The following is a 64,619-nucleotide window of genomic DNA, read 5'->3' on the forward strand; positions in this document are numbered from 1 at the left end:
AACACTAAATATGCATTGTTGAATCTGAAATATTTGAATAAATACCATAAACAGTACATTATCAGGAAAATAAAATGGCATCGATAAACAGACGTAAAAATGAGATAGAAATATTGATTTTCCTTTCTAATTTGCTTATTCTGTTTTGCAATACACTGCAAACTAAAGTTGGGATATTTTGCAATACTCTGTACACTTAAAATCAATACTCGGTACACTTTCTGGTATCTTTTTTGGCCTGTATCTTTTTGTACTTTCACACTTTTTCCCTGAAATTTGAACTAAGCATACTTGGATTTTGAATAAAAAAAATGCTTTATTCAAATTTTTTTATCTTGGTAATATAATAATTTCTAACGATTCTACATTATTTTCAAGCCGATCGTTTATGGGTAGTTAAATCAATTTTACAAATTTCTGTAGTAGTTCGATGTCTTTTAGAGCTACAAAAAATACCTCTAGATTTATAAAACTCGTTGAGATAAATGAAATAGCCAATAGTTTGGAAAAAATCGTCACTAAACTTACCTTCATTCCCCTTTCATAGTCGCGAAATGGGATAAAAGTCCTAATAATATTGAGCAATATCCGGCGTACGGGATACCGCAGTGAAATCTATATACAAAAATAATGCTTTTGACAATATTGAATTATTTTGATATATTATAACTTTGTTAATTATTAACGGATTAGGTTCATTCTTGGACAAAAGAACACATATTACAAAACTGGCAATAATGATTACGGTAATTGAACGTCAAGGTCAAATATGAATTTTGAATAATAATTTGTGTAAGACAGTTGTGTTTTCTATGCATACGTTATTCTTTACTGCAATTTTCTTTCTTTAATGTGTTTGACCTTAGAAGAAGAGAAAATTTTAGTGTTACCCCAGCCTGGTGGTGACTCTTGTTTATAGGTAAAGTTTGTCCTGTTTGATTTAGATTTTACTGTTAAGTTAAACTTCTAATTTTTTTCTTGCAGGGTCCAGTTATTACAACCTTTACCTAAGTTTAGCAGAAATGGCAGTGAACCGTCCCTCTGGTTTGTATTTTATTATATTTCTTTGTATTTAGAATGGATGTTGGTCAATCAAGTGTGGATGGGAGACTTAAGAATAGATGAAGGTCAATCATTAGTGTGGATGGGGATCATTTAAGATTGGATGTTGGTCAATCAAGTGTCGATTAGGGACTATTAAGAATGGATGTTAATCAATCAAGTGTGGATGGAGGTCGACCACCTGTATCTAGGAGTCAGTCGAGTTTGGATGGGGGTCAAAGGTCCTTTAAAGATGCTTGTTTGTATGATGGTGGCTTACTGAATCTTCCACAGGATGTTATTGAGAATTTAAGAAGAGAAAATATACAACTAATTGGCACTGGTTCATTTGGACAAGTATATAAAAGTGAGTACAACAATTCATCAGCATTATATAAGAGCTTATTTATCTAATGCATAAAGAACTAAATACAATATTAATTTGTTGTGTTGTTAATGTAAATCTGATCATTTTATGTTTATAGAGATGTACATATAGTAGTACATATAGTATTAAATTATGCCCGTGTCAAAGGGACTTGCTTATGTTGATATTCTGGCAGAAAAATTGTTAACATATTGCAAAAGAGCATATAATAGCAAAACGTCAGTGATTCGGTGATTCTCCTCTGTCTTTCATACTTACACCGTGTTTGTGCAACGTAAAACCCACCAAAAACAGTTTTTAGCTCGAAAATTTGCAGAATAATCAAGCTAATGCAGCCGTCAGGGTCCCTATGGTTACTTTTTAACGTGTAAGCTTGTATCTCCATAACTACTGAAGGGAATGGATTGAAACTTCATACACTTGTTCTTTGTGATTATCTAACATGATTGGAAAAAGTCCCATAACTCTGATTGGCTTTTTCTCTTTTGTATATCAACTGAGGAAGCTAAATAAAGCAAAACATGTTTTGATATTTAAATTTGTGTTGATCCACTTTACATTTTACAACTAAGAAATTCTTGGTTAAGTTGTTGCGTGTAAGCTGGTATCAAGGGAATGGATTGAAACTTTACACACTTCTTCTCTATGATTATCTTTCATGATTGGCACAAGTCCCATTACTCTGATTTGCTATTTTGCATATTTATGCCCTTTTTTGACTTAGAAATTCTTGATTAAGTTTTTGCGTGTAAGCTTGTATCTCCATAACTACTGAAGGGAATGGACTGTAACTTCACACACTTGTTCTCTGTGATTATCTAGCATGAGTGACACAAGTCCCATAACTCTGATTTGCTTTTTTTCATATTTTTGCCCTATTTTTGACTTACAAATTATTGGTTAAGTTTTTGCGTTTAAGCTGGTATCTCCATAACTGCTGAAGTGTTTGTGCCTTTTTTGTGACAATTTTATGCATTCAAAATAATCAAGCAGTTATTAACTCGATAAAACATCTTAATAACAGGCCTTTGTACCTATTCGGACAATTTTATGTATTCATATAGGTAAGCATTATTATACTCAATGAAACACTCTTGTGACAACTTTTTATTCCCCGCCGAAAGGCGGCCGGGAAAATAGAAATAGTCTATGTCCGTCTGTCCTTCCGTCCGTCCGTACAAACCAGAGCTACATTATGGGGTTTGGTCTATTGTTCTCATAACAATAGATGTCTTTGATGTCATTTATTCCGTTTCTCTTGTGGGGTTATTTTCTGCACTATGGGGTTAAAAAGAACAAAATAAATAATAAAAGAAAACCCCATAATGTAGCTCTGGTAAGAATGTCCGTCCATCCTTCCGTTCATATGTCCTTCTGTCCGACATTTTTGACCAGAGCATATCACAAAAAGAATTTGAGATATCAACTTGAAACTTCATAGATGGATTGATCATAGTGAGGAGGAGTGCAGTGCACAAGAATGATAACTCTACCCTTCATAATTTTTGAGTTTTTGCCCTTTGATATTTTTTTTTATACTTTTTCACCTTAGTTGAGCATAACTCAAACAGTCTTTGAGATGTCAACATGAAACTTCATAGGTGGGTAGATTTTATTGAGGAGGAATGCTGTACGCAAGTATGATAACTCTACACATTACAATTTTTGAGTTCCTGCCCTTTGTTATTATTCATAATTTTTGTCCGGAACTTATCTCAAAAATGTTTAAGGTATCAACTTGAAACTTACTAGTTGGATAGATCATATTGAGAAGGATTGCAGTGCACAAGAATGATAACTCTACCCTGCATAATTTACAGTTATTGCCCTTTGTTATTTTTATCCCCCGCCGATATAGAAATATTCTTCGTCCGTCTATCCGTCCGTCCATCCTTCCGTCTACATTTTTGTCCGGAGCATATCTCAAAAAGTATTTGAGGTATCGACTTGAATATTCAGAGGTGGATAGATCATATTGAGGAGGGGTGCAGTGCACAAGAATGATAACTCCACCCTGTATAATTTTTGAGTTATTGCCCATTGTTATTTTTCAAACTTAATTTTTGTCCAGAGCATAACTCAAAAAGCCTTTGATATATCAACATGAAACTTCATAGGTTGATAGATCTCACTCAGGAGGTGTGCAGTGCACTAGAATGATAACTCTACTTTTCATAATTAATGATTTATTGCCCTTTGTTATTTTTCATACTAAATTTTTCATCTGAGTGGTGCATTACTCTAAAAGTTTTTGAGATGTCAACATGAAACTTCATAGGTTGATAGATCTTATTGAGGAGGAATGTTGTGTGCAAGAATAATAACTCTTCCCATTATAATTTTTGAGTTATTGCCCTTTGTTATTTTTCATACTTTTTGTCCGTGGCTCAAAAAGTGTTAGAGGTATCAACTTGAAACTTCATAGGTGGATAGATCTCATTGAGGAGGAGTGCAGCACACGAAAATGATAGCCTAGCCTGCATTATTTTTCAGTTTTCGCCTTTGTTATTTTCAGCCAGCAGTATTCACATAGGTTTCAATATTTTTTATCACTCAGCCATAAGTTTTCATTACCAAAAGACCCCTTAAAATTGAATTATTCTGCTCAACTACATATATATTCTTCCAATGAGCAAACACATTGGGTGGGGGATGGCCATGATAACATACCTCTTGTTTAAATAGTTGAGCGTCGATGTCCTCCGACAGCTCTTGTTATTTTGAAAGTTTGTTTAGTGTAAGTAGACTAAAGGTATCCCCATATATCAGTCTCAGGCATACACTTGATTAGAATCTGAAGAACTTGATGATATTCTCAACTGACCAAATTTATTTTAATGTTGTTTATCAAAATGTCTTTCTATCTTAACTTACTAAATATGTACATTAAAGTTGTTCATTATGTTATACAACATTGTAATAAGGTACACTGAAATAAGTTTATCTTAGTCCGTGCAGGGGCCTGACTATTAGGTTTATTTTGACAGGGGCATGTAGATACAAAATAGTGAGCTTACAAAGTCAGTCAGTGGTTCTACTCAGGTGACCGTTTGAAAATAATGCACAGGAGGGGCAGCTGAGGTCTTTTTCCACCAGTAAAGCTGGAAAGTCACCATATGACCTTTACAATGTTGGTGCGATGTCAAAAACGCCAAAACAAAAAATAAATGAAAAAACACTTGAAATTAACGACAATATTGGTTTTAGTATTAAGAAAATTTACTTTTTTTACCACAAATACATGTATCTATATTTTGTCAAGATTGATAACCAAAAACCCCTCTGCTCTATGAGTATAACCCCCTATTAGCTGCATAAAAAATGCCTTGATCCAGAAAACTTTGTGGACCTTAATACTGGCTAAGTGTTTTATAGCTCAAAAATTTTTCCTTTGTAATTTTTGGGATTATTGAAAAACCATGTTTAATAATTTTATGGAAATTTTTTTGCAAACCTCAAAAAAGCAGGGCAAAACCATAACGCCAAAAAACACATGTTTTTAAAATTTCTTTAATGTTATCCTCTTTATTTTTGAAATATGACTTTCAGGTTGCCAAATCCTAAATCAAAAAGAGGGAAACTTTTTGGGAATTACCATTTGTTTGTCAAGAAAAATAACATATACCCTTTAAAAGAATATAGTTTTTTAAATAGCACACCAAACAATAAAAAGGGTAGTATCCCCAACTTTTATAAAATTACATGCCAAGCTTTTTAAAGGATTTAAACAAAACCTGTTTTTGCTACCCTGGGTATTTTGTTTTGGCAAATAGGCAACTTTAACACTATTTCCTAATCATTGGAGTAAAATATATTAAATCACAGAAATTGGTATTTGGGAAAACTTATGAAAAATTTTTAAATGAAAGGTCCCCTTAAATTGAAAATAAAAGAATGCAATAAAACCCCTATATATGGGGAAGCTGTTGGGGGGTTCCAAAGTTTAAAGCCTGAGGAAAATATTTTAAAATTAAATAAACCCTGACAGTTTTTTTTTATTGACAACTTGTTATATACAAATTTTTAAACGTATTTGTGAATCAACCCCATAGTGTTTAAAGCATAAACAATATCTTCCTTTTGGGGTGGGGTGGTGTCCCCAAAAACCATGTTTTAATTTTTAATAATTTTTAAGCAAATTTAATCCCCAAAATATTTTTATAATATCCAAAATTTGAGCATCAATTTATTTATGCCCCCCCTTCAGAAAAAGAAGGAAAAAGGGTATATTTGTTTTTTGCTAAAAGTTTTTTCCCCGGTCCCCTGTCCAGTCCTATAAAGCCACCAATGGTTTTTTTTCCGCTTTGAATTAATCTTTTAAAAAAAACTATAAATATTCAACAGAAGTCTTCAAAATATTTCAAACATAATGGATTGGTCCATAACTTAGTAGAAAGATGACCCCCTTTTTGAATTTTTTTGGGAAACTAGGTCCAAAAAAGGTCAAGGGTCCGCAGCGGCCCCCTTAAATATCAAAATGAAGGTTTACTTTAATTGATAATATATATTTTTTTAAATTAGTCCCCTACCGGTTTACCAAAAGGGGACTTTAGGTTTACCCTCCGTCCGTCCCTACGTAAACGTCCCCGTCCCGTCTGTCAGTCCGTCCGTCCACAAAAATGGATCCCGGCGAATAACTGCGAAAAAAGGTACTGAAAATATTTTTATGAAACTTAATATATATATATATAATATATAATAATAGTAAAAATGGACATTATGCACGTCATTTTCTTTTTTTTTTCCTATGTTGAAAAAATTTTTGGTTGCCTATGGCAACAAATAGACTGAAAATAGGACAAATTTTACACATAAACTGGGATCCCGTGATAAACAGCAAAAAGTACTGAAATATTTTAAAATGAAACTTGAAAAATATGGGTAGGATGGCAAAAAAAGTCCCTGGAGATTATGCACGCCTTTTTTTTTCCTTCCCTTTGTTTAAAAAATCGGCTTGGTTGCCATGACAACAAATAAAACTGAAAATAAGGGCAAAATGTAACACATATAAACTGGGATCTAGTGATAAGGTAAAAAGTATTGAAAAATTTTTTATGAAACATGAAATATGGGTTGATGGCAGTCTGGAGATTTTGCATGTCTTTTCTCATTTCTTCTTATTTTGAAAAAAGTTGGTTGCCATAGCAACAAATTGGCTTAAAACATGGCAAATATAACAATATTTATGATGACTCAAAAAGAGCTGAATATTTTTATGAAACTTGAAATATGGATAGATGATAGTATGGAAATTATACACATCATTTTAATCTCGGTTCTTGACTATTGGGAGTATATTTAGAATTGTAATAATTTGCAAACGTCAGCAACCTCGTCAAGATTTCTGATTCTAGTTTTCAGGCTTTTTCACTATAAGTTCTTTATTTCTTAAGGCATTTATTTCAAACTTCAAATATAAGTTTCTGGTCATCAACCACATCATATGTGATAAGGTTTTCATTTCTAGCACAAAAATTATCAGTATTGCCTCCCTTGAACTTAGAATTTTCATGAATTATCCGTATTTCCAGAATTATCTCCTTCTTAAACTTTGAATTTTTCTTATTCATTATGTTAACTTTTTTACTTCAATTTCAAAATAAACATTCATTATGAACAGCTTCATAACTATTTGTTCTTGGTTAACGCTCACATCATGTATGACTTTTTGTATCTTTCTTTCAAGAGTTATCTCCTCTTTAAGAATTTTGCTTTTAAAAGTGTTATATTTTGGTAACAGGGATGTTTAAAAAATTAACTTTAGAGTGTCCGTCAGTCCGTCTGTCTGTTTATAAAAACTGTTTCCTGTGATCACCTTTAAAGAACTTTTCCAACAAGTTTACTTAAAATAAAGAAAAATTGAAACATTAGTGAATGGCCCTTCAGAATGTTGCTGGGCTTCTAACCAGTAGTGAACTTATGGATTGCTTGCAATACTATCATAATTGCTTGTTCCAGCTACCCTCCAATTGCATAACTTATTAATGATAGCTTTCATTCAGTTTCAGGTCATATATTGATTATTATTTTTTTTCCATAACTGAAAACTTCCATGTTCCCATTTATAGCATGTTCCTATAAGAATATTACCAATAGTATGAGTCAATGGCTAAAAAGGGGGGGGGGGCATAATGTTGTTCAACATTTCTTGTTATCTCTTAGATTCTACATGCAACCTCATATCTTTATAAACCAGTGAAGGGTTTCCCTGGAGCCTTTATGCTGTGAAGCGTAACTTTTCATAAAGGTTCATTGTTTCAGAATTTATGAAAGCTACTCACTTAATACCTTATTTTCATAAAAGATGCTATTTCATGAGGACAGATATTCATTTCAGCTTTATAATGTTTCAAAGGGTAGATGATCTTAAAATTCATTTTGGCAAAGTTATATTCCTTTGTAACTCACCAGCTGCTGGTGCTCAAAGGTGAATTTTTGTGATGGCCATTGTTCGTTGTCCGTTGTTTTCCACAATTTCTTTAAACAACATCTACTAAACCACAGAATGGATTTTGACCAAACTTTACAGGGATGACCCTTATGGTGGTCTTCTACAAAAGTTGCATAAGAGGTCCAGATTGATACATAAATAGTTCACAGGAGATTAAAAAGACTTTAAAAATTATATCTTTAAAAATATCAGAAACAAGAATTCCCTGAGCCTAGATTTTTGGCATGTAGCATCTTCTGGGTTCTCTACAAGTTATTAATCCCCTTCCACGTATTATAGTACTGGCCTTCGTCTGTCCGTCCATCCATCCATAAGAATTTTGTGTCCGCTCAATAACTTTTAAATCGCTGATTTTTTTTAAAAATAACTTGTTACAAGTAATCACCATAATGAGACGTTGTCCAGATTGCAACAATTGGGTTGCTACCCCTAAGGTTAAGGTCACACTTCACTGATTTTTTCCTGTATTTTACTGCCGAATAAAGGCTGTTTCCCCTTGTCCAAAATAGATATATTTTCCCCTAAAAATGCTTATATTTTCCCCTGAAATGCCATGTGCATATTCTTTACCAGAACTGTGACTTAACAGCAGCTGTCTTATATCAGCTAGATGTCCCTTTAGATAGCCTCTGCTTTGTACCATGCATGCTAAATTGAACTGAAATTGAACATTGTATAAAATGTGTGGTAAATTCCATTCTTAGCTATTGGAATTTGACTTAAGATTTCCATTTACCACGCTTTATTTTCCCCTCCAGAAAGCCACAGGTTGTTTTGAAAATTGAAAAAAAAACTCACTGCAATTTAAGGTCAAAAGTTAAAAAGTCTACATTTCATAATAAAAAGTCTACTTTTCGTGTTCGCTCCATAACTTTTTAACCGCTGAATTTTTTTAATAACTTGGCAGAGCTGATCACCGTTATGAGACGATGTGCAGAGCGCAATTATTGGATTGCTACAAAAAAGGTCAAGTTCTCACTTAACATGTCAAATGTTAAAAAGTCTACATTTAGTGTCCGCTCCATAGTTTTTTAACCGCTTAAATTTAAAAAAATAACTTAGCACAATTGATCACCATTATAAGACCATGTGCAGAGCCCAATAATTGGGTTGCTACCCCCAAGGTCAAGTTCTCACTTAAAGGCCTAATGTAAAAAGTCAACATTTCGTGTCTGCTCCATAACTTTTAAACTGCTTAAATTGAATAACTTAGCACAAGTGATCACCTGATTATTAGACGATTTGGAGAGGGCAATAATTGGGTTGTTACCCCAAGGTCAAGGTCACATTTAAAGGTAAAGTGTTAAAAGTCTGCATTTCGTGTCTGCTCCATTACATTAAAACCGCTGCAATGTTTTTAAGATAACATGGCACAAATGATCACCATTATGACACCATTGGCAGAGCACACTAATCAAGTCACAATCCTGAAGGTCAGGGTCGCACTCGAAGCTATGTGCTTATGATATGCATGGCACAACATTATGGTTATGGTTGGTAAAAGGTCAAGAAGTACACATTCATGTTCACTGCGGAAGGGGATATAGCTGTCCTTTAGGCTGCCTTGTATAAATCATGTCTTTGGGTCAAAAAATGGCCTGGTCCTTTTGGTCAGTTAGTTTTAATAGGCTTACATAGGAAAATATATTAGGTCTTCATTTATAGAACTGCTATGCCTACAGCTTAGATATTTGGCATGTAGCATTGTCAAGTGGACCTCTTCAAAAGTTATATAAAATCATGCCCCTGATATCAAAATTGTCTGCACCAAGAGGGTAACTTTATTCACTTGTAAAGTGATGTATCTTATTTAGAGACTTTTCAGAAACTACAATGCCTAGAACTAAGATATTTAGCTTGTACCATTACCTTGTGGTCTTTTTCTAAATTAATATATGCCCCTTGGGTCAAAATTTAGCCAAACACTTGGGATCACTTATTTTACATAGACTGGTATAGTTATAATCTTCTCTGAAATAGAAATGGCAGGAGCTTAGATAATGCTACATGTAACATCACCTAGTGGTCCTCTACAAGTTCAAAAATTAGATATTTATCATTCCCTGGGGTAAAAAATGGCCTGCTCTGGGGGTAAATTATTATATAAAGACTTGTATAGTAAAAATGTCAAAAATATTCTTTTTGAAATTATAAAGCCTAGAGCTTAGATATTTGGTTTGTAGCATTGCCAATACACACACACACACACACACACACACACACGCACACGCACACGCACACGCACACACACACACATATATATATATCTACAAAAGTCATTGTTATTGAAATTTTGCATTGATGTATAGTGGCACCTACAAAACATTAGATATCTGTAAAATATTCCTCATGCTCTTGTTATCCTTTTTACCCCCCGCCGAATGGCGGTTGGAGATATAGAAATAGTCTTCGTCCGTCCGACCTTCGTCCGTCCGTCCTTCCGTTCGACATTTTTGTCAGGAGCATATCTCAAAAAGTGTTTGAGGTATCAACTTGAAACTTCATAGGCTGATAGATCTCATTGAGGAGGAGTGCAGTGCACAAGAATGATAAATCTACCCTGCTTAATTTATGAGTTATTGCCCTTCGTTATTTTTCAAACTTCATATTTTGTCCAGAGCATAACTCAAAAAGCCTTGGAGATATCAATATGAAACTTCATAGGTGGATAGATCTCACTCAGGAGGTGTGCAATGCACAAGAATAAAAACTCTGCTTTTCATAATTTGTTATTTTTCATACTTAATATTTTCACATGAGTGGAGCATAAGTCAAAAAGTCTTTGAGATGTCAACATGAAACTTCATAAGGGGATAGATCTTATTGAGGAGAAATGCTGTGTGCAAAAACGATAACTCTTTCCTTTATAATTTTTGAGTTATTGCCCTTTGTTATTTTTCATACTTTTTGTCCGGAGCTTATATCAAAAAGTATTTGAGGTATCAACTTGAAACTTCATAGGTGGATAGATCATATTGAGGAGGAGTGCAGTGCACAACAATGATAACTCTACCCTGCATAATTTTCTCAGTTATTGCCCATTGTTATTTTTCAAACTTATTTTTTGTCCAAAGCATAACTCAAAAAGCCTCTGAGATATCAATATGAAACTTCATAGGTTGATAGATCTTACTCAGGAGGTGTGCAATGCACAAGAATGATAAGTCTACCCTTCATAATTTTTAAGTAATTGCCCTTTGTTATTTTTCATACTTAATTTTTCACCTGACTGGGCTGAGTGGAGCATAACTCAAAAAGTCTTTGAGATGTCAACATGAAACTTAATAGGTGGATAGATCTTATTGGGGAGGAAGCTGGTGAAAGAATGAAAATTTTCCTTGATATTTTTTGAGTTTTTGGGTTTTGTTATTTTTCAATTTTTGTCCGGAGCTATCTAAAAAAAGTGAAAGGAGGTATCAATTTGAAATTTCATGGCGGATGATTCATTGGGGAGGAGTGCAGCACGCAAGAATGATAATACCCTGCGTTTTTTTTCATTTTTTTCCCCTTCCCTTTATTGTCAGCCAATTATTCCTGTTTCAATATTTTATCACTCACCCATTAGTTTTCATTACCAAAAACCTAAAAAAATTTTAATTACTCTCTCTCTTTTTTTTCCAATGGCAAACCCCATTGGGGGGGTCCTCTGGCTCGTTTTTTAAAACTGGGATTTAAAAATATGAAAAATCTTCTTTCGGAAGCTTCTCCTTAAAATTTGGGAAAATGACATGAGTTGGTACCAATATGGAGTTGGAATATGGCATAAGTCGGTACCATATGGCGTAAGTCGGTACCAATGTGGAATCTCAAGCACTAATGCTTGGCAGATATATCAGATTTTTTTTTATCTCATTTAAGCATTGAATTAAAATCATAGTATTATATCATATATTTTCAGGAAATGAAAACATCAAGAATTTTGCACCCATTTATTCTTCCATTGCTAGCTATTGTTGACCTACCATCACAAGATTGGTAAGATTGGTAGATATACACGGTAAAAGAAAGAGTGTAACACCAAGTACAACAAGATTTATGTTAAGATCGTTTTTACAAAATGACCAACACATGGTCTTTATCTGGCCTTTAGATCTGCTCTTGACTGAATATGTTATTGTTCCTTTTTGTTGTAGAAAGTAGATGAAAGTTACAAGTGATACCAATTATTTTTATTGTATTAGTTTATCTTTTGTAATACTCCCACCAACAAAGTTTTGGGTGCTATATAGAAGTCAGTTTGGAGGTTGTTCCGTCTGTAAGTCTGTCAGTCTGTCAGTCCACTTCATGGTTTCTTGACAGTAACAAGAGTTAGGAATGAGATATTGTAATCAAAACTGAGTATATAGCAAACTTACATGAAGACCCAGCTTGTCCGTCCGGCTGTCGATTTTTCCTTGTCCGCCCAATAACTTAAGATTCCTTTGACCCACAGTCTTCAAATTTAGTATTTAGATTGGTCTTGATAAACAGATGATGCCTTTTGATTTTGAGGTCACCCGGTCAAAGGTCAAGGTCACAGTGGCCTTGGCTATAAAAAGCTTGTCCGCCCAAAAACTTCAGTATCCTTTGACCAACAGTCTCCATATTTGGCATGAAGGAAAGTCATGACTATGAGATGACCCCATTTAGATTTTAAAGTCACTGGGTCAAAGGTCAAGGTCACAGGGGCCTTGACACAAAAAATTGTCTGCCCAAGAACTTAAGATTCCTTTGACCCACAGTCTTCATATTTGATATTTTGCTTGGTCAGGATTAGTAGAAGACCCCATCAATTTTGAGGTGACCAGGTCAGAGGTCAGAGGTCAAGGTCACAGGGCCTTGACTTCAAAAAGCTTGTCCGCCCAGTAACTTAAGCATCCTTTGACCCACAGTCTTCATATTTGGGATGAAGGTTAGTCTTGACGCCTATTGTTTTTCATGGCCCTTGGTTAAAGGTCAAGGTCACAGGAACCTTGACTAAAAAAAAACTTGTCCGCACAATAACTTCCTTTCCTTTGACTCACAGTCTTTATATTTGGCATAGAGATAAGCCATGATTAGTAGATGACCCCTATCGATTTTGAGGTCACTGGGTCCAAGATCAAGGTGACAGGGACCTTGACTAAAAAAGCATGTCCGCCCAATATCTTAAGATTCCTTTCACCCAGTATTCATATTTGGCATGGAGGTTAGTCATGATTAGGAGATGACGCCTATTAATTTTGAGGTCATTGGGTCAAAGGACAAGGTTAGATGGGCCTTGACTGAAAATAAGATTTTCCGACCAGTTACTTAAGATTCCTTTGACCCACTGACTTCATATTTGGCATGAAGGTTAGTCATGATTATTAGATGACCCCTATTGATTTTTAGATCAAAGGTCAAGGTCAGAAGTGCCTTGACTAAAAAATTTGTCGCCCAAAAACTCAAGAATCCATTGACCCACAGTCTTTATATATTTGGACGGAGGTTGATCATGATAATAAGGTGACCCCAATTGATTTTTAGGTGACTGTATCAAAGGTCAAGGTCACAGAGATTGTAACTATAATAAGCTTGTCTGCTCAAATGCTTAAGAATGCCTGTCTGCAGTGTATTGATTTTGACATTTTCACATTTGAAGCATGTAGAATACATAACTTAGCAATGCACTGGCTTAGTAACCTCAGATTTGGCATGGAGGTTGTCCTTGAGCTCTAAATGGCCACTATTGATTCTGACAAAGTGGTATGCGGGGATTATCACGCCATGACAATGGCATTTCTATTTAAAGTAAAAAAATGGTTTCCAGACATTAACAAGAGACAGGAAAAATGAGATAATGTTATTTGGTAAATAGTAAGCTTATGAAAGGGTTCCCACGGTCAAGGAAAAATCAGGGAAAAATGATTTTTTTTCAAGGTCAGGGAAAAGTCAGGGAAATTGATGAAATTTTGAAATTGATCAGGGAAATATGAAAAATAAGCAATTGTCAGGGAAAAGTCAGGGAATTTTGTGAGAGAAGAATGTTGATCAAACTGTTGGAAGTAAAATCAGTCAAGGATAAGGCAGTTACTTCGATTTTTTTTTGGGTATCTTTATATTTATTTACCATTATTGGCATCTTTTTTATTCTTGTAAATATCTTACTCTAAAAATATGCTTATGTCTGTAAATTTTCGAAATCTTTTGTCATTTAAAGTTCTTTAACTTTATAGTGGAGTTACAAAATCTTCTAAATAACAGGTAGTCCAAAATTAGCCAAACTTGGCAGGATTGCTCTTTTGATAAAGGGTTTCCAAATTTGTTCAAAGAATTTGATTTGATTCTATTCAAGAATCTGGTTGTCATTGCAACGAAAAGAAATTATAAGAAAAAAAAAAGAATTAAAAACATCTACTTTTAAAGACCCACAAGGCTTAGAGCTTAGATATTTTGCAAAAGGCATCGTCTATTGGACCTCTAAAAAGATTGTTCAAATTATAGACCAGGGGTGAAAATTGGCTCCCCCCAGGGGATCATTGATTTTCATTATGTACATATAGTAAAAAATTTAAAAAATCTTCTTGTCTGAAGGGAAACAACTCGTATTGGAATGTCTTTTATAACATTTGTACAAGTTATGCAATTTAAAAAAAAAAACTGATTCACAAACTGGAAGGTTTAAAGGTCATAACCTTTAGCAGGAGAAATGTTTGCTTATAATAGATATTTATGAAATGATTAGAAGTCATGAACTCTAGCAAGAGAGATCTGAGCTTTGCAAGAATATTTATGAAACAATTTGAGCACATAATAAGGACATTATGATTTTCACTATGTATATGATGATGATTTAAATTTTAACTATTAAAGAAATAGGTAATGCTTAATTGAAAAGAACGCATTAAGAGATATAAATGTAACTGTTTTTCAAAGTTTATAAGAGCAATGTAACACAGTAAATACCTATCAATTATTCTATTTTATATTGCCTTTGTATTTTAACATTAGACACATCTGCATATTTTCTTACATATGTCATGCTCAGACCTGGGGTAATCATTAGTTGTAATAATTGATTTTTTAATCGATTACACGATTACACTGTAATCATCATGTAATTGATTACCTTGCCAAAATTGATTAATTTAATTGTAATTAATCAATTACAGCTAAAATTCAGTCAGTAATTATGATTACAATTTGATTGACATTGATTACTTTCAGATTTAACAGGAAACTATTTTAATTCAAAGGATGCCTTTATTTTACATGAAAGAGTTTAACTTTTGTTTTACATTTATATAGTAAAAGCCTTTAATAAAGACCATCATCTGGGCTGGACCAAAGTGGTCATAATTGTGAATGTTCTTATCATTGCTTACATACTTTACGACCATGGTCTGTTTTAGTCATTTTGTATGAAAAAAACAAACCAGCATGTATCTTAAGCTACAAATACAATATCAAAGACACTATGAAAGTATGCTTTGATATCGGATGAGAGGAAAACATACTTCTGAAAAATTTATCATAAAATTCTCTTTGGTCAGATTTCAATATCAATTATTATATGATGAACATAAATCACCTATCAAATAAAAGTTAATTCCGAATAAAGGAAAACTTTGTTAACATTCTAGAGGCTACTGTTTCAGTCCAAATATCCTGGAAATTTACCTGAAAGGTTGTTGAGATTATTCCTAGCACAAAGTTCAAATTCGTTCATCTGGGGTGAAAAATTAGGCCACACAGCCCAAATATGACAAAACCTTGTTAACATTTGCATTTTTCAGATGCAGTTATGAATATTATGATATCAGTTGAAGATTAAGACATTGTATCTGTTTTTCATCTTTAGTTAACAATGATAATAACTGTTTATGGGGACATTTTGTCCTTTTTACACATTTCAAGTTTTAATCTTTAAATCATTTGTTAATATTATGATAAATATACATGAACTTTAATATTTCAGGGAAAGAGAGTTTTGGTTTGTCTCTCCACTTTGTGAAAACGGTGATCTTTATGAAGTCCTCAGACATGACAGGATGCAACAGATCCCGAAACTGAATGGGCAGAAAAGAGTGAAAATTCTGCTCCAAGTTGCTTTAGCTATCAAGTACATCCACACTGAAGTGCCTGATGTCAGGTAACGAGTAATCCCTTTTTTTTGAGGCCCCAACTGGGTAACCCCATTTATTCATCCCGTAATAGGTATGAGAGGGTCGGGGTCATCCCCCACATACCTTACATTATCTATACATGTATATCACATTGTAATATTTACAAACAAAATATCATAATATACCTTAAATTTTATCATATTAACATTATAATTAAAGCATACAAATTGTCTATTTTACACATGTATGTAAGTTATTTAAAAACCGAAAACAAAAGAGAACCTAACATAAATATAGAATGTCAGTGTAATTTATTCGATTAACAATCTTACAATTTGCTATCTTTTAATTTCAGTGTCGGTCAAATAGTCCAGGCTAATTTAAGGCTATTTTTAAAGCCATAACATGTGGGTAACATTTTTTTCTCTAAGACAAATATATGTATTTTTTCAATTCTAAAAACAATATATCATATTCGAAGTCCTTATCTTCAGAACCTAAAATAAAAGATTTACAGTTGAAAATATTGTCAAAATTATGTATGTTACTTTGTAAATATTGAAATAGAGACTGAATTTTTTGACATTCCCAACATAAATGTATAAGTGTTTCTTCTTGACAGTTGCAGAAAGTACACATTTTATTATCGACAATTTTCATTTTAAACAGCATTGAGTTTGTTGCTAAAGTTTTGTGAATTATTCTAGTCTGAAACCACTGAATGTATGAATCTTTGGTACATTTAAATACATAACTATATATCAATGGCCAGTTTATTTCATTATCTATAAAGTATGTGTTCCATTTTTCCTTACTTGTTGGTACATCTGTATTTTTGACAAAAGTTTCATACAGGTATTTCTTATTGCTATTTGTAATAATAATAGGTTTGATAAAACAGCTTACAATAGGATATTGAACATTTAGCAAATCAGTATTAATGGTAATATTTAGCTTTAGCATGTAAGATGTTATAGCCCGTTTTAAACCATGATATTCTAAAAAATTTACTTGTTTGCCTATACACTGTTCTAAAAGATTTAACTCAATAAAATCACCTTGACCATTAAGAATATCTTTCACAAATCTTATTCCTTTATCATAAAAAGATTTAATTTAGATATATCTATGTCCTATTGAAAAGCAATGGTTATAAAACTGTGGCATATGTAATATTTGTTCGAAGTTATCTATACAAAGTTTATCAACAAAGGTCATGTAAGCTTTTAAAACATCAATCCAGAAAGCATTCTTAATCTTATAATTAATTAATATACAGTACATTTTTCCAAAATTAAAAACTTTATCAATATTAAACAATGAGTTAACAAACTTATAACATTTACTATCACATATCTTTTAAGCCATTTTATTTTCAAAGAATGAACATAACTACTAATATCTACCATGTTAAGACCACCTTCTTTGTATGTTTAAATGATTACAGATTGTTTAATTTTTGCCTTACCTTCCCAAATGAAATGATAAAATAAATCATTAAGTGTTTTCAAAAAAACATTATTAGGTGTATGTAGGCCTGTAAAACAATGAGTAAACAAAGGAAGCAATTTTGACTTAACAACAGTGATTTTTCCTAGTGGAGTTAATACCTTTTTTTCCAATGACTAATACTATTTTTTACTTTCTGAAGCTTTTCATCAAAATTTAGATCAATCATTTTTTCTAAATTAACATCAAAAGTTAATCCTAATAGTTTAAACTGCGTGTCACCCCATGTTAGTTTCCACCTTGTCTTAATTGATCTAGTACTATATTTAAGAGAGCCTATCCAAATAACCTTAGTTTTGTCAAAATTTATCTTTAAACCCGAAAGTTCTGTTAATTTATTTGACAAATTTAAAGCAGTATTAAGTGATTTTTCTGAACCATCCAAAAGTAGTGATATATCGTCCGCAAACTGAGATATTTTATATTCCTCGCCATCTATCTTTATACCTTTAACATCTTTACATTGTCTTTTTTTAACTGCTAAAATTTCTGCACACAGAATAAAGATATAAGGAGAAATTGGATCACCTTGTCTACAACCTCGTTTAATTAAAAAAAATGGATAAAAAAACATTCAATATTACACAAGTTTCAGTTTTATATAAAAACAGAGAAATCCATTTCCTAAACATTGGACCAAAATGAAATAATGAAAGACATTTCTCTATAAATGTAAAAGATAAAGTATCAAAAGCTTTTTCAAAATCAATCTGGTATATTATTATCTTCAGTGTATTTCATTATATCATACAATAATCTAGTATTTTCACCAATGTACCTATTTTTAATGAAACCAGTTTGATCTTTTGACACTAAAATATCTAAAACACTTTTAAGTCTGTTTGCTATACTACCTGAGGCTAATTTATATACTACATTTAGTAAAGTAATCGGTCTCCAGTTTTTTAAAATTTTTTAGGTTTATTTTGTTTTGGAATGCATGTAATTGTTCCTAATTTTTGATTTCTAGAAAATGAATTAACCTTATATGCATAATTAATAGCTTTCACTACAAAATGTCCAATTCTATTCCAAAAAGTTTTGAAGAAGTTTACTGTAAATCCATCACACCCAGGGCTTTTATCATTTTTCATATTTTTTTATGTAAAGGAGACTTCATCATATGAAAGGAGACCTTCAAGCCTGAGTGATTCACTATCAGACAACATATTAATATCACAATCCCTAAATTCTCTTTCAATATTACAATCATTCAAAGTTACATTTTTGTAACAAGTTTTCATAATAAGCACTAGTTTCTTTAAGTATATCCTTTTGATCATAAATAAAAGTTCCATCATCAAGTTCCAGAAAAGGTATTGTCTTAGCTGAACAATGTGATTTCTCTAAATTTAAAAAGTAATTAGAAGGTTTTTCTCCGGATTCAATCCATTGTGACCTTGACCTAATCATAGCACCCTTTATTTTATTGTTTCTTAATTCAGTCAGTTCGTTTTGTTACTGTAGAAGTTTGTCTTTATTATCATTTGTCAAGTTTTGTTCTAGAAAAATAATTTCTTCAAATAATTTTTTTTCATATGTATTTCTTGCATTAGCTTTAAAAGAGCTATAAGAAATGGATTTACCTCTAATTTCCATTAAAAGTGTCTCTAAAAAAAGTTCATCATTAATAACAAAGTCTATATCTTTATTGTTTATATTCAAAACATAATCTATATTGTATAGAGGTAAACACTATTGCAATTTTATTTCATCTATTTTCTTTTTAATGATATCAAGGAATTCAATGTCATGTAAAAGAGAATTATTAAATTTCTATAAACCTTTTCCATGATTAACAGGAACAAAACAAAAATCCAAATATATCATTGAATGATCAGATCTATAACTAAAATCAATATCACATTTACGTACAAACTGATATAAATTTTTTTGTTATAAGAAAAAAATCTAATCTACCTTGCTGTATTGGATTGGTGCGTCTCCATGTATATTTTTATATCCCTAATTATAGTTTAATGTCCGATAAGTCCCCGTGTTTTTTCAAGTCCTTGGGGGTGGGGGAGGTGGGGTCCGATCATGACCATAATTTGGCAGAAAGTATTATAGTAGGTCAATATACATATATCTGACGTAATATTACCGAAAAAAACCCAAGTTCTTTGGTTAATTGGGATATACCTATGGGGGCCCCCCGTTGCCCCCACAAAAGTAAAAATTTTTTTAAGGAACTTGAAATTTACCAAATTTTCCTTCCTTCCAGGGAAGTATTTTATCCTGCACAAAGTCTCGAAATTTGAACACATCTCCACTAAAATTTTGGTTTATGTTTTGAAAAGCCTGCTTGGGGCACACCCACTCTTGGTCCCAAGAAATTTTGGACTCGAAATTCTTCCTTATTTGGAAATGACAGCCATTTTTTTGGCTGAATTCAAAAATAGTTTTTGTCCCATAAGTCCCCCTTCATTTTTTTGCCTTTTTTGACGATAAATAAAAGTCTTTAACATTTTCCAAGCGAGTAAAATATATGTTATAGGGAATCTAAATACCTATAAAATGAGGGTTATTTATGGCAATGTGTCCATTGGTTCAGCCACAACAAGCCAAAAACCTAAAAAAGACGAAATTTTGGCATATATTCATATCATTTTTTTTAAAGAAAACATGCATTGATTATTTAAAAAATGCTTTGGATGTGTAGTTTTTTACCTAATCTTGCGATTCCTGGGTCCTCCCAGGCTCTCAGCTCGAGTTTAAGGGTAGTTTTCAGTCGAACTTCTGACCCACCCAATAAATTCGTAATTTTCTATCAGCGGTGCTGGACACCCTTACATAAAATTGGTTTGTGACTTTAAACATTGATTTAAAATAATCAATTTATGTTTTCCTTGTTCTTTGAATATATATAAACAGAAATACATTTCATTTACAATATTATTTTCGTCCGTCCGTCCGTACGGGATCGACAATCTTTATATATATCCCGAGAACGTTGAAAATAGCCTTAAAATGACACAAAAATGACCGTTAAAATTACTAATTATCGTTTTCTTTTTCTAATTAAACATTCTTTGTATAGTATACCATCTCCTGAAGGGGAATATGTAAAAATATTGTATACATGTGTGTCTGTCTGTGCGTAATTTAGGCTTAAACCTGTTGAAACGTACCCTAATCCTACCCTTATCGCAACATTTTTTTGTTTTTTTTCATGAACTTTAAATGTCTCTAAAAATTTTTTGAGATAATATATTTACTTGAAATTTCTTTTAATATAACATTTAGATAATAGTCTAAAGGAATAGCGAAGACCATTTCGTCGGGAAAGATGTATGAAATATAGCAGTTTTGTCTTACATTACCTTCGATATACACTTAATAAATGCTTATAAGTTAAATTATAAGCTTTATAAATAAAGAATTAAACCTTCTTAGTACTAAGTTTTGTTATGCCATACAGTTTTTGAAAAAAATATTACTCGTCTGTATGTCTGTCTGTGCGTAATTCACGTCATACCCCATATTTTTCTAATTTTCTTGCCTAAATTTTCCTGTTTTAAATACCTATATTAAATCACTTTAAAAATTAATAAGAACAATATATCGACATGATTCTTTTTTTGTTGTAAACTCCTTTAATATGCCTAAAGAATAATAAAAAAAATAATAAAGATATCTTAATAAATAATGTCATAATTTGTCGATAAATATATATGTAAAATCGCGCCAAAATTCAGTTGACGTGCTTTTTCCGCGCTTTTTTATCAAAAGTGTATATACTTATACACACTTACACTGACGGACAGAGAGACATATATTTAAATGTATTACTCTATCGTAAAGTACACATATAGCCCTACAATATGGTGTATTATTAATAAAAAAATGTTAATTATTTATGTCATAATTCATAATGGAAAATGATGAAAAAGGCCGATTTTCGAATTCGCGCGCGATTTTGTCTTAAGTATATATACTTATACATACTAACACGGACGGACAGACAGACATATATTTAATTGCATTACTTTATCGTAAAGTACACTACTTTATCGTAAAGTACACATATAGCCCTACAATATGGTGTATTATTATTAAAAATATATTAATTATTAATGTCATAATTCATAATTGAAAATGATGAAAAAGGCCGATTTTCGAATTCGCGCGCGATTTTGTCTAAAGTATATATACTTATACATACTAACACGGACGGACAGACAGACATATATTTAATTGCATTACTTTATCGTAAAGTACACTACTTTATCATTAAGTACACATATAGCCCTACTATATGGTGTATTATTATTAAAAAATATTAATTATTAATGTCATAATTCATATTTGAAAATGATGAAAAATGCCGATTTTCTTCACAGCACGCGATTTTGTCAAAAGTATATATACTTGTAGACACTAACACGGACGGACAAACAGACATATAATCAAATGCATTACTTTATCGTAAAGTTCACATATAGCCCTACAATATGGTGCATTATTATTAAAAAATATTAATTATTAATGTCAAAATTCATAGTTGAAAATGATAAAAAATGCCGATTTTCTTAGCGCGCGAGAACATGTCAAAGGTATATATACTTTTAGACACTAACCTGGACGGACAAACAAAGATATATTTAATATCCTTTTTTTATCTTAAAGTATACATATAGCCCTACAATATGCTGTATTATTTATAAAAATATATTATTTATTGAGGTCATAATTTATAGATGAAAATGTTGAAAAACGCCGATTTTGTCAAATTATATATAATGGTATACACTAACACAGACGGACAGACAGACATATAATTTAATGCATTATTTTGTGTTAAAGTACACATTTATCCCTATAATATGATGTGTTATTTATAAAAATATATTAAATATTAAGAGCATAATTCATACTTGAAAATGATTAAAAAATCAATCAAATATCACCTAAATTGTGAAAAAATATAAGTTCGAACCTTTACTATTCACCTTATATGACTTGCCTAGACCCCTATAAACCACATATATACCTGTAAGGGGTCCCAATCTTTAGCAGACATCCAGACCTTTACAACCATGTATGCTCACGATATTTTCTTAGCCTGTTGGGCTCGAACTGGGCCGTGAATCCAATAAATACACGAAAAATCGAGATAAGTTCGAACACCGAATACTCACCTTTTATGACATGTTTAGACCCTTATGAACCAAACACATACCTATAAGTGATCTCATTCTTTAGCAGACAACCATACCTACACAACCATGTATGCTAGCGATATTAACTTAGCCTGTGGGACTCGAAACGGGCCCTGAATCTAATAAATATACTAAAAATAGTGATAAATTGTAAGTTCGAACACTGACTACTCACCTTGTATGACTTGCCTAGACCCCTATGAGCCACACATATACCTATAATTGGTCTCAATCTTTAGCAGACACCCATACCTACACAACTATGTATGCTAACGATATAAACTTAGCCTGTGGGGCTCGTACCGGGCCGTGAATCCAATAAATACACGAAAATAGTGATAAATTTTCAGTTCGAACACCAAATACTCACCTTGCATGACTTGCCTAGACCCCTATGAACCACACATATACCTATAAGTGGTCTCATTCTTTAGCAGACACCCATACCTACACAAGCATGTATGCTAACGATATTTACCTAGCCTGTAGGGCTCGAACCGGGCCGAAATTGTTCAAAATTTCTTATCCTAACCCTAACCATTACCCTAAAATGAACATTCATCACTCAATATCTCCCATATTAGGAGAGCCCTTATAACTCAAACTTGACATCATCAAAGCCACTTAAGGTACTAATCATATACCAAATATGGTCATTTACCCTATAGCCGTTTGGGTTATTTCTAAAAAAATATATATATTAAAAAAAAATTGTCCTATAAGTCCCTTACAAAAATTTCCAAATTTGGTCACGTAATAAATGGTTAAGTAATATGGTGACTTCATTTTTATTATAGTAATAAAATAACACATTCATATTAATTTCATGCTTTAATTCGATTAAATAAAAAAATGCAAGCAAATAGGCATATTTCACTCATCACCTGATCATTTTTTTATGATATCGAACTAAGGGCCATAATCAAGGGCAGACAACTCAGCTTATCACCCCTTGTAAGATAATACATTGATTAGATATTACCCTATAACAATTACATAATAACACCTAATATTAAAACACAGGGACTTACAGGACAGTACAGGGACTTGTAGGACTGACAGGGACTTATAGGACTGGGATCAGGGATTTATAGGACAGTACAGGGTCTTATCGGACAGTACGGGGACTTACAGGACATGTGGGAGGACTTATAGGACAAAAACTATAACACCATGTAACTCTCTAAAAGGATCAATAAGTTCTTTATCTTCAATAATACTGAGTAAAACATTTCTAGCCTTCACATTATTTTTCTTTGATTTATAATTATTGTAGTCCAGGTCTGGATTTTGAACAAGATTATAATCTCCACAAATTATTAGAGAGTCATTTTCGTCAGAACAATTTAATATATCAAAAAATATATCTAAAGAAACTAGGACTATCTGTATTTTGTGCATATATATTAACTAATGTAAAAGTTATGGAATCCAATGAAATACCTAACATTATAAAACTTCCACAGTCATCAGTTTTAACAAAATTTATTTTAAAATCTAAATCTTTTCTACATAAATTGGCCACATCTTTTGCATTAGATTTACAATGACTAAAAAAACATAAGCCATTCCATTCAGAACAAATTTATTTTCTTTTCAAATTCTTTAATAAAATGTGTTTCTTGCAGACAAAGTACTAGTATATCAGCATATTTTGAATGAAATAGATTAAAAACATCACGCCTCTTGATGCTGTCATTTAAACCACGGCCATTGTAAAAGAAAATTGTAAGATTACTCATAGCTAATGTTTACAAAAAACATTCATCATTATATCTAAAATATAAATAAACATTACACTTGACTAAGTTAAATATATATTACCCTGTGGGATAGTTAAAACAAACATACATACCTCAAAAACATAGTGTAATATGGTTGCATATAAAACTAAATTACACTTACTGCAAAAAAAAAAAAAAAAAAAAAAATAAGAAAAAAAAAGATAGTAAAAGTTGTGTTAAATTTAAATGAATGGTGCAAAAATATGTTACTGTATTTTTCTTTTCATTTATATCAATATTTTTTCTAACTTTTCTTAATAATAAATGTGCCGGAAACCATAAGCATTCACTGTGATGAATTAAATTGCATCTTTCAATATTTTGATTACAATAATTAAATAAACTAAATACCCTCTTAATCCGTATATTGATAAGATAGGAGGCTGGAGATGTCCCTGACCCCATATCCAGCAAAGGATGTGATAATAGAGTAATCAGTTTAAGGCACTTTTAATACAGGGAAAAGAATAAAATACAACAAAACAAAAAAAACAAAACAACCAACAACAAAAATAAAAACAAAAAAAAAAACGAAAAAAAACAATAAAGCATACCAAAGAAGTGTGTCAACGAAAAGTTCCAAGATAATGGCCAGAAAAAGTAATTATCTAATAATATTCTTTGTAAGGGAGGCAATTGAAATTGCTGTGTGACCATTGAAATTATTTAAGATAAGTAACTGTATGCTTACATATATGCATATACAAACATATTATATGTAATTATGCCCCCGCCATATAATGGCAGGGGCATATAGTGTTACCCTGTTCCGACATTCCGTCATTCCGTCCTTCCGTCATCATCAGTTTCCGTTCATTATCTTAATAACCCTTGCACATATTGAACTCAAATTTGACATATGGATATGTCATGAGAAAATACAGGTCAAGTTCAAAATTGGTCATGGTTCGATGATTTTTGGCAGAGTTATGCCCCTTTTACATTGAAAATAATATGAAATTTTCAGTTTCCATTCATTATCTCCCAAACGGTTCAAAACATTCAATTCAAAATTGACATATGGATATGTCATGAGAAAATACAGGTCAAGTTCGAAATTGGTCATGGTTCGATGATTTTTGGCAGAGTTATGCCCCTTTTACTTTGAAAATAATATGAAATTTTCAGTTTCCGTTCATTATCTCCCCAACGGTACAACACATTCAACTCAAACTTGACATATTGATATGTCATGAGAAAATACAGGTCAAGTTCAAATTTGGTCATGGTTCGATGATTTTTGGCAGAGTTATGCCCCTTTTACTTTGAAAATAATATGAAATTTTCAGTTTCCGTTCATTATCTCCCCAACGGTACAACACATTCAACTCAAACTTGACATATTGATATGTCATGAGAAAATACAGGTCAAGTTCAAATTTGGTCATGGTTCGATGATTTTTGGCAGAGTTATGCCCCTTTTACTTTGAAAATAATATGAAATTTTCAGTTTCTGTTTATTATCTCCCCAACAGTATTAAACATTCAACTCAAATTTGACATATTGATACGTCAAAGGAATGCGCAGGTCAATTTCAAATTTGGTCATGGTTCGATGATTTTTGGCAGAGTTATGCCCCTTTCACTTTAAAAATAATATGAAATTTTCAGTTTCCGTTTATTATCTCCCCAACAATATTACACATTCAACTCAAATTTGACATATGGATATGTTTTTGGAATGCGCAGACCAAGTTCGAATCTGGTCATGGTTCAATGATTTTTGGCAGAGTAATGCCCCTTTCACTTTGAAAATGATATGAAATTTACAGTTTCTGTTTATTATCAACCCAACAGTGTTACATATTCAACTCAAAATTGACATATGGATATGTCAAAGGAATGCGCAGGTCAAGTTGGAATTTGGTCATGGTTCGATGATTTTTTGGCAGAGTTATGTCCCTTTCACTTTGAAAATAATATAGATACATCTTAGGAATAAGCAGTTTAAGTTTGAATTTGGTCGTGGTTCAATGATTTTAGACAAACTTATCTTTCCTGAATGTTGGAAAAATTTTGAACTTTCAGTTTCAGCACTCATACTTTTGTGGAAATGTATATAGCCATTATGTTGGCTACAAATATGCAATATGCTATTTTTAAAAGGTTAAGACTGAATTATAATTTCAGTGCCTTGAACATTGTATAAAAATGGTTTGTGTTAACATTGAAAAGTTTTAAGGGCTTTGAACTTAGAATGAAAAAAATAATTTGTGCAAACAAATTTGGAACTAAATATTATAACATTTGAAATTTTGGCTGCATGCGGGGGCATCCGTGGCATGATGACACATTTCTAGTTTTATTATATTCTTTATTTCTACTTTATAGTTATAGTAACATTATATTACAAGTATTTACAAACAGCTTTCTACCATAAACAAAATAGTTGACACATGTACAAAGAACAATACAAACAATATTATACATCCAAAATCTTAACAAACATTATACATACACATATCTACACATAACCATATTGCTTTACATATATATACACTTCCATATGTATACACATATATATACCGGTACACATACACACATTATGTATACCCCCATATATACATACAATTACATAAGTACATATACACAATGGGGATCACATATATATATAAATTCTAGACAGACTTGACAAGTTTCCTACATACAGTAAAGTAATAGTCTAAGTAAATCTGAAATGGTTCAAGGGAGGAAACTTTGTTATGAAATGAAGAATATTATATTCTTTTTATGTCCCTTGAATTTTAATTGGTATCACATGAAAATTGTAAATTTTTGACTGTAATTGAAGGATCAATTATAATTCAAGTATTATTATAAAAAATTTGTCACCAATTATAGTTTCAATATATTTTCTTAAGTATGTCATCAGCCAACAGAGTTTATGGCTACTGTAAATCATTTCTCATTTCTACATATATCAAAAGCAAAAATAATAAAAGGTACAATCCAATAATTGATAATTTTTATTATATATATTTATATACACACACACACACACACACACACATATATATATATATATATATATACAAAAAATGAAAACAAGTGCCGGAAAAAAGTCACATATAAATAAAACAAAAAACACAGTCCATGAGTTAACTTATTTAATTATTTGCCAACCGGTTTCTCTTATGATCATCAGGGCAAATATGACGTCGTCGCATAGTAACGACGACGTTTTTGTGTACACATGTGTACGCATAATCTAAAAATAGTAACGTCATTATATAGTATTAAGTTTTGGATTAAAAACATCAATAAAATAGCGTTCTTTAGATAACCTAGCTGAAACGTTTTTACTGTGAAATTTATAAAATGGGAAAATACAAAATTTCGGGTCTTTTTTAGAGCATTTATCTAAATGCTCACTTAAAGGTAATTGTCTGGTTGATGGGTCTCTTATCTGCTGAGCATGAACAGTTTTTCTGTTTCTGAGTTTGTCACCTGTTTGGCCTATGTAAAATTCTTTGCAGCCGTTGCAAACTAAAACATATAAAACATTTTCAACAGTACAGTCCATATTTTCTTTTGTATGAAATATTTTATTCTGAAGTTTTAAAGAATATCCTTCTATTAAATAATCACAGAGGCCACACCTCTGTTCGTTGCATTTTTTAACACAGGGCATTATATTGTTTTCTTTAAATTCTGAACTTATTAAAATGCTTTTTAAATTTTGTAATTGTCTTTTGCATTTTATTATGTTGGTGTTGCTTATTATCTTTTTCATTTTTTCATCATGTTTCAGAATTTCCATGTTTGTTTTAATTATGCCAAACAATTCTCTGTTTTTCGGGTTACATGTTGAAATATATGGAAGAATTTTGTTTTTTGGTTGCTCCTTAACTTGAAGTAAGGTGGTTCGGGGAATCTCCAAAGCTTTTTTAATACCAGTTTTTATAAGTTGAATTGGAAATTTTCTTTTAATTAGAGTGATGGCGAGTTCCTTTAGTCTAATCTTAAGTATTTCCTTATCAGATACAATTGCACATATTCTTCTTGCTAGCGAAAACGGGATATTTGTTTTAACACATTAAAACAAATATCCCGTTTTCGCTAGCAAGAAGAATATGTGCAATTGTATCTGATAAGGAAATACTTAAGATTAGACTAAAGGAACTCGCCATCACTCTAATTAAAAGAAAATTTCCAATTCAACTTATAAAAACTGGTATTAAAAAAGCTTTGGAGATTCCCCGAACCACCTTACTTCAAGTTAAGGAGCAACCAAAAAACAAAATTCTTCCATATATTTCAACATGTAACCCGAAAAACAGAGAATTGTTTGGCATAATTAAAACAAACATGGAAATTCTGAAACATGATGAAAAAATGAAAAAGATAATAAGCAACACCAACATAATAAAATGCAAAAGACAATTACCAAATTTAAAAAGCATTTTAATAAGTTCAGAATTTAAAGAAAACAATATAATGCCCTGTGTTAAAAAATGCAACGAACAGAGGTGTGGCCTCTGTGATTATTTAATAGAAGGATATTCTTTAAAACTTCAGAATAAAATATTTCATACAAAAGAAAATATGGACTGTACTGTTGAAAATGTTTTATATGTTTTAGTTTGCAACGGCTGCAAAGAATTTTACATAGGCCAAACAGGTGACAAACTCAGAAACAGAAAAACTGTTCATGCTCAGCAGATAAGAGACCCATCAACCAGACAATTACCTTTAAGTGAGCATTTAGATAAATGCTCTAAAAAAGACCCGAAATTTTGTATTTTCCCATTTTATAAATTTCACAGTAAAAACGTTTCAGCTAGGTTATCTAAAGAACGCTATTTTATTGATGTTTTTAATCCAAAACTTAATACTATATAATGACGTTACTATTTTTAGATTATGCGTACACATGTGTACACAAAAACGTCGTCGTTACTATGCGACGACGTCATATTTGCCCTGATGATCATAAGAGAAACCGGTTGGCAAATAATTAAATAAGTTAACTCATGGACTGTGTTTTTTGTTTTATTTATATATATATATATATATATATATATATATATATATATATATATATATATATATCCAAAATGTAAGTTTAAAACAATACGGATAAAATAGCGGGAAAAAAAGAATGAAGTGATGCCTTTTCCAGTTTACATTGCAATTGTATTAACAAAACTGTAATAAATAATTGAAGAGAATTATCAACCGGTTTCACCTGTTAAAGGGATCTTCAAGATAATGACGTTGATAACGTCGCTTGGTAACGACGTCAAAACAGTGTAAAGGGACGTTACTCTTATAACGTTTTAAAGGGACATAATAATAAGCTATAATATTATTGTTATATATATATCAAAGTTATTTTGAATTCAATTCTGGTTTAAGAACGTTTATTAAAACAGTTTCTTTCATTCTTCTTTTGAATGTGTCTGGTTCTCGCATTTTATAGATTGGCATTATATTAAACTTTGGAGTGATGTCTTTTGCGCAAATGGCAATGTGTCGACTGACTGGTAATAATGCATTGTCTGGATTTCGTATATGTTGGTTGTGTAATGTTACTCGATTTCTTAAATTTGAAGTTTCTCCAATATAATCTTTGGAACAACCATTACATTTCAATGCATAAATTACATTTCTAATGTCGCATGATCCTGAGAATTTTACTTTAAATTCGCGGCCATTCTTGAAATGGTATGTATTTCCTTCTATAATGTGTTTGCACAGGCCGCATTTTAAACTGCTGCATCTTTTTATTTTATTCTTTCTCAGTGTTGAAGAAAATCGTGCCCTGGTCAAAAGTTTTTTCAGATTAGCCGGTTGTCTTTTACTTTTAATTATATGGCTTCTGTCAATAATTCCTTTCATTATTTCATCATTTTGTAATATTGGTAGATTTTCTTGTATTACTGTGAAAAATTCGGTATTCCTTGGATTATGTGTTGACACGTATGGTATAACTTTCTCGTCCGTCTTTAGTTTTGTCTTCCGTAGTTCGGATTGTTCTATTGCTAAAGCTCTCTGGATGCCGTTTTCTATAAGTTTCTGAGGATATTTTAAAGAAGCCAGGAATTTGTTTAATTCATTTAATCTGAGATGTAATACGTCTCTATTTGATATAATTGTACAAAGTCGTCTAGCTAGTGAGAATGGCAAACACATTATAGAAGGAAATACATACCATTTCAAGAATGGCCGCGAATTTAAAGTAAAATTCTCAGGATCATGCGACATTAGAAATGTAATTTATGCATTGAAATGTAATGGTTGTTCCAAAGATTATATTGGAGAAACTTCAAATTTAAGAAATCGAGTAACATTTTACACAGCCAACATATACGAAATCCAGACAATGCATTATTACCAGTCAGTTGACACATTGCCATTTGCACAAGAGACATCACTTCAAAGTTTAATATAATGCCAAATCTATAAAATACGAGAACCAGACACATTCAAAAGAAGAATGAAATAAAATGTATTTATAAACGTTTTTAAACCAGAATTGAATTCAAAATAACTTTGATATATAATTATATAACAATAATATTAAAGCTTATTATTATGTCCCTTTAAAACTTTATAAGAGTAACGTCCCTTTACACTGTTTTGATGTCATTACCAAGTGACGTTATTAACGTCATTATCTTGAAGATCCCTTTAACGGGTGAAACCGGTTGATATTTCTCTTCAATTATTTATTACAGTTTTGTTAATAAACAATTGCAATGTAAACTGGAAAAGGCATCACTTCATTCTTTTTTTCCCGCTATATATATATATATATATATATATATATATATATTATGGATCAGAGCAGTTTATGCATTGGAAAGTTTCACAAAAAACACTTAAGGCTAATGCAAAAAACGAGTAAACCTGTTCATTAAGGTTTTTTTTCCATTCAACAATTGACAGAGGATTGACCTGGATTTGGCTAATTGCTGAAGTACTTGTACTTAAATAAGGCTTTATATTCCCTCCCGGTTTACCGGAGGGGACTTTAGGTTTACCCTCTGTCCGTACGTCCGTCCGTCTGTCAGTCCGTCCATCCACAAAACTGGATCCCGCGATAACACAAAAGGTACTGAAAATATTTTTATGAAACTTGATATATGGATAGATGGCAGTATGGAGATTATGCACGTCATTTCCTTTTCTTCCTATGTTGAAAATTCTGGTTGCTATGGCAACAAATAGACTGGAAATAGGGCAGATATTACATATAAACTGGATCCAGTGATAACGCAAAAAGTACTGAAAATATTTTTATGAAACTTGACATATTTCTTCTTTTGTTGAAAATTCTGGATGCTATGGCCACAAATACACTGAATTTCAAGATTTCTGATTTTTACGCTTTTTCACTATAACTTCTTTATTTCTTAAGGTATTTACTTCAAACTTTAAATATTATTTCTGGTCATCAACACATCATATATGTGACAAGGTTTTCAACTCTAGCACAAAAATTATCAGAATTATCTTCCTTGAACTTAGAATTTTCATAAAAATGTTTTTTTTTTAATAACTTCTTTATTTCTTAATGTATCTGCTTCAAACTTCATATGTATGTTTCTTATTATCACTCAACATATATGAGAAGGTTCAATACTCTAGCAAGACTATTTTCAGAATTACTGCCCCTTAAACTTTTTTGGAAAAATTGGTATTTTTTACTCCCAACTTCTTCATAATCGTTTTAGGATTTACTTGAAACTGGGGTTCTAACCGGTAGGGGACTTATGGATTGCTGGCAATACTATGATAATTGCTTGTTGTTCTTGTTAGCAGGTTGTAAAGGGAAATTACATTCATATATTATAATACTTTATGAAAAAATTAGGAAAGCCAGAAATGATGTATTTTGTACAAGATATCAGTGATCCCATTCATGTATCTTAGGTAGTATTGTGTTTCAAGACTGTGATTTATCTTAAAAGTTAACTTTTGTTTAAAGTAATAACTTCCCTCTGTTGTAACATGTCAGTGCTGTGTTTCAGAGCTGTAGTTCTTCACAAAGACATAGCCTCTGAAAATATTGTGTTGGATGAAATGTATAATGCCCGCCTTATTGACTTTGGTTTGGTAAGTGAAGAGGATAATATGAAAACTACAGCTGGTGGAAGATTGTTTTATTTACATCCTAATGTAGGAACAGAAAGTGCAAACGAGAGCTGGGATTATTATAGTTTTGGTGTCAGTAAGTATACAAAACTTCATTAAGTGACAAAGTTAGCTTTAGTGACAGGAACTTTGGATTCTTTTATTTGAGGAATCTATCCTGCTAGCTTACTAAATAATGCATGGAAGGGCATGAAGGTCTTCCTCCACCAGTAAAGCTGGAAAGTCGCCATATGACCTACACTGTATTGGTGTCATATAAAACTCAACCAAAAAAGGTGGATAAGTTTAGGTATATGTTAGTATGCTCCCCGAAGGGAGTGCATATAGTCGCCGCCTTGTCCTTCAATTTGTCCGTCTGACCATTGTCTTTTCCGGAGCATAACTTGACAACCCTTGGAGATAATTTGTTTAAAGTTCACACAGTGATAGAGGGCACAGAGGCGAGTCATAGAACCATAACTCTTTTTTGTACTTTTGTAAGTAAATAGATCTCAATGGTTAGATATGCAATGCACAAGAAATCAAACTCTATTCTGCCTAATTTTGGAGTATTGCCCTTTGTTCATTTCAACACTTTGAACTTTGTCCGGAACATAACTCTTAGATTTTAAGAGATATCAACATGAAACTTTGTAGGTAGATAAATCTCATTGGGTAGAAGTGCAGTGCAAAGAACCATAACTCTGTTGAGCCCCGTTTTTTGAATATTCTCCCCTTTTAGAAAAATCTTGTCTAAAACATTACTCTAAAACTATAAGAGATATCAACATGAAACATTTAGGTAGATAGAATTTAATGGGTCAATGTGCAGCACACAAGAATTCTAACTCTGCAGTGCTACTTCTCTGCAACTACTGGATGGAATTCAATGAAACTTTATGGGAATCATCAATACCAAGAGGAGCTGCGCATATCGTTGCCTTGCTCCGGTCAGACACTTTAACTCAGAGTTATGGCCCTTGATTAGCTATGCAGTATGCATATAGAACAATTATCCTTTCCGCACTTCTTCTCTGCAACTACTGGCTGGAATTCAACGAAACTTTATGAGAACCTTCAATACCAACAGGAGATGCGCATATCGTCGCCTTGTTCCAGGCAGATTCTTTAACTCAGAGTTATGGCCCTTCATAAATTTTGCAGTTTGCATATAAGCAATAATCGTTTCTGCGCTCTTTTCTGCAACTACTGGCTGGAATTCAACGAAACTTTATGAGAACCTTCAACACCAACAGGAGATGCGCATATCGTCGCCTTGTTCCAGGCAGATTCTTTAACTCAGAGTTATGGGCCTTGATAAATTTTGCAGTTTGCATATAAGCAATAATCGTTTCTGTGCTCTTTTCTGCAACTACTGGCTGGATGGAATTCAACAAAACTTTATGGGAATCATCAATATCAAGAGGAGATGCGCATATCGTTGCCTTGTTCCGGTCAGACCCTTTATCTCAGAGTTATGGCCCTTGATTAGTTATGCAGTATGCATATAGAGCAATAATAGTTTCCGCGCTACTTCTCTGCAACTACTGGCTGGAATTCAAAGAAACTTTATGGATACCTTTAATACCAACAGGAGATGCGCATATCGTCGCCTTGTTTCTGTCAGACCATTTAGCTCAGTATTATGGCCTTTGATATGTTATGCAGTATGCATTCAGGGCAAACCTTATGGGAATCTTTAATACCAATAGGAGATGCACATATCACCATCTTGTTCTGATCAGACACTTTAAGTCAGAGTTATGGCCCTTAATTAGTTAAGCAGTATGCATATAGAGCAATAATTGTTTCCACGCTTCTTCTCTGCAACTATTAGCTGGGATTCAATTAAACTTTATGGGAACCATTAAGACCAAGAGGAGATGTGCACAATTTATTGCCTTGTTCTGACCAGACCCTTCATTACAGAGTTATGGCCCTTGATTAGTTATGTAGTATGCATATAGAGCAATATTAATTGCTATTTCTTTGCAACTGCTGTGTTGATTTCAACAAAACTGGCAACCATCAATATTAAAAGGCAATTTTTACACCTCATTGGCATGTCCAGCTATTACTATTAAACACAGAGTTATGGCTCTGTTATTGCCCTGAATTAACTATCATGTACAAAGAATATTACTGTTTACGCCATGATAAATATATATAAATAAAGCCTTATGTCTTCAGTTGTTGTGTTAGTAATAACCAGTACTCGGCGTGGGATATAAATTCAACGAATTTGCTTGTTGCCCTTTGTTTAGTTTTACACTTTGAACTTTGTCCAGGACATAAATCTAAAATTATACGAGATATCATATGAAACTTAGGTAGATAGACCTCAATTAGTAGATGTGCAATGCACAAGAATCATAACTCAGCCTTGCCTTATTTTGAGTTATTGCCCTTGTTTTTTTACACTTTGAACTTTGTCCGGATTATAACTAGTAATCAATAGGAAACCACTATAGGTATCAATAAGAAACTTTGTAGATAGATAGATCTCATTGATTAGAAGTCGAGAGTGTGGAACAATAACTCTGCCTTGCCTAATTTTGGAATAATTACACTTTGAACTTTGGGACATAACTCTGAAACTACAAGAAGTGTATTTTCCTGTGTTCAAAACCTTTTTGAGGAGCATCACCTGGTTCTAACCGGGTTTTTGTTTTAATTGTTATCATATGACCAACTAAGTTATGTTAGAAATGTCAAAAATTGCTACATAAACCCTTTTGCAATGTAACTTTTTGCTAAAAGAAAGGTGGAATATTTGAAAATTTTGTCATTTTACTTCTTTACAAATAGTTGTGAGAGAAATGATTACCACATTTGGACCAGAAGGCCAGGGACCAAGACACTTGATGAACATGAAAGCTGAATATATCACGGATAATATATATGTAAGAAAACATGTCATATCTTGTAACAATGTCATCTCTATTGTAAAGTTTATTTTTATATGACTGTAAAGAACTTAAAAAGTTAGTACTACATTGGTTATTTCTTTGTTTTGATAGGAAACCTACTTTTAACTTTGAATAAAGTGATAAGGTTGTTTTTTTTTAATTGTTACATAATAAAACATATATTTATTAGCATAATTTATCTGTATTTGTGTTTATGCATAAGTTAAAAAGGTTCCTGTTAATTTCTTACAAATATTTTAATTCTCATTCATGAAAATTTTAACAGAAAATTTTACAATAAAATAATAGCCAGAGTAATGGCCCTTTAATGATTTTTATTTTTTAACAGTTTTGTCAGGGTAACTTTTATTAGGTAACCAGCGTTACTTTAGTGCATCATGTGAAAGTATTCTCAGTCACATTTTATCTACTAATTCTAACACAACATTTTCCCATTGAACATAGAAGAACTGAAAGTGTGTGTTGTTATGCAATAAAATCACAGTTTGACGTTCAGATGCGCATGATTATTATATCAATCGGGCTACGCCCTCATGATATAAATCCTCTCATCCCAACTCCAAACAGTGATGTTATTGAGCTATAAAATCACTGTTTTGGTTATAATAAATCCTTGGTGTAGATTTTCCAGGGTAAGCCTTGAAGAGAGGCTGGTAAACCCTGGAAAACTATGGAAAAACATCGAATTCCATGGAAGCTCATGGAGAATGTGGTATTTTTTCCATGCTTTATGGACTTTTTTTGTCCAGCCATTTCCAGCATGGCTGGAATAGGCTGGAAATTGGCTGGACATTTGTTGTTAAAGACTGGAAAACCATGGACTTTACTTCCATGTAGCATGGAAAGTGGAACTTAGATTTTTATGATGCTGGAAATGTGTTAATTTTCTCTAAGTATGCTGGAAAAAAGCTTGTAAAAGTAACAACAAGAAATCTGACCTTATATATTCAGATCAATATTGTAAATTTACGAAGATAATATAAAATCATCATTGATTTTAATGCACTTAGTTACTCTAAATGACTTTTAACCTTTCATGTATAATTGTAAAAGGGTATCTCAAAAAATGTCTATGCTAAAAAATAAAATGAATTGATTGTCAATTACATATTATTATTTAGATAAATCTACATGAAGTTATGTACAATGGAGTAATATCCATTTAATTACAGGCTTTAAGTTTAATTATAAATTAACTTAAGTCTGTGATTCAATCATTCAGACACTAATAATCAAGATGGGATTGTATTGCTTGCCATTTTTAAATTTTAAGAATTCATGTTTTTTGTATAACAATAAATAAATATAGAAACAAACAAAACAAAAACAGTGCATTAAATAATCTCATATAATATTTTATTTATATTCTATATAAAATTGAATAATATATATTGCTTTTATTTAGAAAAATAAATACTACATTCACTGATATTTTACACTTCACAGATCAGAGCACTGATAAAACTCCTCCCACAATCTGTGCATGACTAATTTATTCACTGGTCATTCCGACAGATCAGGCTGTTTCATGTGATTATTTTGGGGAGAGATAACATAATAAATTTCATATGCAAAATGTGTCTAGAAGGACATTGCACTCTTTTTTGTACAAAAATTTGTAATGATTTTTAAAATCTAAATATCTGTTAGTTATTTGATATTTTCTTTTACGCTCATTGAATGAAAGTTAAAATGATGAGTAGATTAACACTGCTTTACATAATGATGGACCTATCCAGTTATACAGTTGTAAATTTTGAATTCTAAGATATCTGGGTCAGTAAAGAGTGCAAATTACAGAGGATGTACTTGATATTTTAGCAATTTTGGAGATAAAGTTTTGTTTAAGATTTTAAAGTGTTTAAGTATTGGTATGATAACAATCAGAATCACCTGGGACAAGGAGATATACAACAGAATAGAATAAAGTATTTATAAACCTTAAATTACATTAATGGAGAAGTAGGTTATGTATCAAACTATAAACATTGGTAACAAGAGATCAAGGTTGTTTTTAGCTCGACTATTCGATAAGAATAAGTAGAGCTATGTAGTCACCCGAGCGTCGGTGTCGGCGTAACCATTTATGTTAAAGTTTTTGTAATACCTCAAATATATTCAAAGTCCATTGACATATGGCTTTGAAACTTTGCACACTTGTTCACCATCATAACCCTAACCTGTCGACAGGGGAAGGTAACTGTATCAAGCACTTTGACAGAATTATGCCCCCTTTTCGACAATGAATTTATGTTACAGTTTTTGTAATACCTCAAATATTTTCAAAAGTCCATTGACATATGGCTTTGAAACTTTGCACACTTGCTCACCATTATAACCCCAACCTGTAGACAGAACTGTATCAAGCGTTTTGACAGAATTATACCCCTTTTTTACTTAGAATTTATATTTAGGTTTGAATACCACCTCAGATATTTTCATATTCTATATTTTGTCCTTATTGTATTTACTCAGAAAATTTTACATTATCAAGGCTCTTTTACTATCAAGCACTAAGAATAGTCGAGCGTTGCTGTCCTACCGACAGCTCTTGTTATATTTTCAACTTCATGCATTTGTTTTTCTGATAATTGATTTTAATCTATACATGTATAATCTGTAAAATATAAATTATTCAATGATTCTATATAATGATTGTGTATATTGTTTTAATGGCATGTTAGTACGTCTTTTTCATTTCCTGCAAATTAAACAAATTAAATCAATTTGATTAAATAGGACTAAATGGTACAATCAGTAGTTTTGCACAGTTGAACAGCCTGGTCATCATAATCATTTGTTATTTTACATATATGTGTTGTGTTTTCAATGGAACAATCTAAAATTACATTTTACATTATACATACATAACTTGCAGGCTGGGACATAAGTGATGACTTTGAGAATTACCAGCGGTGTTTAATAATGATGTGGAGTATTAATCCTGAAAAGGTATATTTTAAATCTCTATACTTTTCTATTCCACATCTTTTCTTGAAAAAATACATACTCTGTAATAATATTGTCACAAAATTAATAAATTCTTATACAGAGAAATTCTTAAACACTTGTGCACATTGAAATAAGATGTACTGCATTGCTTTAGTATTTTTGAATATGCATAAGCATAGTTAATATTTAGTAGTTAATACTGTTGAAACATTAAAGTTGATGTTATTAAAAGAAATGAAATATAACTGCATATATGCAATAAAACACAATTCATTACCGCATCTGCGTTTGATTTAAATTATGAATTTTATCTTTAAAGCTGATCACAACCACAAGAAGTTCTAGGAAACACAGACAGGGGACTAAACATGGACATCAATAAAAGATATAGTAATTTAAATAATCAGAAACATTTGAAACAAATTTAAGATTGAAACAGTTTCTCACTGACAGACTTAGAGCAAACAATTGCTAAAAACAAAGTGTTGGATTTTAAGAAAACCAGAACCTACCAAAACCTGCAGCTAGAAAAAAACTGTGTTATAGTGAATGTAGGGTGTTCTATTCTGTATTTGGACCAAAGGATATGTATTAAATTTTGTGATAGAAATATGTGATCATGTTAAACTCATAAAAACTCCACCCCAAACATTTCTGTGCTGAATTTTGTCCCAGAATTTTACATTTTAAGAACATTCAGGGATGCTGGAATAAGGCTGGATTTTTTCCATGTTATTCCATCAAGACTGGACTATTTACAATGTGCGAAAGTCCAGCCTCTATGGTTGGCAGACACATTAAATACCCTGGAAAAAAATCCATCTTTTGTTCCAATACTACATTTACATGGAAAAGCATGGAATGAAGTCCCTGCTTTTCCATGGAAAACATGGAAAATATTCCATGCAGCATGAAAAATGTTCCATGTTTTTTTCCAGCCCATTTTTCCCAGCTTTAGCCTGGAAAAGACTGGAAAATTTTGTTCCTATACTCCAGCCTCTTATTTTCCATGGAAATCCCTGGAAAAGCATGGACTTTTTACAACCGGGATTATTTCTAAATGTAAGTGTAATATGACACAAGTAGTTTGGTAAATGTCTCATGTACACCCAATATAAAAAAATCAAAATGTATTGTATATGTTATATCTCCAAAAATTTTGGAAGACATTTTGCTTTTTTCCCTTGCTGTCTGTCTGTCCGCATTAAGCTTGTTGTGATCTCTTTTGTCAAAGGTCTGGAAGAGATTTCAACCAAACTTAACAGGCTCAATCAGTACTATCCCTAGTTGTGCATAATGCTTGTATGTTCAGCTTTGCTGCACAAATTGGCCACCAGCGCTTTGAATAGAAAAATCGTGTCCTGATTTCACAGGTCAACTGCTGGTGGGATTTCAATGAAACTTAACAGAATTGATCAGTACTATCCCTTGTAGTGCGTTTCTGGGACATTCTGCTTCACTGCCAGAGCTAAAAATCTTGTCTAGCTTTCACAGGTCACACTGCATAAGGATTTCTATGAAACTTTAAGAAGTGATCAGTACCATCCCTTGACGTGCATATTGCCAGCAAGTTTCACTTCGCTGCACAATATGGCTGCCAGAACTATAAGTAGAAAAATCTTGACCTGATTTCACAGTTCAAACTGCAGGTGGGATTTTGACAAATTTTCCAGGAGTGATACCTTGTTGTGGGAGACAACAACAATTAAATTAAAATTATGGAAAGAATAAGAGAAAAAAAAAACAGTGAATTATGGAAACATTTCATGTTTGTTGGAAAAAGTTTATTCATCTTTTTTTACAATATGCATATGCTCAAACTCTGCATAGTCAGTGTCCTTAGAAAACATTGAAAAGACTTGAAAGCTAAAATATTGCCAGGCAATCAATATATCGCTGTATTGCTGATAATTATTTACTCGTATATGGATACAAAAATCCTTATCAATGATACTTGTCTTTTATGGAAATATTTTTGATGAGGTTTTAAATATTATGTCTCAGCAGCCTTGTGTGCTAATTCATTTCTTTTAATTTGATGTGTGATGAAAAATGCTTGTTCCTTTATATTTCGTGGTACATTTTATACTTGTTTCTGTATTTCTTTTCACAGTATACATTATTTGCACAATCCATTGTTACTTGATAAACAGCGTGACAACAAGTGTTTTTTTCTTCATTATCTTGCAACTCTAATTAAGTGTCCAAAATAAGACATTTACAGTGTAATATGACAGTAATTGTGTTAGCTCCAAACAAAACAACTTTATTTAATATTTTAAGATGTTCTGTATTTATACTTTACAGAAAAAAATATGGGAACATGATCATCTAGAAAATGCACATGAAAAACTGAATGATATCGCAACAAAACTGCTAGAACAAACTAATTGGAAAGTTAAAGATTTCACAGATAATGTCATCAATGAGTTAATAGTAAGATCTTATGATTGATGTTAAAATGGGGATGTTTTAAATGTTTCCTGTGCGTTGCCTTTTTCCAATACTTCATTGAAGCTTGTTTGAAATGCATATCATGTACTTTTAGGCTTTCCTACCTCCCTCCCCTTTTATTAGAGGCCAGTCTATCAAAGGTCAAGGTCACAGTAACCTTGACAACTGACAGCTTATCAGACCATAGAATACTTAGGCTGAAAGTTTTAAGATTTTGTGTGAAGCCAGGTCATTAGTAATACATAACTACTATTTATTTTATAGGCAGACACAAACAAATTTTTTATTTCTTAGTTTTGATTGTTTCATTCATTATTCTGTAAATTCCCTCAAAATGAATATATTAGACAATGAATATATTAGACAGTCAAAGGAACAAAACTTTTCACCATATAAAGAATAAAATGGTGGTTTCCTAACTTGAACCGCGTGGGTCAGGTAAAAGCGCTAGGATTTCACAATAGTTGTTGTCAAAGTGAACTCTGGAAACGTTAAAGAACATGTCAAATGAATGACTTAGACTTGTTTCAATCATACAATATCCACAATATCTGTTATTTTTGTTCAAGTCACGTGACTTGTTTTAAATTATTTGGTGATTCTATTCGGGTCTAAATTTTGTTCAACCTATATAGATATATTCACGCCTGCAACCCAAAATATATAGAATTTAAACAGAAATTCATGCTGAAACTTCAAGAAATGTCGTTTTAGCGTGATCTGAGTACATAATATCATTTTAATATTTTTGTCATTATTTTGCCTGAATATCCCTTTAAGGTTTGGTTAATTTTCAAAATGATGGTGACCAATCTTAATTCTTCAAAAATGGTTTATTACAGAATCAAATTGCCTTTGCATAGTTTATAGTTATGTAAGATTAACATAATTATGCTCATAAGTCCCTTTTTATGCTCCCCGAAAAATTCGGGGGAGCATCTAGTCGCCGGGTTGTCCGTCCGAACGTACATCCTAAATTCATGTCCAGCCAATAACTTCATTTCTTGAAGTCTGATTTCACAACTATTTCACAGAAATGATCACCATATTTAGATGACATGTTCTGCGCAAATTTGGGTCACATCCTTGAAGGTCAAGGTCACAGCATGACCTTGCAGCAAAATCGTGTCTGGCCTATAACATCGTTATTTAAAGTTGGATTTTACAACTATTTCACAGAAATGATCACCATATAGAGACCATGTTTCACGCGCATCATTTGGGTCGCTTTGTCGAAGGTCAAGGTCACAACATGACCTTGCAGCAAAATCGTGTTCGACCCATAACTTCGTTATTTGAAGTCGTATTTCACAGAAATGATCACCAAATTGGGACGATTTGTGGTGCGAAACATTTGGGTCGCTACCTTGAGGGTCAAGGTCACAACATGACCTTGCAGCAAAATCATGTCAGGCCTATAACTTTGTTATTTGAAGTCCGATTTTACAACTATTTCACAGAAATGATAACCATATTTGGACGTCGTGTCGCGCGCAGTATTTTGGTCGCTTCCTTGAAGTTCAAGGTCACAGCATGACCTTGCAGCAAAATCGTGTTCGGCCCATAACTTTGTTACTTGAAGTCTGATTTTACAACTATTTCACAGAAATTATTACCATATTGAACCGACGTGTCGCGCGCATTTGTTTGGTTGCTACCTTGTTTGATCACTTTGAACTTTGTCTGTGACATAACTCTGACACTACATGAGGTATACCTTCCTGTGTCCAAAACCTATTCGGGGAGCATCACACAGTTCAACCGGCTCTGGTTTGGTTTAACTAGATACCCTCCATCCTATGTCTGTCCGTAATTAGGTGGCTAAGGGAACAATAGGTAACAATAAATTTCCTTTGATGCTATTCATTCATTTAGCTCTTATGTGGCTCCTTTTTCTCTTACATGGCTAAACAAGAGGGCCATGATGGGTCACCTGGGCTGGGCCAGTTTAAACCCCAGGGCTTTTATTTGAACAAACTTGAAAGACACCCATTAGAAGATATTTCACAATGCTAAGTTTTTACTACACACATATAATGAAAAACAATGATCTACTCCCCCCCACCCCGTCAGGGCCAATTTTAATCCAAGGGCTTTTATTTGAACAAACTTGGTAGACACCAATAAGAAGATGTTTCATGCTTAACATCTAAGCTCTAGCTCATTGGTTTTTTAAAAGAAGATTTTTTAAGTTTTTACTATACACATATACATGTAGTTAAAAACAATGACACCCCTGGGGCGGGGCCAGTTTTGACCCCAGGGCTTTTTTTCAACAAAATGTGTAGACACTTACTAGAAGATGTTTCATTACTTAATATCTAAACTCTAGCTATTTGGATTTTTTCAAAGAAAATTTTTAAGTTTTTGCTATACACATATAAGGAAAATCAATGACACTCGGGGCGGGGCCAGTTTTAAACCCAGGGCTTTTATTTGAACAAACTTTGTAGACACTCACTAGAAGATATTCATGCTTAATATCTAAACTCCAGCTATTTGGGTTTTTTCAAAAAAGATTTTTTAAGTTTTTGCTATACACATATAAGGAAAATCAATGACCCCCAGGGCGGGGCCAATTTTGACCCAAGGGCGTTTATTTGAACAAACTTGGTAGACACCCATTAGAACATGTTTCATGCTAAATATCTAAGCTCTAGCTCTTCGAATAGGTGGCTAAGGGAACAATAGGTAACAATAAATTTCCTCTGATGCTATTCATTCATTTAGCTCTTATGTGGCTCCTTTTTCTCTTACATGGCTAAACAAGAGGGTCATGATGGCTCACCATTATTAAGGCACCCGGAGCTGCGCCAGTTTAAACCCCAGGGCTTTTATTTGAACAAACTTGGAAGACACCCATTAGAAGATATTTCACAATGTTAAGTTTTTACTACACACATATAATGAAAAACAATGATCTGCTCCCCCCCATCCCGTCAGGGCCAATTTTAATCCAAAGGCTTTTATTTGAACAAACTTGGTAGACACCAATAAGAAGATGTTTCATGCTAAACATCTAAGCTCTAGCTCATTGGTTTTTTTAAAAGAAGATTTTTTAAGTTTTTACTATACACATATAGTTAAAACAATGACACCCCTGGGGCGGGGCCAGTTTTGACCCCAGGGCTTTTTTTTAAACAAAATTTGTAGACACTAACTAGAAGATGTTTCATTACTTAATATCTAAACTCTAGCTATTTGGGTTTTTTCAAAGAAGATTTTTAAGTTTTTGCTATACACATATAAGGAAAATCAATGACACTCGGGGCGGGGCCAGTTTTAAACCCAGGGCTTTTATTTGAACAAACTTTGTAGACACTCACTAGAAGATGTTTTATGCTTAATATCTAAACTCCAGCTATTTGTCATTTTTCAAAAAAGATTTTTAAGTTTTTGCTATACACATATAAGGAAAATCAATGACCCCCAGGGCAGGGCCAATTTTGACCCAAGGGCGTTTATTTGAACAAACTTGGTAGACACCCATTAGAACATGTTTCATGCTAAATATCTTAGCTCTAGCTCTTCGAGTTCTTTAAAAGAAGATTTTTTAAGTTTTTACTATATGCATATAGGGAAAATCAATGACCCCGTTGGGCAGGGCCAATTTTGACCCTAGGGCTTTTATTTGAACAAACTTGGTAGACACTCATTAGAAGATGTTTCATGCTAAATATCTTAGCTCTAGCTCTTTGGGTTCTTTGAAAGAAGATTTTTAAAGTTTTTACTATATGCATATAGGGAAAATCAAAGACCACCTGGGGCGGGGCCAATTTTGACCCCAGGGCTTTTATTTGAACAAACTTGGTAGACACTCACTAGAAGATGTTTCATGCTTAATATCTAAACTCTAGCTATCTGGGTTTTTTCAAACAAGATTTTTAAGTTTTTGCTATACACTGTCATATAAGGAAAATCAATGACCCCCAGGGCGGGGCCAATTTTGACCCCAGGGTTTTTATTTGAACAAACTTTATAGACACTCACTAGAAGATTTTTCATGCTTAATATCTAAACTCCAGCTATTTGGGCTTCTTCAAAGAAGATTTTTTAAGTTTTTGCTATACACATATAAGGAAAATCAATGACCCCCAGGGTGGGGCCAATTTTGACCCAAGGGCGTTTCTTTGAACAAACTTGGTAGACACCCAATAGAACATGTTTCATGCTAAATATCTTAGCTCTAGCTCTTTTAGTTCTTTAAAAGAAGATTTTTTAAGTTTTTACTATATGCATATAGGGAAAATCAATGACCCCCTTGGGCAGGACCAATTTTGACCCTAGGGCTTTTATTTGAACAAACTTGGTAGACACTCATTAGAAGATGTTTCATGCTAAATATCTTAGCTCTAGCTCTTTGGGTTCTTTGAAAGAAGATTTTTAAAGTTTTTACTATATGCATATAGGGAAAATCAAAGACCACCTGGGGCGGGGCCAATTTTGACCCCAGGGCTTTTATTTGAACAAACTTGGTAGACACTCACTAGAAGATGTTTCATGCTTAATATCTAAACTCTAGCTATCTGGGTTTTTTCAAACAAGATTTTTAAGTTTTTGCTATACACTGTCATATAAGGAAAATCAATGACCCCCAGGGCGGGGCCAATTTTGACCCCAGGGTTTTTATTTGAACAAACTTTATAGACACTCACTAGAAGATTTTTCATGCTTAATATCTAAACTCCAGCTATTTGGGCTTCTTCAAAGAAGATTTTTAAGTTTTTGCTATACACATATAAGGAAAATCAATGACCCCCAGGGTGGGGCCAATTTTGACCCAAGGGCGTTTCTTTGAACAAACTTGGTAGACACCCATTAGAACATGTTTCATGCTAAATATCTTAGCTCTAGCTCTTTTAGTTCTTTAAAAGAAGATTTTTTAAGTTTTTACTATATGCATATAGGGAAAATCAATGACCCCCTTGGGCAGGACCAATTTTGACCCTAGGGCTTTTATTTGAACAAACTTGGTAGACACTCATTAGAAGATGTTTCATGCTAAATATCTTAGCTCTAGCTCTTTGGGTTCTTTGAAAGAAGATTTTTTAAATTTTTACTATATGCATATAGGGAAAATCAAAGACCCCCTGGGGCGGGGCCAATTCTGACCCCAGGGCTTTTATTTTAACAAACTTGGTAGACACTTACTAGAAGATGTTTCATGCTTATTATCTAAACTCTAGCTATCTGGGTTTTTTCAAAAAAGATTTTTAAGTTTTTGCTATACACTGTCATATAAGGAAAATCAATGACCCCCAGGGCGGGGCCAATTTTGTCCCCAGGGCTTTTATTTGAACAAACTTTATAGACACTCACTAGAAGATGTTTCATGCATTATATCTATACTCAAGCTATTTGGGTTTTTTCAAAGAATATTTTTTAACGTTTTGCTATACACATATAAGGAAAATCAATGACCCCCGGAGCGGGGCCAATTTTGACACCAGGGCTTTTATTTGAACAAACTTGGTGGACACCCATTAGAACATGTTTTATGCTAAATATCTAAGCTCTAGCTCTTTTAGTTCTTTAAAAGAAGATTTTTTAAGTTTTTACTGTATGCATATAGGGAAAATCAATGACCCCCTGGGGCAGGGCCAATTTTGACCCCAGGGCTTTTATTTGAACAAACTTTGTAGACACTCACTAGAAGATGTTTCATGCCAAATATCTAAGCTGTAGCTCTTAGGATTTTTTAATATTGGTTGCCATGGTAACCAGAGTTTTTAATGGAATTTAAATGTTTGAACAACTTTGAAAGGGGTCCACCTAAGGATCAATTCTGTAAAGTTTGGTTGCAATTGGCCATGTGGTTTAGGAGGAGATGTTGTTTGAAAAGTTTGACGCCATTTTTTGAAGGACGCACGACGCACAGACGCACGACGCACGAGCTAAAAAACAATTGAGCGAACAGAAGAGTAGCCACTTAAATACCAAACTTTGAGGTTGTCTTCCTGTCTGTCTGTCCATCCACAAAACTGAATCCAGTGATAACACAAAAAAATACTGAAAATATTTTTATGGAACTTGAAATATGGGTAGATTGCTGTCTGGAGATTATGCATGTCTTTTTAATGCCCCTAAAGGGCGGCATATAGTAATCGCTCTGTCCGTCGGATAACCTTGTCTGTGCTTCATCTCGAAAACCGCTGGAGGGACTTCAGTGGAACTTCAAAGGATTGTTTGTCACCATGCCTAGTTGTGCATAGTATTTTTATTTTCCAATTGTATTCTTTTAACACAGTTATGTCTCTTTAATAGTAAAAATAGCCACAAGACCTAAAATAGAAAATTTTGTCCGGCTTTCACACCAGGCCAAACTTCTGGCATGATTTCAATAAAACTGCATAGAAGTGATCAGTACTATCCCTAGTTGTGCATGTGGCCGTCACGATTTCTTTCTCTGCACAGTCAAACTGCTGGTGGGATTTCAATTAAACTTCTCAAAAAGACAAATACTATCCCTAGTTGTACAAATGGCTGGCATGTTCCACTTAGCTGCACAAATGTCTGTCAGAGCTAAAAAAAAAGAAACACGTTGTCCTGCTTTCACAGGTTGAACTGCATGTTTGATTTCAATGAAACTACACAGGTGTGATCAGTACCACCCCTAGATGTGCATATGGCAAGCGGCACATTCTGCTTCACTGCACAAAATGGCTACCAGGGCTAAACATAGAAAAAACTTGTGTGGCTTTCACATGTTAAACTGCTTGTGGGATTTTTAACCAAACTTCACAGAAGTAATCAGTGCCATCCCTAGTTATGCATATTGCCGGCACGTTCCACTTATCTTCATAAAATGGCCACCAGAGCTAAAATTAAAAAAATCTTGTCCTACTCTCACAGATCAAACTGCTAGGGGGATTTAAATGAAACTTCACAGAAATGATCAATACCATCCCTAGTTGTGCATATGGCCGCACAAATGGCCGTCAAAGCTATAAATAGAATATCTTGTCTGGTGTCTGGGTTTCAAAGGTCAAACTGCTGGCAGGATTTTGACCAAAATTCCCAGGAATAATCAGTATCATACCTAGTTTTGGGAGACAAGTTTTTTTTATTTTGTCAAAAACCCCCTCTAGTTGTTCTTTTTCATCGCTCCCATTATGTATGATGTTGATGTTCATAAGTCTAGCATCCTTATTTCAAGAGTTATCTCCTTTTTATGTTAAGAATTTTGCTTTTCAAAATGTTATATTCTGGTTACAACAAGGTATATTTAAAGATTTGCCCATCTGTCTATCAGTCAGTCTGTCTGTCTGTCCCTTAAAACTCTTTCCTTAAAGAGCACCTAGCAAATGCCAACAAATTTACTTAAAATAGAGAAAGTTGCAAAAAATTAGATATACATTTTCATCCTTAGACCACTGGATCTTTTGTTTATGTATTGCATACACAAAACTTCATATAAGGCATGGAAATTAAATAACACATTACTATGTTACAGATAAACTAAGAATCAAAAGATTAAAATCATCGTCGGATACCCACGGCCGAACCATTAACATTTATCTGCCATGGGATTTTTTGCCGATATTCAGTCGATTAGGGGTGTGTCAAAGGCAGCTATTTCATTGGCTGCCTCACGATTTCATGAGGCGATTAAAACCAATCAAAACGCTCGTTCTGTACGACGTTCGGTATTACAAACAATTTTGCGACAACCATAGACGACGTGAAAAGTTCAACATCGAAAAATTAAACGATTTCAGCAAGAAAGTATAGATAATTTACGTTTACAGCGTGATGTTTTCCTTTCTGATTGATATCTGCTTGCATAAGAACTGATTTGGCGATAGTTTTTGACATTGATTTTAGCAAAACACGTGCAACAGTATTTAACCGTGGGCACTGCCATTTTGTTTCTTATTGTTTTTTTACCTCCACTGCTGAAGAATATAGATTTGTTAAACGCGATGTCATTGGTAGATATTTTACGCACCTGTTGCTGTATATCGACGCAAATCGATTCATTTTACCCAAGGTTGATTGCATGTTATGTGACATGTTTATCAATCGTGGGTATTCGACGATGCCATGTCTTCCTCAATTGAATAATTGAATTGTCTTGGACCTTCTGAATGCTGCATGGATTCTAACCTGTAGGGGACTTATGTATTTCTTGCAATACTTTGATAATTGCTTGTAATCACCAAAAACCAATGACAAAAACATCAATAGCAACTTCATTTTAACTGCTTTGCTTTTCTTTCCTTTTTACTCAAAACTTAGGGGTTTCATTATTTTTGTGCCCCCACGTTAGTGGCGGGCATTTAGATTTACCCTTGTCCGTCCGTCCTTCCGTTCGTCCTTCCGTCCGTCCGTCCGTTCACTTTTGTGTCGCACGTAACTCAAAAAGTATTTGACCTAGAGTCATGAAACTTTACAGGAATGTTGATCGGCATGTGTAGTTGTGCACCTGGGTATTTTCGTGTGGATATTTTTAGTATTTTCAGAGTTATTGCCCTTGACTTAGTAAAATTTTCCAATTTTCAACTTGTGTTGCATGTAACTCAAAAAGTATTTGACCTAGAGTCATGAAACTTTACAGGAATGTTGATCAGCATGTGTTGTTGTGCACTTGGGTATTTTCGTGTGGATATTTAAGTATTTTCAGAGTTATTGCCCTTGACTTAGTAAAATTTTGCAATTTTCAACTTGTGTCTCACGTAACTCAAAAAGTATTTGACCTAGAGTCATGAAACTTTACAGGAATGTTGATCAGCATGTGTAGTTGTGCACCAGGTATTTTCGTCTGGATTTATTTAGTATTTTTAGAGTTATTGCCCCTCACTTAGAAAATTTTTGCAATTTTCAACTTGTGTCTCAAGTTACTGAAAAAGGATTTGACATAGTCATTAAACCTTATGGGCAGGTTGCTCAGCATATTTAGAAATTTGCACCTGGGGTTTCGCTTGTGGATTTATCCAGTATTTGTAGAGTTATTTCCCTTGACTTAGTAAAAAGATTGACAGAACAGTGGCGCGGTGGGGGCACCCGTGTCCTATGGACACATTTCTAGTTTAATTTTAGGTTACTTTAATATCTCAACATTTTAATGTTTGTAAAACTTTTGAATAGCTGATTGATATTATTTAACTCAATGGTGTTTATTTCCCTGCAGAAAATATATACAGCCATTGGTCAAAGCTGCTTTCTGGATGTTTCAAAGGAACGAGGACAGGCTTGTCATTCCTGCATGATCAAAACAAAAGGTAAGTGATTACTAATTTTCACAAAGTCTTCCAGAACTTTTTCAGATGATAACACCATGGGTCAAATTTGATAATCATGGCCTGGAATGTTGCTTGAATCCCTAAAAGTGTTTTTACAAATAATCTCCCTTTGATTCACTTTTAGCTCAGCTTTTTTATGAAAATACAGGTATATTTACAGTCATGTTGGTGTTGCCCTTGCCATCTTGTGCCTTGATAATAACTTTTTAAGTTATTGGTGTATTGTCTTCAGACTTGGCCACAACAATCCTTGGGACAACACTTTCAGTAGACCAGACTAAGACTGACCTTCAGTCATTAAGGTAAAATGTCTAGATTTTGCTGATTTTTAATCCCCTTCTAGGTAGCGGGGAGGAGATCATAGAAATGGCCTCCGTCTGTCATAGCTTTTCATATACACAACAAGGGTCAGAAGAGGGGAGACTTTTGTCTGTATCCCCCGTCTGTCAGTCCATCCCTCCGTTGTCAGCAAAATAATTGGGTTGCTACCCCTAAGGTCAAGGTCACAATTAAACGTCAAATGTTAAAAGTTTACATTTTGTTCCGCTCCATAACTTTTTAACCGCTGAAATTTTTTGAAAAATAACTTGGCACAACTGGTCACCATTATGAGGTGATGTGCAGAGAGCAATAATTGGGTTGCTACTTCCAAGGTCAAAGTAACACTTACAGGTCAAATGTTCTACATTTCATGTCCGCTCCTTTTAAACAGCTGATTTTTTTTTAAAAATTGGCACAGGTGATCACCATTATGAGAAGATAAGCACATCGCAATTATAGGGTTGCTACCCAAAAGGTTAAGGTCACACTTAAAGGTGAAATGTTAAAAGTCTGCATTTCGTGTCCGCACCTTTACTTTTAAACGGCTTAAAATGCTTTGTATAACATGGCACCAGTGATCACCATTTTGAGATGATGTGAGAGCGCAATAATTGGGTTGCTATTCCCAAGGTCAAGGTCACACTTAAACGTAAACGTTTTTAGAGTTAACCACTGCAAAGTTTTTAAGATAACTTGACAGAAATTGTCACCATTATGACATCATTGGCAGAGCACAATAATCAAGACAAAACCCTGAAGTTCAGGGTAACACTCAAAGGTCCAATGTAAAAACATCTATTTTTCATGTCCACTCTATAACTTATTCAAATCCACGTTGCTACCTCCAAGGTCAAGGTTAAATATTTTCCATATTTTTTAACTTTATATAAGATATTAAATATAAGGTCAAGAAGTACACAGTTCACTGCAGAAGGGGATTTAGCTTTCCTTCAGACTGCCTTGCTTGTTATAAATGGCTTTAACTTTGTTATTTTTTTAATAGATTATCTTCAAACATTAACATAATAATCCTCTAGGATAGAGCTTTATGTTTACCAGACAAACCTTGACCTTTACTCATAAATAACCTTGACATTGAAGGTCAATTTATTAAAATTTTCATTTTTAGCTCGATTTTTTTTTTTGAAAAAAGAGTAGAGGTATTGTTATAGTTCTGGCGCCGTTGCCGATGCCGTCCGCAAACTTGTATCTGGATCATAACCTTTTTGTTCTTGGCAAGATCTTTCAGTTGACCACACTAACCTTGACCTTTATTCATAAGTGACCTTGACCTTCAAGGTCAAAAGTCCAAAGTTTGCTTGTTCTTGCTATTATTGGCTGTAACTTTGTTATTTTTGAATGGATTGTCTTCAAACTTTACATTATAATCTTCAAGGATAGCCTTTAAAAAAACAGTCATACCTCGACCTTTACTCATAAATGACCTTGGCAACGAAGATCAAATTATTGAAATTTTCATTTTTTTGGCTATTATTGGCTGTAACTTTGTTACTTATGAATGGATTTGTCTTTAAACTTGATCATAATAATCTTCAAGGATATGCCTTAAAAATAACCAGACAGACCTTGACCTTCACTCATAAATGACCTTGACTTTGAAGGTCAAATTATTGAAATTTTCATTTTTTTTGCTGTATCTGGCTGTAACTTTGCCATTATTGAATGGATTGACTTCATATAAAGACATAATTAAAACAGAACATTTTTAAGGAAAAGACCTTTATGTTTATGAAAATAAATTGACTTAGGCTCTTTTATGACCTTGACCTTGAAGGTTAAATTATTGAATTTTCACTGATTTGTGCATTTAATGACTATATATATTTATTGGTGTGTATGTATATATATATCTATATATATCTATATATATATATATATATATATATATATATATATATATATATATATATATTTATTTATACACACGCAATATATATATACACCACCATGTGTCTCTTTTTTTTCTTCTGTAATACACATATGGATATATATGGAAAGAATTCATACTTTGACAAAACTAATGTGACAAGACAGACTGGTTAAATTAATAAAAAGGAAAGGTTAAGATGTGTTCAAACATTTCTTTGTTTGGTTTTAGAAAAAGTAAAAAGTCAAGCGTTGCCCCCGCCCGGCGGTGGCTCTTGTTTTTATTGTTTAAACTGGCTATAACTCTAATGAATGGATTGATTTCACATTATAGAAGAACATTCATTAGGATAAGATCTTCATGTATATTAAACTCAAATTGACCTTGGCTAATTGATGATATTGACCTTGAAGGTTAAATCATTGAATTTTCACTGATTTTTGCTATAATTGACTGTAACTTGGTAGTAAATGAATGGATAATATTCATACTTTGACAAAACAACATTTTTGACAAGACTTCTAAAAAATTAAATTGACCTTGACATTTAGCCTTAAATTACCTTGACTGTCAAGGTCAAATTATTGAATTTTAATTAAATTGTCATAATTTTGTTCCTTATTTACTGATTTTATTTAAACTTTGACAAAACAAGACTTGCTAACGAGTGTATTAAATAATTTTGATGTGATCTTGATCTTAAATTGACCATGACTGTCAATGTTAATTTAATAGAATTATCTTTTTTATTCCCCTAAAACGAAGTTTTGGGGGGGGGGTATATAGGACTCACCGTCGGATATGGGTAGTCTCGGGTCTAAAACTTGGTCATAGTAGCTAAAAATAGAAAATCTTGTTAACACTCCAGTGGATGAAGTTTTGATCAAAAACACACTAGTGGCTGCACTTTTTAGCCAAATGTCCTGGAAATTGATCAGGAATGTTGTTTTGCTGATTTCTAGGCCAAGTTGGAATATGGGTCATCTCCAGTCAAAAACTAGGTCAAAGGAGCTAAGAATAGAAAAATCTTGTTAACACTCTAGTGGCTTCAGTTTTGATCCAAATATTCTGGAAAATGGTCAGGAAGGTTGTTTTGATTATTTCTAGGCCTGTCGTCACAGGTCAAAAACTAGGTCACAGGAACTAAAAATAGAAAGATCTTGTTAACACTCTAGTTGCTACTGTTTTGATCCAAATATCCTGGAAATTGGACTGAAAATTTGTTTTGATGATTTCATTGTCAAGCTCAAATATTGGTCACCTTGGGTCAAAAAATAGGTGACACTGTTCAAATATAGAAAAACCTTGTTAACAATCTAATGGTCATAAAACTTCGTCAGGATGCTTGTCTATTTAATTGCTTGGTGGAGTTCGAACATGGGTCATCTCTGATGAAATACTAGGTCACAGAAGCTAAAAATAGAATCTTGATCACTATCTAGTGGCTACTGTTGTTATCCAAATATCCTGGAAATTGGTCTGCAAGGTTGTTTTGATGATTTCTAGGTCTAGTTTGAATATAGGTCACCTTAGGTAAAAAACTTTCTAAGTAATTGCTCAGATGAGTTCGAATTTTTAGGTGAGCGATCTAGGGCCATCTTGGCCCTCTTGTTTCTAAAATGTTACATTAATATGATAACATTTATTTTTATAATTTAAGTATATATAAGACCTTATAAGTTGAAATTTTGTATTGTAGCAAAGCAGACATCCATGAATCAAACGCACAGGGAAAACTGCACTCAGAAAATAGAAGTGTGCATGGCATGTGAGAAGAATAGTTTCCTTAACCCAATAATATGTTACTGTGGTACACAATTGACACCTACTTTTGGTAAGTAAAATATCTCCTATTTACCTGCATAGGTCAGTATGTTGATTAAAATGAGTAAGTAAAAAAAACGTCAGTTTAAAATTGTACCACCAAAAGGTTTAGCGGGCTCTTGTTCTGTCATTAAATAACAAGTTTTGAATGAAAAAGTGTAAAATCTAAATTAGAAAAAGGAAAAAAATAAAACTGCGTGATTTGGATGTGTCACCTTGTGAACAGTATAGCTGTTAGTTAAGCATTTTCTTCTTAAATATAGGTTATTTATAAACACTGCTCTTGCAATGTACATTTACCTTCAGTGTCATTTGAACTGATTGTAATAATTTTACGTCAGGATAAATAAAACTATTATATTATCAAAAATAAAAATATCATGGAAAAAATTTATACTGACAGATCAAATTGAGGACTCTGTGATGCATTCTTGTGTAATTTGTAACTTCCTTAGTTTTAAAGGTATCTACCTCAAACTTCAAATACTTTTTCCACATCAGCAACCAGATCTTATGTGACAAGGTTCATAATACTCTTGAAGCAGTATTTTCAGATTTATCTCCTTTTGAACTTTTATAATTTTCTTTAAGAAATATTATTACTTCTTTACTTTTTAAGGTATTGTCTTCAAACTTCAAATATATATTTCTTATCATTACACACATGTTGTGTGACAAGGTCAATAACTCTAGTGTGACTATTTCCAGAATTATTCCCCATTGAACTTGGAATTTAATAATTCGAACGTCCGAATATCGGTTAACAAAATTGATATTCGTTTACTCGGAAAAATATATATTTTCTATTTTTTTGCGATTTAGAGATTGGTATATCCAATTAGTTCAGAAATTCGGAAATTAGCATGTATCTTCATAAATACCCGTTAAATGCAAACGAAACATCCTTGCAGAGGTGCGAAAATGATATCATAAATTTAACAAGGCGATCAACAGTTTGACACGCGCACCTGTGTCGCTTATGTCATCAAGCCACTTATGATATTTAATTACCTTTAATTGTGTAGCCGAAGTAACTGTTTTGAAAACAACAAAGGGCCGATTGCTGTCATGAATTTTAGAATAAAGGTAACTAGTATTTAGACCATGTTAACCTTTTGTTGCCGCCGATCATTCTATATTATTTCAAGAAGAAAAAAGATATATGAACTGTTATACATGTTTAAAACTTGATATTGCATTAATCAAAACGTTGTTAAATATTATGTTGTTGATTTAATTATAATTAATTTGTCTCCCGTGCAGTCCTATTTACTATCTACAGAATTCTATGAATTTAAATAGAAAACGAAAGTAGCATGCGGACGGTGTTGATATTGTGTGATAAACTTAGAAGATCACTGGCAATCATCCGAGTAACCGAGTACTCGATCGGAAAAATGACCGAGTACTCGAGTAATGATTTTGGTATTCGTTGCCATCCCTAGAATTTATGCTAACAACTATATCTTTTTGTCATAAGAAGAAATATATGTATATCATAATTGATTATCTTTTCATAGTTTTATCTTCCTTTCTGAGTCCAGTTTTTAATTAGTTGAGCTTCGCTGTCTCCTGTGATAGCTCTTGTTTATACAGCTTTGTAATTTTTTACCAATGTCTCATATTTACATGGAATATTATACCTAAGGTGGTCTGTTAAGTTTGGATGGAGTTTGGGGTTACTGGGTTCAAGGTAAAGTCTGGCATTTACATGTTGAATATTTTTAAACTTCATTACAAGTCATAGCAGTGACTTGCTTACTTACATTTTCAACTTTCATTATATAACGGTTTTCAATTCTTTTGGCAATTCTCCCCCCCCACCCCCTCTGAGACGAAGTTTTGAAGAGTCACCCGGTGGTCAGTCGGTCGGTCCAGCGGTCAGTTGCATTTACCTAATGTCACGAGCAAAACTTGAAAACTAATGATAGGAATTCAGTTATTATACCTTCATACAATGGTCAAGCGCAATAAGAGGAAGTGCAGTGCACAAGAACCATAACTTTATCTAAAGTAAGAACCATAACTGTATCTAAAGTATTTACAGAGTTATTGCCCTTTGATGCTTTTCCTTGTCCTGAGCATAACTTGAAAAGTACTGGTTGGAATTCAAAACAACTTTATACAATGCTCAAGCACAATAAGAAGAAGTACAGTGCATAAGAATCATAACTCTATCCAGAGTTATTATAGAGTTATTGTCCTTTGTTACTTTTCCTTTGCTTTTTTAGCTCACCTGTCACAAAGTGACAGGGTGAGCTTTTGTGATCGCTTTTCGTCCGGCGTCCGTCCGTCCGTCCGTCAGTCGTCCGTCCGTCCGTCGTCCGTCCGTAAACTTTTGCTTTAAATGACATCTCCTCATAAACCACTGAGCCAATTTCATCCAAACTTCACAGGAATGATCCTTTGGTGGTCACCTTTAAAAATTGTTCAAAGAATTTAATTCCATGCATAACTCTGGTTGCCATGACAACCGAAAGACCGTAAACTTTTGCTTTAAATGACATCTCCTCATAAACCACTGAGCCAATTTCATCCAAACTTCACTGGAATGTTCCTTTGGTGGTCACCTTTAAAAATTGTTCAAAGAATTTAATTCCATGCAGAACTCTGGTTGCCATGGCAACCGAAAGAAAAATCTTTAAATATCTCCTTTTCAACAACCTTAAGAGCTAGAGCTTAGATATTTGGCATGAAACATCTTCTAGTGAGTGTCTACCAAGTTTGTTCAAATAAAAGCCCTGGGGTCAAAATTGGCCCCGCCCCAGGGGGTCATTGATTTTCCCTATATGCATATAGTAAAAACTTAAAAATTCTTCTTTTAAAGAACCCAAAGAGCTAGAGCTAAGATATTTGGCATGAAACATCGTCTAGTGAGTGTCTACCAAGTTTGTTCAAATAAAAGCCCTTGGGTCAAAATTGGCCCCGCCCCGGAAGGTCATTGATTTTCCCTATATGTATATAGTAAAAACTTAAAAAATCTTCTTTTAAAGAACCGTAAGAGCTAGAGCTTAGATATTAAGCATGAAACATCTTCTAGTGAATGTCTACCAAGTTTGTTCAAATAAAAGCCCTGGGGTCAAAATTGGCCCCGCCCCAGGGGGTCATTGATTTTCCCGATATGCATATAGTAAAAACTTAAAAAATCCTCTTTTAAAGAACCCAAAGAGCTAGAGCTAAGATATTAAGCATGAAACATCTTCTAGTGAGTGTCTACCAAGTTTGTTCAAATAAAAGCCCTGTGGTCAAAATTGGCCCCACCCCGGGGGGTCATTGATTTTCCCTATATGCATAAAGTAAAAACTTAAAAAATCTTCTTTTAAAGAACCATAAGAGCTAGAGCTTAGATATTTGGCATGAAACATCTTCTAGTGAATGTCTACCAAGTTTGTTCAAATAAAAGCCCTGGGGTCAAAATTGACCCCGCCCCAGTGGGTCATAGATTTTCCCTATATGCATATATTAAAAACTTATTAGATCTTCTTTTAAAGAACCCAAAGAGCTAGAGCTAAGATATTTAGCATGAAACATCTTCTAATGAGTGTCTACCAAGTTTGTTCAAATTAAAGCCCTGGGGTCAAAATTGGCCCCGCCCCAGGGGGTCCTTGATTTTCCCTATATGCATATAGTAAAAACTTAAAAAATCTTCTTTTAAAGAACTCAAAGAGCTAGAGCTAAGATATTTAGCATGAAACATGTTCTAATGGGTGTCTAGCAAGTATGTTCAAATAAAAGCCCTTGGGTCAAAACTGGCCCCGCCCGGGGGGGGGTCATTGATTTTCCTTTTATGTGTATTGCAAAAACTTAAAAATCTTCTTTGAAAAAACCCAAATAGCTAGAGTTTAGATATTTAGCATGAAACATCTTTAAGTAAATATCTACAAAGTTTGTTCAAATAAAAGCCCGGGGGTCAAAACTGGCCCTGCTCCAGGGGTGTCATTGTTTTTAACTATATGTGTATAGTAAAAACTTTAAAAATCTACTTTTAAAAAACCCAATGAGCTAGAACTTAGATGTTTAGCATGAAACATCTTCTTATGGGTGTCTACCAAGTCTGTTCAAATAAACAAATAAAAGCCCTTGGGTTACAATTGGCCCGGGGGTGGGGGGCCTATATACAGGTGAGCGACCTCAGGGCCATCATGTCCCTCTTGTTTCTTGTCTGGAGCATAATTTGAAAACCACTAGTTTGAATTCAATACAACTTCATACAATGGTTAAGCACATTTAATGGAAGTGCAGTGCACAAGAACAAATACTAGTACTTCATTTTGACTAATTACAGTTATTGCCCTTTGACGCTTTTCCTTGTCCGGAGCATAACTTGAAAAATGCTGATTGGAATTTAAAACAACTTCATACAATGGTCAAGCACAATAAGAGGAAGTGCAGGGCGTAAGAACCATAACTATATCTGTAGAGAGTATCTGATAGAGTAATTGTCCTTTGTTAGTTTTCTGTTGCATTTTCCTTGTCTGGAGCATGAGTTAAAATTTTATACAACTTCATTATATGGTCAAGCACATTGAGAGAAAGTGCAGTGCACAAGATTATAGGGCGTAAAGTTTCCTATAAATTCCTATATTTTGGAGTAATTCCTATAAATTCCTATATTTCTACAAACATTCCTATATTTCTGTGAAATTCCTATAAATTCCTAATTTTTTTAGCTCGACTTTTTAAAAAAAAGTAGAGGTGTTGTTATAGTCCTGGCGGCGTTGCCGTCCGCAAACTTGTACCTGGATCAAAGCTTTTTTAGTTCTTGGTGTATTGTCTTCATACTTGGCCACAACAACCCTTTGGACAAGACCTTTCAGTAGACCACACCAACCTTGACCTTCATCCATAAATGACCTTGACTTTCAAGGTCAAAAGTCCAAATTTCGCTTGTTCTTGCTATTATTGGCTGTAACTTTGTATTGTATTGTCTTCAACCCTTAAAAATAACTAGACAGATTTTCAAAAAATAGTCCATTGGTCAAAATTGTCCCTGCTCCTAGGGTGATTGATTTTCATTATGTACATGTAGTAAAATCTCTTTTCTGAAGGTATAAGGCTAAGAGCTTTGATATTTGGCATCTTTATGTCCTCAAACTAGGTCACAGCTCAATTAACCTCTTTAACACTTTAGAGGGTACTGTTTTGGTCCAAATATCCTTGAAATTGGTTAGAAAGGTTGTTAAGATGATTTCTAGCTCAAGTTTGAATATGGTTCATCTTGGGTCAAAAAGAAGGTCATACAGCCCAAATATTGATAAACCTCTTTAACACTTTAAAGGCTACTGTTTTTGTCAAAATATCATGGACATTGGTCAGGAAGGTTGTTTGAATGATTTACAGTTCAGGTTTGAATAAAGGTCATCTGAAGTAAAAAGAAAAGTCACAGCACATAAATCAACATACATGAAAAAAATCTTATTAACAGTTGCACTATTTCAGATGCAGATATGAATGTTATATCAGTTAAAGTTCATGACATTATATCTGCCTTTCAATCATTGATAAAAATATTAATTCAGAGCCTCAATATTGAGGTGAGCAATATAAGGACCATAATGACCCTCTTGCTTTACTAAATTACCTCTTGCTTTACTAAATTACCTGCCTCTTAGTTAGTAAGGATATCAATATTTTTTTGTTCAGGTTCACTCCCAATGGTAATCCAACAAATGGATCAGTCTTCTATACATTTATACATGAAATTATTGGATGAGGGTTATGAAGTTGTTTGCAACATTCGTGTGGTAGTTGTTGGACATAAAGGTGCTGGCAAGACAACGTTAACGAAGCGTCTGTTAAATAGAGATGTTGATATCGGTAAGGAAGAAAGCACAAATGGTATTGAGGTACATGTGAACAGATGTAAAGTTTCCCGGGAGACAAAACAATGGATAATATCTGAAAGTGGTAAGTTTAAGCTGTCTGTGTTAATGAAATACATTTGCTTATGAACTTTAATGAAGGTCATATTTGATGTCTTTGCTCTGGAGGATGTCTCATTTACAATATTTATGTTAAATAAAATATAGGTAGAACTATTCTACTTAATTCTAAAGATTTATTATGCTCCCGAAGGGTGGCATATTAAAATCGAACCGTCCGTCTATCTGTCCGTTAGTCCGCCCCGCTTTATACTGTTAAATATAGACAGTGGTGGTCGTGTCCGCTCTGAAACTTCAGTATGCATGAAAGGATTTTAATTTTTCTTTCATATATGAAATAACCATAGATGTTTGGTGTGTCGCGAACAAGACTTTGGTTTCTACCACTAAGGTCAACGTCACTGTGGGGGTTCAAACTTTGCCATTTTTTATGTTATATAAATATAGAAGGTGGTCGTCATGTCAGCTCTGAAACTTCAGTATGCATGAAAGGATTTTAATTTTTCTTTCACATACAAAATAATCATAGATGTATGGTGTGTAGCGATTAAGACTTGGGTTTCTACCACTAAGGTCAAGGTCACTGTGGGGGTTAAAACTTTGTCCAAAAATGTGAGGGGGGCTATAATGGATTTGCTTTGTCACGTCGGTCGGTCGGTCAGTCGGTCGGTCCGTCCGTCCGTCTCCATTTTCGTGTCCGCTCTATAAATCCTATACCAATTGAAGGATTTTATTCAAACTTGGCTCAAATGTTCACCTCAACAAAGGGATGTGCATAAACCCATGTTGCCATGTGTCAGCTCAAGGTCAAGGTCACAATTGAAGGTCAAATATCAAACAATCAAATATTAGACAGTATGTAATGTCATGCCCGCTCTGTAAGTCCTACACTAATTAAAAGATTTTCTTCACACTTGGCTCAAATGTTCACCTCAACAAGGGATGTGCAGAACCCATGTTGCCCATGTGTCAGCGCAAGGTCAAGGTCACAATTGAAGGTCAAATGTCAAACAATCAAATAATAGCAATATGTCGTGTCCGCTCTGTAAGTCCTACACTAATTGAAAGATTTTCTTCACACTTGGCTAAAATGTTCAACTCAAGAAGGGGATGTGCAGAACCCATGTTGCCCATGTGTTAGCTTAAGGTCAAGGTCACAATTGAAAGTCAAATATCAAACGATCAAATATTACACAGTATGTCGTGTCCGCTCTGCAAGTCCTACACTAATTGAAAGATTTTCTTCAATCTTTGCTCAAATGTTCACCTCAACAAGGTTATGTGCAGAACCCATGTCACCATTTTGCTTGCTTAACGTCAAGGTCACACTTGAAGGTCAAAAATTGACTTAGAAAATATTCTTAAATTTTAACATGTATTTGAATATTTCAGAAACTAGAAAAGGTATTTTCTTGAAACTTAAAATATATATGGAGTGTCACAATTAAGATATGCTGGTCAAGTTTCACAACTCTGTATTGCATTTTAACAAAGTTATGCCCCCGTTTAAGTCTTCAAATTTACATACAATCAAATATTAGACAATATGTCATGTCCGCTCTATAAATCCTATACTAATCGAAGAATTTTCTTCAAACTTTACTCAAATGTTCACCTCACCAAGTTTATGTGCAGAAATCATGTTACCTTTGTGCCAGTTAAAGGTCAAGGTCACACTTGAAGGTCAAATATTGACTTAGAAATTGTTCTTAAATTTTAACATGAACTTGAATATTTCTGAAACTAGCACAGGTATTTGCTTGAAACTTAAAAGCTATATGAGGTGTCACAAATAAGATATGCAGGTCAAGTTTAATAACCTTTCATAACAAGTTATGCCCCTTTTTAAGTCTTTAGATTTACATACATTCAACACTAGACAATATGTTGTGTCTACTCTATAAATTCTATTTTTATACTATTACCTATACAATTAGTCTTTTGTTCACCAGAGACAATTTCTTTGAATTTGTGCCACTAAAGTTATTCCCTTAACTACCTTTCCAAGTCGTCTTCTGTCAATGACATTGGTGGGGGTATGAATCGCATTCAGCGATAGTTCTAGTTTTTAATGTTATAAAAATATAGAAGGTGGTGGTCATGTCCACTCTGAAACTTCAGTATGCATGAAAGGATTTTAATTTTTCTTTCACATATGAAATAACCATAGATGTATGGTGTGTCGCGAATAAGACTCTGGTTTCTACCACTAAGGTCTAGGTCACTGTGGGCGTTCAAACTTTGTCATTTTTTATGTTATATAAATATAGAAGGTTGTGATCGTGTCCACTCTTAAACTTCAGTATGCATGGAAGGATTGTAAGGTTTCGTTCACATATGAAATAACCAGAGATATATGGTGTGTCGCGAACAAGACTCGAGGTTTCTACGAGTTAGTTTAAGGTCACTGTGGGGGTTCAAACTATGTCATTTTTTATGTTTTAAATATATAGAAGGTGGTTGTATCCTCTCTGAAACTTCGGTATTTTTACGAAAGGATTGTAATTTTTTTTCACACATTAATTAACCATAGATGTATGGTGTGTTGCAAACAAGACTTGGGTTTTTACAACTAAAGTTAAGGTCACTGTTGGGGTTCAAATGTTGTCATTTTTTGTTATATAGATATAGAAGTTGGTGGTAATGTCGGCTCTGAAACTTCAGTATGCATGGAAGGATTGTAATTTCTTTTTCACATATGAAATAACCATAAATGTATGGTGTGTCGCTAACAAGACTTGGGTTCCTACGACTAAGGTCAAAGTCACTGCTGGGGTTGAAACTTTGTCAATTTTGATGTTAAAATACATATTGGCAGAGATGGCCATGTTTGCTCTGAAACTAATATGCATGAAAGGATTATATTTTTGATTTCAAATATGAAATTATCATAAATGTATGATGTGTTGACCTTTGTTCCTACGCCTTAGTTCAAGGTCATATATATAAATAGTGGTTGTTGTGTCTGCTCTGTACTCTCCATATACATGAAAGTTTCAATTATTTTTTAAAAATATAAAGTGACCATAAATGGACAATGTGTTGTGAACAAGACCCAGGTTTCTTTGTTTAACTTAAAGGTCACTGCTGAGGTACGAACTTTGTCAATTTTTTACCACCACACTTAACATGTAATAGGTGGTTTATAACTAGAATCCTTAGGGGGCATTGCCAGCTCTTGTTGTATGTTCTATTGTTGCATAGAGGCTACTCAGTAGTTTTGAACAATTGAGATAGATGCATTTTAAAATAGACCACAAAAGGGCCACTTGTCTTAGATATGTACTCATGACATGCTCAAAGTTATTTTTGGATCATTCAATTCCATTAAATAAGATGACAAATGAATCAGTATGTCTCCCAAAATTTTTTGGAGACATGTTGCTTTTGTGTTGGCTGTCCGGTTGTCCATCCATCTGCATTAAGCTGGTCTGTCCTTCACAGGTCAAACAACTGGTGGGATTTCAACCAAACTTTACAGGTGTGATCAGTACTATCATTAGATGTGCACATCAACGGCACATTCCGCTTCCCTGGCCACCAGAGCTAAAAACAGAAATATCTTGTCCGGCCTTCACAGGTCAAACTACTGTTGGAATTTTAACCAAACTATACAGGAGTGATCAGAATCATCCCTAAATCTGCCACCAGCACGTTCGCTTCGCTGCACAAAAAAAATGCCCCGCAGAGCTAAAATTAGAAAAATCTTGTCTGGCCTTCACAGGTCAAGCTACTGGTGGGATTTCAACCAAACTTTACAGGAATGATCAGTACCATCCCTAGTTGTGCACATCTCCGGCATGCTTGGCTTTGCTGTACAAAATGGCCGCCGGAGCTAAAAATAGAAAAATCTTGTCTGGTCGTCACAGTTAAACCACTGGTGGGATTTCAACCAAACTTTACAGGAGTGATCAGAATCATCCCTAGTTATGCACATCACCGGCCTGTTATGCTTTGCTGCACAAAATGGCTGTCAGAGCTAAAATAGAAAAAATTTGTCCGGCCTGCACAGGTCAAACTACTGATGTGATTTGAAGCAAACTTTACAATAGTGATCAGTATCATCCCTAGTTGTGAAGATCACCGGCATGTTCTGCTTCGCTGCTTAAAATGGCTACCAGAGCTTTAATTAGAAAAATCTTGTCCAAACTTCATAGGTCAAACTACTGGTGGGATTTCAACCAAACTTTACAGGAGTGATCAGTACTATCCCTAGTTGTGCACATCACCGGCACGTTCCGTTTTGCTGCAAATTATGGCACCAGAGCTAAAAATGAAAAAATCACAGGTTAAACTAATGATACAAATAGATAAGACAGAAGCTCTCCTTTTCAAACTTTGCACATGTTAGAAAAAAATAGAATAACTATTTAGAATATGATTTTTTGAGACTTTATTAACTAAATTGCTTGATCCAAGTGTAAGGACATTTTCAATCAATACATGTATTATCATATATAACTTTAAATGAAAGTCTCATCCCTTTAATAATAATGTCATAACTGTAATTCTTTAAATACAGAAATATTATAAGTCTCATCATATCAATATACTAAGATATACATGTATGCACATAACATTAATAATTCCCAGTTTCTATTAAATAAATATGAAATCCTAACATTAACATTGTTACTAATGGATGG

The 64,619-nt window shown here is 33.3% G+C and overlaps 1 protein-coding gene across 1 annotated transcript; it reads left to right on the forward strand.

Moving 5' to 3' along the window:
- The first annotated feature begins 11,608 nt into the window (after positions 1-11,608).
- On the forward strand, positions 11,609-60,529 carry LOC132744357 (uncharacterized). The gene is made up of 9 exons (XM_060733045.1): positions 11,609-11,662; positions 11,779-11,855; positions 15,799-15,972; positions 32,378-32,577; positions 35,289-35,383; positions 40,670-40,798; positions 49,947-50,037; positions 53,967-54,101; positions 59,735-60,529. Exons 1-9 carry the CDS (start codon positions 11,609-11,611, stop codon positions 60,040-60,042), a joined length of 1,263 nt encoding a protein of 420 aa, XP_060589028.1. The 3' UTR covers positions 60,043-60,529.
- The last annotated feature ends 4,090 nt before the right edge of the window (positions 60,530-64,619 follow it).

This window comes from Ruditapes philippinarum, unplaced genomic scaffold, assembly GCF_026571515.1.
Source record: "Ruditapes philippinarum isolate M1 unplaced genomic scaffold, ASM2657151v2 ctg3768_1_1_1_1, whole genome shotgun sequence".
Lineage (NCBI taxonomy): Eukaryota > Metazoa > Mollusca > Bivalvia > Venerida > Veneridae > Ruditapes > Ruditapes philippinarum.

Excerpts from the sequence above, each read along its gene's own strand:
- LOC132744357 (XM_060733045.1), top strand. The coding sequence starts at position 11,609 with ATGAGTTGGTACCAATATGGAGTTGGAATATGGCATAAGTCGGTACCA. Across the intron at positions 40,799-49,946 it reads ATGTCATCAATGAGTTAATA|AAAATATATACAGCCATTGG; the intron begins GTAAGATCTTAT and ends ATTTCCCTGCAG. Across the intron at positions 54,102-59,734 it reads ACAATTGACACCTACTTTTG|GTTCACTCCCAATGGTAATC; the intron begins GTAAGTAAAATA and ends TTTTTTGTTCAG.